At 33.9% G+C, this 72,089-nt stretch overlaps 1 non-coding gene across 1 annotated transcript; it reads right to left on the bottom strand.

Moving 5' to 3' along the window:
• Positions 1-51,729: 51,729 nt before the first annotated feature.
• LOC120224550 lies at positions 51,730-51,836 on the bottom strand. Its single transcript, XR_005526605.1, has one exon. It is a non-coding gene; the product is annotated as a U6 spliceosomal RNA (small nuclear RNA).
• Between the last annotated feature and the right edge of the window lie 20,253 nt (positions 51,837-72,089).

Here is a 72,089-nt window from a genome sequence, read left to right as displayed (position 1 = left end):
TTGTTGATTGGATGTTTGGCACATTCTATAGGTCAAAATATTCATTTTTGTTTCTTTTTTTTTTTTTTTTACAAATTTTACACTTAAAAATTGGTCATTCAGTTAGATAGTAAAAACAAGTTGAAAATGACATCAAAGCTATTTAAAAACATATTGCTTATTTTTCTTAGAAAAACCTAATTGGCAATAACATTTATAATAGTCTGAAATCAAGAAATAAAAGAATTAAGGAAAAAATCTTTAGAAAAACACATAGTGTCAAAAAATATTCCTAGATCCAAAGACTGGTTATAAAATGTCCTACTTTCTAAATTTAGTTAGTGTAAATTTAGTAATATTTTTCCTGTCTTCAATTTATTAGCTAGCTCCTGCTTCTGCTGTTAAATAAATCATGCTTATACAGGTAACAATTATTCTTTATGAATACATATGTTTGGTGCATTAAATATATATTGAGTGCCTTTGTATAAACAATTATATGGGATACAGGGACACAGATTTTTTTTTAATTTGGACTTATTTTTATTATATAGATTAGATAATCAGAATTATTAATATGATATAAATTATCTAAGTGTTATAAGGAATAAGCAAAACAAGGTTGCAAATATCAGAGTAAAAACTGTGAATTTTGATAAAATGTAAAAAATCAGAATAATGTACATAAATGTGGCATTTGAGTTAACCTTTGAATGATGAGTAGTTTGAAAGGAAACAAAAGAAGAGCATTGGACCACAAAAAATGATGAAGTGAGAGGGTTCTGTGGATAAGTAATGTGGTGAAGTAGGAAATGAGGCAATATGTTGGCACTTCATATCAGTAGGTTTTTATACCCTGTTAAAGAACTGGGCTACAAAATATGTCTTAACTTAGAATTTTTAAACATTTTTGAGCAAGAAAGATGTTTTTTGAGAAAGAGAGATGAACATACGTGCTTTAATTAGAATTCCTATAGGTAAATAGGTAAAATATTAGAAGCAGAAACCAATGGTCAACCATTGGCTTTATTTTATCAGTTTGTTTTATCTACTAAATTTTTAGAGAGTATAGTCTGTATTTCTTTGACATATTTATAATTCCACTTTAGAAGACAACATATACATATATACATACTCATTTGGAAGAAAATATTTCTGGGGGTGCATATGTTTGCTATAAATTATATATGTATAAATAATTCATATTTTTAATTTATTTACATTTTTATATATATTCATTTAGTGATTCAAATAAGGATACACTACTTTGATTCTTGAAACTAATTTTACAAACTACTAACTTGGGTTGTAGAAGTTGGTCATTCTCAATGACACCTGCTTTATATTTTTAATTTATTTACCATTTTTCTGATGAAATAAAGACGCAAATCAGGAAGAAAAATATTTAATTTGGTAGCAGTTGTATTTCCTCACATTGTTCACAGATGGGACAGAAACAGCAACAGGAAAGCTAACCTGTAGTTCGGTGAGGAAGTCATATACATTCTGAAATTCTCTCAGTGTTTCCTTAAATTGGCGTCAGAACTTCTTTTTAATATTTATGGCTACAAAATCATCTTGATTTTCAAAAATCTCAATTTAATAATCCATCTTTTTAGGTCAAATTTAGCAATACGAATTGATAATTTATATAATTTCAATGTCTTTAATATTATAGCAAATGATGTTCCTTGATTTTACTTACATGGACATAAAACACTGGGTTTATTTAATTGCCATCAAACCATTTTCTTTTTTTTTTAACTTTTTTTAATGTTTTATTTATTTCTGAGAGAGAGAGACAGCGTGAGCAGGGGAGGGCCAGAGAGAGAGGGAGACACAGAATTGGAAACAGGCTCCAGGCTCTGAGCTAGCTGTCAGCACAGGGCCCGACGCAGGGCTCAAATCCACAAACCGTGAGATCATGACCTGAGCTGAAGTCGGGTGCTTAACCGATGAGCCACCCAGGCGCCCCTATATAACCATGTTCATTCCTGCATATATGTCAATTTCTATCTGGTATATTAATTATTTCAGAAAGATGAGGAGCATCTTAGCAATGACAAATATGTGGCAAATTGTAACAGTAACAGGTTTACTGTATCTTGGGATTTTCTCTCCACTCCCCTTCCTCCACTTCTTGTAGTCTTTTCTTGATGACATCGGCCAGCTGTCCATGTTACTCAGTGCTACTTTCTCTCTAGAATTTTAAGTTTTCTTCACCACTCTTCTTTCTTGACTTTTGCAATTACTTACCTCTTTCACCAACTTACACACATGTACACATATTGTGAAAGTTAAGTGGACTTTATTAAAAACAATGAGACTAATGTTTCATTAGTGAGGATGATCTATATGTACTTTGAACTCAAACTTTCTATTTGTGTGCGTGTGTGTATTAATTTTGGAGTACTTCACAAATGCATGCTAATTTGGAAAAAAGGATGTGTAGACATTAAATCTAATATGTATCAAATAAAACATAATTTAACCATTCATTCAATATTTAATATAAATATCAAAATGTATTAGTTTCAAAAGAAAATATCATTAAAGCGACCAGACCTAAGACAAAAAGTTTGGTAACAATGTTTAATGGCACTCTTTCATAGGAAATCTAAGTAAATAAATATTTAAATATGTTTAAAATAAGTAGAACAAATTTAAATCCTCAAAAAAATGAAAAATTTCTAATCTGTAATAGCTACTACAACCGGAGGGAAGACATTGCTTCTTTTTCATGGAGAAAAAACAACTGAACTTCACAGGAAAACACTGTCTCATTCCCGAATCAGCAAGATTCCAATTCAGTGGTATTGGAATCTACATGCTTTACTTATCCTCAACAGCAAATGGGTGAACTCTCTCTTCTCCATATAAGGTTCTGGTAGACTAAAAATACCTGTACATACATTTGCTATGCCTCCCATTAACAAGTGAACTATTTCCCTTCCTTTGAATCTTACTGGTTGTAGGAACTTGCCTGACTGATAGATTAAACAGAGTGAAGTTCTGTGCATTTTGAGCTGGGTCATAAAATGCTATGCAGCTTTTGCAGAGACTCTCCTGGTCCTCTTTCTTTCAGGTCCTCTAGCTACATGTAGGACCTTTGACAGCTGTAAGGCAGCTCTGTTGGACAGGTTATGTGAAGGCATTTTGATCAACAGGCCCAGTGAAACCCTGTCTTCTAGTCGTCCCTGCCAAGCCACCAAATCTGAGAGAGAAGTCATTTGAGTCCTCCAGATGAGCCCGTCAACCACATAATTAACACCAGGGGATCTAGTCAACATCTCTGAAAGCAAGAGAACCACTAAACCCAGGTATGCTCCAATTTCTGATTTTCTGATTCACAAAATTGTGCAATATAATACACTGTACCTTCTTTTAGCCAGTAAATGCAGTCACTTTTTATGCAGTAATAGATGACAAGATAAAAGTTAGCAGCTTGTGCATGTGACTTCATCTACTTTATTATTTTCAGGTGTTTGTTTTCCTCTTCACACGTTCCCTCTTCAGCATTATCATACACCCCCCCCCCCCACCATTGGTACCTGTTGCCCATTCCCATATAAAATGCTGTGATATTTTTCTTCTTCCTCTTCCAAAAAAGTTTTTCTTATACACTATGTCTCCTTCCATCTAGTTTCCATTGTCTGTTTGCTATTCCTTCGTCCTCATTTCTATTATTATTTTTATTTTTTTAAATGTATTATTTATTTCTGAGTGAGACAGAGAGACAGTATGACCTGGGGAGGGTCAAAGAGAGAGGGAGACACAGAATTTGAAACAGCTAGCTGTCAGCACAGAACCCGACGCGGGGCTCGAACCCACAAATCATGAGATCATGGCCTGAGCCATAGTCAGATGTTTAACCGACTGAGTCACCCAGGATCTCCTCATTTCTATTAAGTTTTATACCAAAGTTTTCAAAAAAGTCCATTTAAATTGTCCTTATTTCCTCACTTCCTATCCCCTTTTTAGTCCACTCTGAATATTCATTTCACTGTCTTATCAGGGATAACTAATATTGCCAAATTTAGTATCTATTTTTTTAGTTATTATTTCAAACTCTCAAGAACATTTGATATTCTCTATGTAAAAAATTCTGAACCTATAGAAATTCTTCCTTCACTGTGTTTCTGAGGAGATACACTATTCTCCTTATCCCTTCTATTACACAGGCCACTCTTTTTCCACCTTCTCTTCTAATTTTTTCTCCTCTCTTTCTTAAAACAAAATGGTGGGATGTCCCTAGCCTCTTGTGCATGTCAGGGGATTGCATTCTACTGGAGAATGTGCAGTTCCTTAGAAAAGGCAGGACGAACAGAGATAGAGTTGAAGGAGTCCATGCTAAGGCTTGTCCTGAGGTTGGATGCAAATTCAACTAAGAATGAAAATAGGGAGAAGATGGTGAAAAGTAAAAGGAAGAGTAGAGTGTGGAATAATTTTCTAGGAAAGTAGAGAGACTGAAAGGAAATGGGAATTAAAGTAGGATAGTTGGGATGAACAGAGGCCCCGTTTGAGGTCAATATTCACTGGGTCAGTCAGTATGTTTTAAAACAAGTTTCAGTTATGCCCCTGTCTTTGCATGCATACAGGGAGATTAAGAAAAAAGTTCTTTATTTTTATCTAAGAATACTTACTCTTTTCCCTAGCTTCTTTATATTGCACAAAATTGAATTCAGTCATAAAAGCACAATGGGAGACAGGAGGTAACATAAAAAGACTAAACATGGCATGGTATCTCTTCTTTAACTATGTATCTCTTTTCCTCCACACTACCCTTTTTGGCACCAATGTCTTCACTTCCTCATGAAGCAATCAGGGAATTAGATTTTGTAGATAAGCTTAAAATAATAGGAAAATTGAAACAATGGCAGTGGAACACATTTTAAGGATTGAGCTGTTACATACTGTGCATTATAAACAAATGTCATCAATCATTTCCTAGTACCTATAAGTAAATAAAAATAAGTTTAAACATCCCCACATTTTGGGGCACCTGAGTGGCTCAGTCAGTTAAGCAAGCGCCCAACTCTTGATTTCAGCTCAGGTCATGATCTCACAGTTCTTGCGTTGGAGCCCTGTATTAAGCTCTGATCTTACAGCCCCAAGTCTGCCTGGGATTCCCTCTCTCCTTCTCTTTCTACCCCTCCCCCATTTATGCTTGTTCTCTCTCTCTCACTCTCTCTCTCAAAAATGTGAGGAGTTTTTAAAAATTCTCACATTTTTCCTTTATATTTCAGATTTAACATACCATTTCAAGGCAACAATTGTGACATGCATAGACAACAAGGATAACTTCTAAGAAAATGTACTTTACTTCTAATATAAATAATATACTATCTAAATTTTAAGAATTGAAATATTGGATCCCACCCCAAGTCCTAGAACTCTGGTGGAGAAGATTCAATACTGAATTTATTAGAAAAGCAAATGTAGTAGTTATCAAATTCTATGGATCTCCTGTTAAAATAAATTTCATCTCTACTTTATCTGTTGAACTCTTCTATATGAGATACATAATAACAGAATGTGTATGGGGTGCCTGGGTGGCTTAGTCGGTTAAGCGTCCGACTTTCGCTTAGGTCATGATCTCGCGGTTCGTGGGTTCGAGCCCCGCATCGGGCTCTGTGCTGACTGCCAGCTCAGAGCCTGGAGCCTGTTTCAGAGTCTATGTCTCCCTCTCTCTCTGACCCTCCCTTGCTCACGCTGTCTCTCTCTCTCCTAGAAATAAATAAAACATTTAAAAAAACAACAGAATGTGTATGTTTTCCTTCCAGTTCTCTCCTGGTCACATGCCAAGGTAGCATGTCAGAGTGACTTGCAATACTAATGTCCTAAATGAATAGGTACTATGAGATATATACAAAGTTCCTTTTGAAAAATATACAAAATGTTATCTTCAGTAAGGTAATATACAGAGCGATTCAATGTTTTAAGCTAAGAAAAATTTATGAAATAATAATGATCATGTATTGATCCAAGGGAATAATTGCTATATACGACTATGGGCTGATTCCTGGACTTTAAATTGGCCCCAGATCATGTTGTTTACTGCCAGCAAGGTGGTACAAAATAGTCTGTATGTGTATTGTCCTAATATTCAATAGGTTGACTTTTTTACAGATATTTAAATCAACCTGCCTTATGTGTATATGTGTTATATAATTATGAAGATTCTATGAGTATTTGATAGTGAACTAAAACACAAGAAGTCAGTGTATATTGATGCTAAATAAATATAAAATACTTTTCTCAAATACTTCAAGTCATTTATTTTATTAATTAAAATTAAATAGATTAAAGCTAGGCTATTGTAAAAAAAAAAAAAAGAAAAGAAAAGCGAGAGAGAGAGATGGACCCAATAAAAAGGAGGTTAAGGAATAAAAAAGGATTGGGGTGCCTGGGTGGCTCAAATGGTTAAGTGTCGGACTCTTGATTTCTGCTCAGGTCATGATATCCTGGTTTATAAGTCCAAGCCACAAGTCCAGCTCCCTGCTGACAGTACAAAGCCTGCTTGGGATTCTCCCTCTCCTTCTCTTTTTCTCTGTCCTTTGCTCTCCCCTCTCAAAATAAAGAAATAAACTTTTAAAAAACGGCTTTGTTACTGTTGTTTCTCTTTCAAACAATAGTCGTAAAATGTGCATTTTAAGTCAGAAAGCAGCTCCATTTCTCTGTTATACAGAATTGCTTCTAAAAAATAGTTGTTTCATTATCCCCTGAGAGATTTTAGCTCCCTGTCCTGGGGGAATGAGATTGTCCAGGACAAAGGTTTTCCTTTTAAGAAAGTAGGTATGAAATACCACAGCAATTCTGCCTGAACCCCATTGGCAGTAAGCCAGTCACATGGCTAGAGGTAACAGCAAGGGGAGATGGAAAATGTAGTCTACACATGAACAGTCATAACTCATAAAGAAAACAGCAATCAGTCATTCTTTCAAAATTACAGTGTTCATCTATTATATGCTAACCTCTGTGCAAGACACAGTATTGGGTACTACATTATGGTGGAATATAAAAATACTCAAGAGTTGGTTTCTGACCCACAGAAAAGAGAGGATCAGGTTTAACGTAAGTGATGAATGATAGGGGGCTCTTGTAAAGTATAGACATTTATTTCAGAGAAAGAAGGTCATATGGAACCTGAAGGATCAAGTAAGTTTTTGCAAAAGAGCCTTTAGGAGTCCTAGAGGAAGACAAGGATTTATATAGATAGAAATAGGAATGTGAAGGGTTGAAAGCCATTCTTGTTAGGATGAGTAGAATGTGGGAAAATACAAATTTCCATTCTAAAACTATATGCAAAGCAGTTATATTTTAGTAAAGATTTGGCTGAAAATGTAGAAAGCATATATATAAAAGAAATAGAGTATCAAAAGCTAGAATATAAATTTTGGATGTTCTATAATAGCTAGTACTAATAAAAATAAAAATAATCAAAACACCACCCATTTAACATATGGCCTAAGAACCACGTATATTTTAACAAATAAAGCAAAAACAGACAAAACCCAATTAAGTAAAACCTGCAAGAAAGAGAAAGTGTTTATGGCCCAAAGTAATGCCATCATAAAAATAAATAAATAAAAGCAGGTCCCAGGATCATATGTTTTCTGGTATTTAATTCAACTAACAAGCTATTAGAGCAGATACCCAAGTTTCCCTGTGAAATTCTATATATCTAAGTGATAAAATATTGCTGGAGATTAAATCTGTCATATCATGCTACAGAATAACAGCAGGGTCCCTAGAATTTATTAGAAATACTAACTTGCTGCTATAGTAACCCAATGTGTCCCAGTTGTGAAAATCTCTTGATGAATTCGAAATTAACCCATGTCACTAAATAAAATGTCAGAAAATCACCAATGACTTCAAATAAAATGGAAATAGCTGGTTACTTAAGTATAGAGCATCAAAATGTGGTTAATCACAGTTTTGTGGGGAAAAAAATAAAATCATTTAAGAACTTCCCCGTAATTGAAATGCAGCAACATGCCTCTATTCAACCTGATGATGGCCAACTGCAGTAACTGATGACCCAGGCAAAACATGAATATTTTTTCACCCTAAACCTCTTGAATCCTCTCCTAAAATGCTTTGCTTCTTTAAGATGAACCTGACAGAATTTGACACTCACACAAAAGCCGTGTATGGTAGGCTTGTACCAAGCATCACTGTGACATTCAGAGACATTCCAGTTTTGGCAACTATTTGAGATTTGTGGCTCTCCTTTGACATTTACAAAGACTCTAAGACTATTTCCGAAAAGGGCTGGAGCATTTCACTAGATATGTGGTTTCATCAAAGGCCACATTCAGATTAAAGTTTCTATGAAACTCTGGATGGAAATAATACGGGATTGGACGAGAAAAGTATTTATTTTATTTGAAATAAGAAAGGCAAAAGTAAACAGATGGCTGGTTCTACAAAAATCTAAATGACAGTGAAAAATAAAAAGTCAACATTTCTTTAGTTGGTTTGTCTTTCTGATTGCTAAAGTTCCAACATGCTCCTGTTTGTCTTTTCTAGAGTAACACCCATCATATAGAATAACTCTCAGAGCTCTTTGAGGATACTCATACTAATTAGTACATCTTTTCAGGACTCTTTTTTTTTTTTGATACTATAACAAGTTTAAATTATTGTAGAAATTTATTTTGCTTTAATGGATGTTGAGGTTAAGTTAGAAATCTATAAACCCCCTTGTTGGGTGAATCAAATTTAAGAAGTTTATGTGAGTAATGAGATTTAGAAATACAGATAAAAATCCTGAAAGGATGTGAAATGCAGTGAGGGCAGTAGGTTAGACTTTAGCCACATTTTTGCTTCCTTCAGCTTTAACATTTTGATTTGTGTGAGTGTGATTTTGGTAGCTCATAACAACCATGGAATATCTGCAAGGAAACAAGTATTTTTATGTCAGAATTGAATAGGAAAGACAGCTTTGAACAGTACCCAGACTTCATTTTGGCAATTAGAAAATAAATACACATATATATATGTAATATATAAATATATAAATACATATATATGTAATATACACACAACACAATACACACACAATCTAAAGCATCAAGTTTTTGCAGAAAAAAATATATATGTATACATGTGCATAATCATAGTAAAATTCATATTATGTATGTATGCATATATGGTATATGTGTGTAAACTTATACTGAGATGAAAGCCAGACAGGTATATATTTATGAAGATGCTAATTTGAGCTCATAAAATTCACTGCCCTCTTTCTAGGAGATGCTGAGCCTATGAATGCCTGGTGTTTAGCAAGGATATGGAATCATATCAGATACCAGTCCTGATTCCCTCTGTACCCCAGCCCCCCTCAAGCAGATGTTATTTAGGGCTGGAGTTATACAGGGTCTACTTGGTAATAAATTTAACCTATACTAGGGTTTTCAAAGGTAGGGAATAGATACTAATAAGTCTCTACAGGGTAAGAACCACACTATATTTGAGAGAGGAGAGTTTCTCACATTATGATGATGAGTTTTCCCTTTTATTCTATTATTTACATTAATGAATCATGATGTCAGGTTAAGGCTAGTTTCTTGGCTCAGGTATACTATGTGTGTGCATGATTGGTGCATCTGTATGAGATGTATGTCCTTCCTCTCTTAGAATTTTCCCCATGTCCTTGAAAATACTCCTTCCTGTTGGCATCTGTTTACTGTTGACAATGACCAGCTTTAGGATTTTAATGACTTTACAATGTTCTAACTAAAGACTCTCCCATGATGAGGCCCATGAGACTCTCCCACAATTATAAAGTACCTAGTGCTTTTATAGGAGTACCTATAAACAAAAAAGTGAAAAAGGCAGCATTTATAGTTCTCAATCCCCCAGATACAGACTTTAAAGCAAGGATAAAGGAATGCAAGTAGCATATTTGGGAAGAGATTCAGAGAATACCAGTTGAAGAGTGGAATGTAAAACAGGAAAGGAACACCAATCAGTAAAGGATGCTTTATCAAACACACTGCCACTATGGATAGCTGGAACTTAGTCCTGTTAGTTGCCAGTGAAGAACGCATCACAGGAAGAGTCTCGTGGCTACAGTTGCAGTAAAATTACCTCAGTTCATCAATGCCCAACTAGATACACATATCTATATGTATGTATCCTTTATTTGTCTATCAAATCTATCTCTCTATCGATCATCAATCATCTGTATCAATCATCTGTCTATCTATCTATCTATCTATCTATCTATCTATCTATCTATCTATCATCTATCTGTCACCTTTATTAGTTTGTCAAAATAATGAAACAGCTTCCAGGATCAAGGGCAATATTGTCTCTTCTTGAAGAGGTATATTTCAAACTTGTGACAGAAAATCTGAAGGAAAATTCTGCAGTTTCTGCAAAATGCTCCAAACTATATTATTTCATCAAGGGGAAGATGTTGCTTCGCCTTTAAAAACCATGATACCTGTCATTACTGGAATAAGTCACAAAAATGTAGCATCACAGCCAATGTCCAGAACAGAAAGATGAAATATGGGGGGAGAGGAAGGGAAGAGGAGAGATTCCATCCTTCCATCTAAATTTACAAATACATTATGTAAATTAAAACAAAAAAAAGTTAAGAATAAAAGACCTAGGTCAAAAGTACTACTTTGAAAAACACCTAATGATATGTGACAGAGAGAGAGATGACATGTTTTTGAGGAGAACTCTGTGATGTGACTGTTTTTAAAAAATGAATACAATATCAGCTTGACTGAATAAAAGTGGTATCTAAAAAACTGACCGCAGTTGTTAGTATTCACCACTGTCACCACATCTATAGCATTGGTCTAGGAATGCACAACCTTGTACTTGTTCTCACCCAAGGTATCTGCCCAGGCCTTATCCGTCTCACAAATCATGCCCCAGTAGAAATAAAGGTATCTGGCTTTTTAATCTGGGGCTTCTAGTATCTGTTCCCAACATCTTGGTTTTGACAAACCATTCAGTCTCCTTTTTTATGAACTCTGGTTTTCTACATTAAAATCTGTATCCTTGATTAATTTTAGTATCTTTCATACTTAGGATAAAAGATCTCTACTGTTTGCTCTGACAAAAACATTGTCTCTCGAGTCCACTTCATCTCTATTTTTAAATAGATGAGAGTACATGGAGCCATTTGACTTGGAATCCAAGATGACCAGGACTCCTGCCGATTACTGTTCAGGAAACAATGGGAAAAGAAGCAGTGAAGTATCATAGGATCACGGCATTGGGTGATGCAGTCATATGGCAGCACCTTTTTGGGGCATCATGAATGAATACTACAGACTTGTCTGCCTTTTTTCTACAAATGCAATTTTATATGAAATCCCTGATTTGGGGGCAGGTCATGTGATGAAGGCTGGCTCTTTAACTGGAGTGTATTATCAGTATGGCAGATGAATGGGATATTTTGCATTCTGAGGTACTAAAGAAATTGTCTTCTAGATCTTGAAGATTAGATCCCTGGGAACCACCCAAGTTGCCCATGACTCCAAGTCTGTATTAAAAAAAAATAATAATAAATCACAGCAGATTAATGGATTTTAATGCAACAGAGAATAAAATGTTCAGTTAAATGATTTTTGATTTCATATTTACAACTAACCTTACTTTTTTCCATTTGTCAAGTTTTGGTGTAGCATCAAAGCCACAGTTCTTTAGAAAATTTATTAAAAATTCTCTTTTCCTACTCATATCTATATACGTATGGTCAGATTTGTAGGTACTTCACTCAAAATCATGTATCACAGAGACTGAAAGCAGAAGCAGTTGCAAGATACTAAGGAGGTTCTGAAAAAAAATGTAGCAATGCCAGTCTTCTTACAACATTTGTTTTAATTTTTTGAAACGGATTTATTTTATCATGTAATGGTTATGTTTTTGTGTTTAAAGAAATAACATATAAATTCCTTTTAAATTTTCTTAGTTTTATTCTCTAATACTTGTTACTTACTGCTGGGTGATAGTGAATGCCCTCCAATCTTCTCTAACGTTACCCATTACCCAAGCAGAAATGGGGACACCTGCCTTGTGATCACCGGTAGAGAGAAAATTCCAGTCTCCCCATGTGGTCTGACACCAGGACAGAATGGGCTCCTTATTGCCAAGAGAAGATGTACTTCTCCAGCATCGCTAGGGTGGAAGTCTGGATTACCTCTCAACCTTTGTTAACTAGCTAGAACTGCAATGTTTTCTCTGTTGTTTAGCAGGTATAGTCAAAAAGTTTTCTGTGTTGCTAAGTTGTCCACTCTTGGTTCTTAGGCCAGAGAGAACATACTTCTCATGGAACTTTATTTATTTATTTATTTTTACTGTGCCCATTTAATATTTCTATTTGATGACTTTTCTAGCACTTAGTCTAGCATATGTGAAGGCAAAAAGAAGACCCAGAGAAACTGCTAATGTGTTTACTGTGTTCTTCCACATGTCCCAAGGTCCCTGATTGGCCTACCTTCTCTACATATTTCAGAATCTTCTTACACTTGTTTTATATATCATTTCAAGGGATTTCTAGTGTACTTAGCAGAAAGAATAAGGAAAATTGTGTCTATTGTATTTTCCCAGGAGAAGATAGATTACAACTATTTTTTTGATTATCAATATAACAATGTACGTATTTCTTTTGGAGTCTTTTTTAAAATTTTTTAAATGTTTATTTATTTTTGAGAGCAAGAGCCAGAGAGATCATGAGCAAGAGAGGAGCAGAGAGAGAGGGCGACCCAGAATCTGAAGCAGGCTCCAGGCTCTGAGCTGTCAGTGGAGAGCCCAATGTGGGGCTTAAACCCACAAATGATGAGATCATGACCTGAGCTACAGTCAGACACTCAACCAACTAAGCCACCCAGGTGCCCCTGGAGTCTTGTCTTTGAGAATTATTGCCAACTGGCATGATGTAATAGGTTTATGATGTCCAATTGTTGAAATGAGGCTCCCGGGAACCTATGACAGATCTGTTTTGTTTTTCTTTTAATATTTTATTTATTTTTGAAAGACACAGAGAGAGAAACAGCGTGAGCAGGGGAGGGTCAGAGAGAGGGAGTTACAGACTTTGAAGACAGGCTCCAGGCTCTGAGATAGCTGTCTGCACAGAGCCTGATGCAGGGCTTGAACCCACGAACTGTGAGATTATGACCTGAGCCAAAGTCAGATGCTTAACCGACTGAGCCACCCAGGCACCCTGACAGATCTGTTTTGAGTTAAGTAATTTATATTACATTAATGGGAACAGCATGGATCACAAAGAACCTTCTTTTGATTAGGAGACTTAATGGATTATATAGAAAATATAATTATATTTATATAGAAAGATGTGGCTATAGGACAAGGATCTGTAACAAACTGTATTTACCCAGATCTTGAGCAGTATAATTCCTCGAATAAAGGCACTGGTTATACCAAATTCCTGAGCAAACCCACAGAAACCGAGAGAAAAATCAGAACTACGAAAAGACTACTTTTAAGAAGCTAGTCCTTACAATACTTATAGAGTGAAAAAATTATTGGAAGTGAACAATCAGGGATTGTTCTTTTAAAAGTTTAGGGATACAAAGAGTACCCTTCCAAAAGAGTAAGCATTACACTCAAACTTTTACAATATTTGGTAGAGAACTAAAATATATATTTAATCTTAAATTTTGTAAGAAAATTCAAATTAAGTAGTAATAAAATATTTAATTTCTTAATCTAAGAAAACATTGATAAGTTTTTGTTTCAGAACTCAGGTAAGAGAACCACATGAATTTCCATCAATTGAACATAGTGATTAGGAATGTTGAATAGATGCAGGTATATCCTCATTTCTTCACAAGGAAATTTTTTAAAAATTCTTCTAATAAACATTTTAATACAATTACATAACTACTTTGTTTGGAAAAATACCATCAAATTTAGAGCAATGGCAAGATTTTTTTTTTGATGTTATGAGAAGTTTACCATAGAAAAAGTAATATGAAAGTGTTTTCTAAAATATAAAATAACTTGCAAAATAAATATGGACAGAAATCTATAAAACAGCTAATTTCTCTCAGATAACAATGGCTTTTCTGTCACACTGACATTCCGTGTTAATAGTTTCATCAGCCAAAAAGAAAATGTTCATTTTGATTTGTATAAGAATTTGGATACAGATAACATTTATGACACACACATATACATTGCCGCTAGAAAAAAAGTGGTCAAATTTTCTAAGTCTTATAAAGATTTTGAGTGCAGATAATAAATTAACATTGATCACTTTGTATATACTTGCATATACAAGTATTTCTATCAGTATTTGTTCTTATGTTGCACTAATTATAGTTGAGTTTGGCTATTTTTCTGAAACTAGTATTTGTAAAAAAAATGGTGTATAGAATAAACATGCAAAATCAATAATATTAGTCATGTGGGGCTCAAAAATAATGGCCATTGGATGTGTCTTCAAGGGCACTTTCCATGATATGTTGAGATGTTAAGGGACAGTGAATACTTTGAAATTAATATGCCAAACAAAAAGACTCATTTTATTCAAGATACTTAAAAACTCATCTCCTGGGTCACCAGGGTGGCTCAGTCGGTCAAGCATCCAACTCTTGATTTTGGCTCAGGCCACAATCTCATGGTCCATGGGATCTTGCCCGGTGTCAGTCACTTCGCTGACAGTGCAGAACCTGCCTAGGATTCTCCCTCCCTCTGTCTCTCTCTCTCTTTCTCAATCTGCCTCACTAGTTTATGCACACATACACACATTCTCTCTTTCCCTCAAAATAAATAAATAAACTTAAAAAAATTCATTTCCTATTGCTATTGAGCAGTCAAAATCTGCTGTAGCCAGAAAAAGAAAACCCAGCAGTGAAAATAACACTATTTGGAAGAAAAGATTTCATTAGAACTGGCCCTGGAAATGGAAGGGTTGTGTAGATGGTTTTATATTAATTTTGTTTGGTTTTAATCTAATATACATTATTTTTCTGATTATTGAATATATACATATATAATAGATAAAATGTATACACATAAACTATATAAAAACTGGATGTCACCTATAATTCCAACAGTAATAATTAGCCACAGTTAATACAGAGGGTTTACCTATTTGTTGTTTGTATGTCCAGCTATCTAACATCTCAATAAGTATACTCATTGTACTAAATTTATAGTTTTGAATTGGTTTCTTGTTGCTTTCTAATATGTAAGCATTTGTCCTCATTATTTTTTAAATATTGAACATTTTTCCTAACTATGAAATAGTAGCTTTTATTAGATATGTACAGTCTTCTATAACTACTACTTTACTTTTGAATAAGGTAATTTCTAATATTTTGTTATTTAAAATAACATTGCAATATATTACATGTACATAAGTCTTTTGTTTCAACTTGATTATTTATTTAGCATGTATTTTTGAAGCGGAGTATATGATTGAGAGATTATTAAAACCTTCTAGTTTTCTCATACATATTTAAAAAATTCAATCCTAAAATCTTTATACCAAATTATATTCCCATTAAAATTAGATGAGAGAATTTTTCCTGTGCATCCTCTTTGCCAACTTGAGAAAAATTATATATTTTTTATTTACCTAATGTCTGAATGTATATATTGAATAAATACTTTTTCTTTTCTTATAAGATTTTTTTACACAGTCAAAGGGGATTTATATTTTCCACATATTACATACATATCATATTTCATAAGTTGTACAATGTAATATTGATTTTGGTAAAATACAAATATGTTAATACATTAAGGATCCTGAAAATTCAAACTGTTTGCTATAGAATGTCGAGTTTGGGATTTACTATTTTTTTGATGTAGGAATAGTTAAAATGATCTTGACATTCAGTATGGGTGAATCTATTTCTAAATGTTATGAATAAGACTGAGGCAAACATCAAAAAACAAACAGAAATAGCAGTTATAAAGAGAATATCCTTAGTCTAAAGAAACTTCACCAGCCACAAATCATATAAGGAATATACTAAAATTTATGGGAGTAATACATCAGATGCTTGATCGACATCTGTGCCAAACAACAATTTGTGTATTCCTTTAATACACATAATAGTAAAGCAGAGAGAAAAAATGCCATCAAATAACACTAATGCTTTTGAAGCTGGTTTTAAAGATGACTTTAAATCTCATTAACAGCCACTGACAAGAGGTGCACTGAACCACGTTAATTGCAGATGTAACATATGAGACAAAAGGTTAGACATGTAGAGCTAAGTCCACAGTTTGGTTTAGAGATGAAACTGTGGCAGGCTGCTACCTTTGCCTTATTTCATTTCTTCAAAAACCTGCATTCTTAGATAAGCAGAATTAAATCCAATTTGGGGTAACCGTATCCTTTGAAATGATTAAATATCTACAATACTGAACGGCATTTACATTTAGAAAAAAAATGGTGGCCGGTTTTGGTAGTGATCTGTGTATATATGTATGTATGTTTGTGTATGTGTGTGTGCTGTTGTCTCTATGTGTAAAATCTGCCTTTCTGGTTATTATACTGTATAAATTTTATCTAGTCTATACAATTAAGTTATTTCAAAAACCTTCTGTTTCATACATAAAGCTGAAATGTTAGCTACTTAATGAACCATGTGAGAATGTGAAATTTCCCCTCTTCTAACTACAATGCTCTTCAATTGCCTGTCTGAAATAAAAGGGAAAAATAAAGAAATCCAAGAGAAAAAGGTTAGTGCTTTTGATTCAGTCTTGAGAGCGCATAGTCCTAAATTTAACTGAGTAAAAATATAACAAACAAGTATATGTGAGCCACAGGAGTACAATAATTGATTTTAAAATGACGACTGCTTTATGTGAAGTTTGGAAGCTTAGAAATGCAAATACATCCAGTTTAAAACTCCTTAAACACTATAAATGGAAACCAAAGGAAGCAAGTGAATATCATCAAACAGTTCAACATTTTTAAAAGGAAAAGAGAAAATATTTATTTTACTATTTACTTGTTTTATTTCAATTGCTTTTCAGTTGAGATAAATAGATGATTTTTACAGATGAACCTTGTATAAAACTATAAGGCAAAGGAACAAATTATTTGATGCCATTAATCTTTCAACAATGTCCTACCATTATTTACTGTGGTCAATTTATGGATTCGTAGAAACATTTAGATGTTTCTATCTAAGTTTATTGACACATTTTGTTAGGAAAAAAAAGTCTTATTTAAAAACTCTATTGTACTGCATTCATACCCAAATATGTTAACGCAACTGCAGGACTTTTAATTGGAATTTACATTGTTAAAATCTGATAAATCAGTATAAGTTTGTAATAAAGTACTGTAAGTTTATAATAATATAATAGTTGAAGTATGGAATTTTCAGGACAAAATATTTGGAGTTAACTAAAAACAATGTTGAATCCAGTACTAAAACTACAGATATTGTTGAGAAAAATACTGAAAATCTAAATAAATAAAGGGACATAGCATATTTAACAAATTTGACACATATGTGGTTAAGAAATCAATTCTCCCCTAACTGATCTACAGAATCAATTTAATCACAATAAAAACTCTAGCAGATATTTTTCCAATGTAAAAATTGACAAACTAATTACAAATTTCTATAGGAATGTAAATAATCTAGAATAGACAAAGGACATCTGAAGAAAAATGAGATGGAAAGGACTTATATAATGTGATTTCAAGAATCATTACAAAGCTACTTTGATCAAGCCAACATGTTATCGGCAAAAGGATAGACACTGGGAAAAGGAACAGAATAGAGTCCAAAAATGACCAAATTATATTTTTTCATGATTTTCCAGAAAAGTACTAAAGAAATTAAATTGACAAAGGGAAATCAAGAAATGATACTGAAATAATAAGATAAGATAAGATAAAATAAAATAAAATAAAATAAAAATCAATTTTTAAAAAATGGGGCTCCTAGGTGGCTCAGTTAGTTGAGCATCTGACTTCAGCTCAGGTCATGATCCCATGGTTCATGGGTTCAAGCCCTGCATCAGGCTCTGCTCTGACAGCTTAGAGACTGGAGCCTGCTTCAGATTCTGCATCTCCTTCTCTCTTCCCTCCCCAGCTCATGCTCTCTCTCTCAAAAATAAACACTAAAAAAAAAGAACGAAAAGAAATAAGAGGCCAAATTACAGTTGATGTCATGCCCATCTTTCTTTTTGTTAAACCCAGTGTTCAATAAATAGACTTTATTTATTTTTAATGTAAGATGTTTAAAATATTCTATTTAGCTCAGTTGTACCATTACATTATTGTAGAATACACACACACACACACACACACACACACACATCTCTATCTAGTCAACAAGTCTAAACAACATTTTTTAGGTTTCTTTGAGTTTCATTTTAAGAATCTATTACAGCAAGTGTTTATTGAATTTCTTCCACTCTTTCTTAACTCAACACTTCAGGTAGAATAGGTGTCTCTCTCCAGAACCCAATAGCATTCTGAGTATTCCTTTGTTACAAAATTGAGTTCAATATATTAAATTGTTATCTTAAGTGTCTATCCCCTCCACCTTGAATTAAAAGATATATTATATATATTGAGCACAATGCCTAAACACAGTAGTTAATAGATTATGTATGTTCAATAAACATTTTTATTAGGGGAAATATTTATATTCCTAGCAAAATTATTTATTTATGTATAATTTATAAATATTTTTCTTTCTCTACTCTCAAATTGAAAATGTGTCTATAGAAATATACATATATTTTCCTAAAATCCCTAGTTACTTTCTTGGTCCTCTTAATTCTCTTTTCCCTTATTTACTCTACCACTCATATATATTTTCATTCTTTTAGTAACCAGAAATTTCTGGAGGAAATAACTTTCTGTTGTCTCTTATTAGGAAGAAGACTGTGAGATTTTAAAGGTCAGTATCAGACAACAATAAATGTGAAAGATATTATTTCAGTTCCAAGCTTTGTATTGTGAATTGTACTCTAAAGTGCTAAGCAAAAAGGCAATGACCTAATTCCTAGATTTTGATCTATGAGAAGACCGATTACTAATAAGCTATGAATAAGATACGAGATATCTTCCACAGCTTAGAGAGATGAATAAGCATTGATCAGAAAAATAGAACTTATATTTTTCCTTCAAGCCTGTAATAAAGATCCATATGCAAAACTGAAGAATTTAACATAAACAAGGAAAAAATCTATAGAAACTTATTTTTCTAAAATTTTTAATGTTTATTTATTCTTGAGAGAGAGAGAAGATAAGTGAGGGAGGGGCAGAGCAAGGGAGGGACATAGAATTCAAACCAAGCTCTAGGCTCTGAGCTGTGAGACAAGCATGACACGGGGCTCAGACTCATAAGCCATTAGATCATGGACCTGAACCAAAGTCAGATGCTTAACTGACTGAGCCACCAAGGCACCCCTATAAAAACCAATTTTTCAATTCTAGTAAATCAAGTAAACCTTTAAAATTTTGTAACACACAAGAAGACATTTGAATACCACAAATGTAATAAAATTGACTATTTTTAGTGAATATAGAGAAATTAGCTAATTATGATAAACAGAAAAATGAATTTCAAACTAAAGAAGAGGGTCCTTAACTGTCATCACATATAACTGAAATTGGTATAGAAAAAAACCAAACCATAAGAAGAAAATAAGATAAACAAGTACATATAGTCTGATTTTTTAAAAACTTTTAAAAAAGTTTTAAAAACTTTCTTCTATGAATTTAAGTATAGACTTGTTTAGGTTTGAGTTATAGATATATAACTTAAGGTACAATCTAAGCAACATATTAAGAAGAAAACACTTGACTCTTGACATTTCGAGAGGAAGAACACAAGTTAACATAGGATCTCTGGCTTTTCTCTCACCTTTCATTTTTCCACAACAAAGATGGAGAGAGTTTATACAATTGCTGAATATGAGAAAGTGAGTTTTCAATCACTTTGGGCTTTCTCCCTATTCCATTTCCCCCCTTATTAACTGAGCCTTGAAAAGAGAAGACTTATTTTTCACTGTCCATCATCTCTGGCAGAAATAATATAAGAGGCAAATTCTGCTTCTGAAAATGGGGAATGGCTGGCCTAATTCATCGTGGTTATTGGTGGGTAAATCTATCTTATCTTAGGGTGTTCACTTGGGTCTGTTTTCCCACAAATATAAGCCGTATTCTCTAACAAAAACTTCACACATAATAAATATGACATGTTGTTCTTTATTTACCTGCCTGATTGATTTGGTTCAGAAATTATGTGGGGAAATGTGTCACTAAATTGGATGCCCTCACACCCACAAGATGTGCATGAAGATGGTAGAGTCCCAGCCACACAGAATAATTTTAGAGATAGTAGGAATTAGAAATAACGTTTAAACTAATCTTATTATCTTACAAGTGAAGAATCCACTGTCCAAGGAGGTTAATTAGCATATCTAAGGGCTTACAGTTAATTCATGGCAGAACTATAAACTCTAATTTATTGACCATCAAGGTCATGTATACTAAAGACTCCTTCCAACTTGCTACATTTCAATATCAATGACCTACAAAGCTAGAGGCTCTCAATTCTATATCTAGCTCCTTTTCTTATTACTTATGCCATCCAGTTTTCTTCTCTGCAAAATGATACCCAAATTCACAAGGTTATTGCAGAGTAGAAAGGCATATATATGTGAAGAGTAGCCTGTAAACTGAACCATGTATTAAATATCTAGTTCCTACATTATCTCACTACAATTTCTTAATTGGAATCAAAATGAGGAAAATATGATTTCTTAATGAATGAATATTTTAAAATAATAGAGTATTTAGCAATGCTGCTTAAGATGACAAAGTATAACCAGATAATTTTAACTACATAAAATTTTAAAATAAGTGTTTGAAATATATAAAAATTAAAAGATACTTTTATAATAATTGAGAAATTATAATTTTCTCTATAAGAATAATCTACGGGTATTCTAATATATTGTATAGATATTTTCCAAGCTTAACAAAAACACAAAAAACTTCTCTTTGACACTACTAATACCAAACCAGTTGCTCTAACTCTTGAATCCATCTGTCTTAGATACCCTGTTTATCATTTTCTACCCCTTTACTTACCTTTCCAAATCAAATTCATATACATTGACCCAGTAGTACTTTCTATTTTTGTTACTATACTTGACTTTCCTTTTAGTAATGAACACAGATCACAGAAAATATTTCTCCTTAAATATAAACATCTTAAAAATGTTTTTATTTAGTTCCCTATGGATAGTATGAGAAAAGTAGACAGTTTCAAATGAAAAACTGCCATTTATTCACCCTTCTTTCCAGCTGTCAATCATACCTGTGAGATGACTGTACTGATGGTGTTCTCTGCATACATGATAATATCCCTAATAACAATTTCCTTTCTTTTTTTTAAACTTCACATCAAACTAACATGATGTGATCTTAAAGAAAGGTCACAAAAGAAACCCAAGCTGCATGTATTTAACTTTAAATAACTCTTTGCTTTAAAAATGAGCTACAATTAATTTTTTTTTAATTCTGAAGGGCAGATTACTAACCTTTATGGATTATTTTGTAAAGTACCCCCTTTAATTGTGATAATTTGTTGTAGGTTTTAGAGTAGTCTCAGCAACATTATTTACTTTGTGGTGAGTCCCAAAACAACCCATTATAATTCTATCTAGGACAAATGATCCAAAACTGGGTCCTGTCCAGTGAAATACAGTTAAATATAATATAAATGTATTATGCTTACCTTAATTTTGTGATCACCCAAGCAACTGTACTTATTTCAAGGGTACCAATTAATTTTCATTAATTCATTTGTTTATTCATTTTCAACAAATTATCGGATGTTTGTTATATTAGAAACTGACCTCTCCTGAAAAGGTGTAAGGTTCAGCCTCACTGCTATCATCACTATTCTTGGATCAAATGCAGTGAGTTGGGAAAATTTCTGTTACACATTCACCAATCTATCGAAACAACATATGTTGTGGCATATAGAGAATTTCTTAAAATCCTACTATCCAAGAGTTAATTTATCTTTTCACCATTTGTCATCTAAGCTTGTTTCCTAAGTAACTCTTTATACCATCACAGCTGGTCAGAAATGGCTGCCACATGGAGTCAGTTCGGTTTCCACATAACTACCATGGAACTCACCCTGTGTTTCTTCTTCTCTTGTGGCCTGAGTTGAAGTCAGAGATGAAGGCAAAGCTGAATAAACATAGTCTTCCAGGTCATTGTAAGCAACATGGACCTGAATTTAAGCATAATAAAAAGTCATTGACAGTTTTATACAAGATTATGAGTATGAATCTTATTAACATGTTTTAAATTATCAGTATTGTTAAAATTTAAATGTATACAATGTTTTCCACATGGAAGCGTTTAGATGTCAGTGAGCAGGAGCAAAGAGCAATGTGTTGAAAACAAGCAAATGATTTTCAATGTATTTAATTTCAACAGATTAGCATTATAATATGTGCCTTTTTGATTTAATACATAAATTATTTTCTGAAGCAATATTGGAATCCAAAGATCTCACTTACCTTCTGCTATTTATTTCACTTTGGACAAACTGCTTATCATATCAGAGCTCCTTTTTTGTCATTGTTTTTGGTGTAAGCATTAGCTTCCTAAAATGCTGCTGTTGGGCACCAGAAACCACAGTGAGTGGTTTGATGAGTGAATGAGTAATGTGAAAAATGGGAGACAGTGGAAGTTAGCAATAAAAAGAACAGTAGGTGGTTAAGAAAGGAGAGAGGTGTCAAAGTAGCTGAACAAGAACTTGAGTCTGATTCACTTTTATGTGTATTTTAGGAAGGGAGACACTTAACCATGCTTTAGTGCTAATGTGAGGGAATCAGTTTCTAGTCAAGGTTTAAAATCATGAGGGAAAAAGCAGATAATATATGGAGAAAAGCCTTGAATAAACTTTATGGAATCTTTATCATATTAGTAGGAGGATCACATAAAATAAATAATATTCCCCAGAAATAATTAAGTTTTCTCTCCACCCATAGTCTTATAACACTATCATGACATTTACCAAGTTATATTTGTATATTCAACATATATCTCAGGTTAAACTGTTAACTCTTTGAAATTTGGGAATTTATTTTACTAATCCTTTTTCCCCTGGACCTAATATCTTTTTATTGCCCTGACTAATGATGTAAAAGGGCTATGTGAAACTGTATGTATATAACTATTACAGTTATTACTGTTCAAAGCAGTAAGTGATAAAATGCACATATAGTGCTTAATGAATCGCTGTTGTTTTTTCTACCTTTAGGACTATATATTAAGATTCAATGGTTATAGGAATCATTGTTGGCAAGATAATAAAAAGGATAGCCACTTTCGAAAGATCGCTTCAAAACTTTCAGCATTTAAAGTTTCTCTTAATTTACCCCTTTAAAATAAATTTTAAAGTAAAATATTCTAGCTTCTTTATTGAGATTCTACAGTGGAGACATAACCAGAATCTTCAACCGCTTCTGTGTCCTGAGCCCAATGAAGATCTTAAAATTCCTAGTTCTTAGTTATCTAACAGAGGCAAAGAGGATTGGAATCATTCATGGTTTTGTTTAACCCGGTATTCCCATCAGAGATTGAAGAATAGGTTCCCCACTGCCAATCAGTTAGACTTAATTTTTTTGTGAGTGTGTAGGCACTCCATTTTAGGCATTATCACTGCTCTTCAAGAATGCTCTGATAATGAAAGTATCACCAGAGAAGCACCAACCATTGCATTCTTGACAGCAAAGTATAACACATCACTTTCAAATTCCAAAATTATCAAACTTAACTAGCTCCTTTTAGGCCTTCAGCAAAACTATTTGGCTATTTTCCAATGTTCTAAAAGGTTTCAGGTTCTGAAAGTTCTAAGAGTTATAGGTTTCATATAAATGGAATTGAAAATAGTCTTTACACAGCAACAAATGAGCTGTTTTTTCAATTAAAATATCACTTTACCATATTTTTGTTTCCTAATATAGAAAATTATTAGTTTTCATAACTAGAGCTTTCCCAGCAGCATTGAAGGCAAGTCACAAATAAAAGATTTTTAAAATTTGTTCACCTTCTCAAGTGCTTAAAAATATTTGTGATGATCACATCAACCAAGGAATCAAGAATTCAGTTAGAAACTGGGCTTTAAGGTTTAGATCTTGTAAGACAAAAAGAATAAACATTTTTTGTTCTTTTTTTTCTTTTAGAGAGGTCTGACAATATGAATCCCTCACTAAGCTTATAAGGAGCTTTATTCATATTCAAAAGTGGATCAAATCATAGGAATTTCTTTGAACTGAGGTATTATAAAGGAAATGGCCCACGGAAGACAACAAGATACCCACAATTTCTCATCAGTGGTTAATCAGGAAAGGGATCCAGCAGCAGTTCTACAAGGCCCACACAATTACTTCTGGAATTTGCTGCCAGTAAAATATCTATCTTGATTTCAAGTCTATAATTGTCACTAAATAGATTGAAGTAGAATACCAAGTGCAGAGCATTCCATTAAATGTTTCTTCATTTATGCTTTGGTATCACCTTCCCACTTTGTTTATGTTTTTACACTAACCATCTTATACACACCCTCAGGCAAATGTGCATATATCCCAGAATAGCAATACATAAAGTGATATAGTACACATAATTATTATACCACAGCTTAAGTTTATATTTTTAGAGTGTGCAAGAATATGTGAAAAATTCCTCTCCCACAGATGAAGTGTTCTTTGATATTCAGTTTTGAAAAGGTTATTAGCTTTAATAAAAACCTTAAAGCTAAGGGAATTTCTATAGAATATTCCAGTTATATAGTGTTTGGTGAACACATTTGGGAATGGATTCTAGAAATCCCAGGAAAAGAGGAAACCTCCTCAACAGAAAAATATACCACACTGATAAGCCAGTACTTCACCTGAACTCTATATCCAAACATTACAACACCAACGTAGAACTATTAGCAGATTTTTGTGTCATGTAGAGGATATGAGAAGTAACATTCCTAGCAAATGGGTGTGAGATTCAAAATGGATTCAGAACCTCTAACAGATAGGAAAAAAATGGCTACACATATCCTATCACTTCTCTCTTATTTCCTTCCTACCTCCCTCTCAAGAGCAAAGAGGCACAAATTAAACAAGAAAATGACAAACTGAAAAGAATTAAAAACTGCCTGTTTTAAACTAAGTTGAGATGAGATTCTTTTAACAATGAACAGATATCTACTGAGCCGTTTTTCAGTTTTAAGGTTCTTGTCTAGGCACCAATATTCAAGGGATACAAGAAAAAAAAGGAACAGTTCCTACTATGATCGATTTTTCTAGAATGCACATACATAAATGTTACCTTTGAATTTCAGGGTGCTTTATGAGCACTTATTCTAACTTGGATTATGGAAAAGAGGAGGGTTGGAGGGATGCCTGGACAAGCAAAGGAATGATGCAACTTAACCTCTTAAATTACTCTTGTATCTTTAATCTGTTTGAACCTTGTTCAAACATTACTAAAAGCCTATATTCTTCCTTCTGTCACATTCTGCTTGTTTATTTAAAATATTTTTCTCTTCCATGAATTAATCAAAACATTTTTTTAATGTTTATTTGTTTTTGAGACAGAGAGAGACAGAGCACGAGCATGGGAGGGGCAGAGAGAGAAGGAGACACAGAATCCAAAGCAAGCTCCAGGCTCTGAACTGTCAGCACAGAGCCCAACATGGGGCTCAAAGCCACAAATCGTGAGATCATGACCTGAGCTAAAGTCGGATGCTTAACCAACTGAGCCACTTAGGTACACGTAAAACATTTTTATACTAGCTAGATATCTCCCCAATTATTAAACTGCGTATTTTTCTATAAAGTGGGGAGCCACATTAATCACAAATCTATGGCATGAAGGAAGAATATTAGAGACAACATTTATACCTCTGTAATTATCCCCTCTTTCCCCTAGGAAACCTCATCTATCAGGGAAAAACATTTCCCAAATTATTGTTAAAGACACCTATGGTCCCTTCTATCCAACATCCCAATCCCTTTTGCAAATGGAAGAAAAGAAAAGCCATCATCATGGAGTAATATCAGAGAGTGTCAATAAATATGTAATAACTGAATCATTAACTAAGAAATTGGCAAAATTTTAGGATCTCCTGTAGTTCTAGGCCTTAAATCGAGTCGACTGTGGGAATCACCCTAATACAAATCTGCCTCAGTCCTTGAAATATCACTTACAGTGGAAGCTCATTCAGTCCCCCTAATCTCCAGAGTTCAGATTAAGATGTTGTCCTGTCACTGGGTCACAAACTGGGGAGTTCTCCAGGTGAAACTTGAAACTAGCCCCCTATATGTAGGGAAAGAAAGAGACAGACCACTCCAGATTGGTTGGTGGCAGTTTTTATAAGCAACGGAACTTACATACTAGACTTGTCTTGAGCACCCACAAAATGAATAGTTCTCTGGACCGCCCCCAGAATCTTAACAGCTTATATAGAAGCCCTAACATGGTTCATATGGGCTCAATAACATCTTACTCTCTCAAACTGTATCCTTAAAATAGTTCCAAGTGTGGAAACAGTGGGCAAAATGTACATTCCAAGGACAGGAAAAGAGATGAAGAGCCTCCAAATGGCTGTAGCCAGCTCATGAGAAAATCAGAAGTCACATCCTCTAGATGACTCCCTCCAACATCTGCTGACCAAAACTAAGATCAAGAAAAAAGATCTCAGAAATGATCCTTGGGCTCCTAGGAGCTTCTTGAGTCACAGGACTCCCAAATTGTCAGTGTAATAATGTTGTCCTTCAGATTTAGCTTTCTGCCCTGATCCCACCACCATGGACTAACTAGTTACCCCGTGTTATCCCATCATCCATGTTCCAACCTCTTACTGAATCCTGCTCTGCCTTACATCCTTTGCCCATCTTGACACATCCATGCATGCAGACACAAACACAGACATGTATGTTAGGGCATGACAGGTTTAATTAGAACCATTAAGAAGAGCTAGATCTTCTTGCTCTTTTTCTTTTTCTCCCCATTCTACTCTGAACATACTGTTCTGGATCCGTGTATGAAATAACTTATTCCTCAGAACCCCATTTCAGTTAAAATGTCCCTGTCCCCTTTACCTTGCACTGTAAATCCTCGTGTAGCTATGAATAACCTCCAGGGAGGTTTCTTACTCTTTGTGCATACTTAATTTTTATTTGTCATTTGTATAAAATTATTTAACATGGTTTACTAAATGCTTTCTATATGCCAAGAATTTCCAAAGACTTTATATTTATCATTTTTTTCCTCTAGTATAACCTTATCAGATAGGATAGTATCTAATACATATGCCTAATTAATATTCATAGAATGATATTATGACATTACCCCAATTTGCAGGACTAATATTAACCTATAGAAATTAAACAACTTGACCAAGATGCAGAAAACTCTTCTGACTCTTAGCTGCCTTTTCTGAACTAGCCTTTGTAGCTGCAGTTGCTATCCTAGTTCCCTACATCAGCTATTCTTGCTTTATTCTCTTCTTTCCTATGTTCAGTTTCACATCATGACAATATCTTTCCTTTTTCTCAGATTTTACAAAAAAACCATCAGGAATGTAATCATTTAACTGCACAGAGCCATGTGTGTTCCTTGTGAGCTAGGATATTGTTTTAAAATATTATCAAATATATTTTCCTTCTCAAGAACTTTAGCTGCATATTTACCATTAAAACTAATTTATCCAACTATAAGTGTACTATTTTTCTTTTTTGCAATGCACTGCATAGAAATTATAAGTCAGTTAAAAAAAACAAGCTGAGGGTCATTACCCTAGAAGAATAGTATAAAGAGAAACTAGAAAGAACCAAGACTCAAACTTACGGTTTTGAGTTCCAAAAGAAGTTTAAGAAACTGAGTAAATGAAGCTAACAAAATAAAATATAATAATTCATAAGCAGCAGCATACTTTTTAAATAAATGATCCTCAATTATTTCCCTTTATATAATAATTTATCATTTATGATTTTTCATTTTTTATTACATAGAATCATATCATCTGAGCTCTTTAAGGATACCTACATGTCTATGTGTGCATGTGTGTGTATATACATTTTCATTTGGGGAATTCTGTACATACTTTTTAATTCCTATATAAAATTTCATTGAAAGATAAAAATAAGTTTATCAAAGAATTCTAAAGAAAACATGATTATTTATGTATTTTTTTCACTTATACTAATTACAGTGATAGATAACTTTAGTAGCCCAGTCATTTTGTTTTCATGTGTTAACTAATTCAATTGTTGTATATTATAGGTATACATTAAGTCCTGAAAAAAAGCTTATCAGAATGCATGTTTATTAGCTTCATCACCCAAATTCAGAGTCAGCATGTTTCTTTGGGGGCCTAGAAATCTGAATTTTCAAGTACCAGAGAAGACTCTGATGTATGTCATGCAAGTATCAGATTTGAGAAATATGGAACAGTTAGGAGAGCCCTTGACAAGGAAAGAGAAAGCCATACTTATAGATCTTATTTTCACTTCACTATTCTTGTGATCATAACTAATCCTTTATTGATTACTGATGCTTTATTATTGATGAGAAAAACCTTTATTGATTTATTCTATATTCTCTGTGATTGTAATATGAAAGGAAATTAAATTTGAATTTTCAATGAGTAATTAAATTCTATTTAAACTCTGAATCTTAATGTCTATAACATCACAATCTTAATCAGTGTATAAGATCACATTGTTTACTAAATCCATAATTAATCATACTAACTTTTTCTTCTCTCATTATCCTCTGTATGACAAAGATTGATAATTCAAATTGTATTTAATTTATAAAAATTAGGTCTCTGGATTTCAACATTAAGACCACAAGGTTTGTGAATTCATGGTCTCATGATTTGAGGACATTCAAAGTGATGATAAGAGAATATCTTTGAATTATTAAATAAAAATACTTCAAATATTCTAAATCATATTGTACAGAAACTATTTCTAAATTGACCAGATTCCACTTAGTAAAATGCAATTACATATGCCACCCTCTGCTTTTTTTTACAAGGGTGATAGAAACTTAAAAGAAAACAATGCATAAGCTAAAAGAGGTAAGGCTATTAGGCTTCCTAATTTTTTATAGGACAGTGTTCATTCAAAGCCAGCTCCTACACTTACACCTGCAAAGTGACTCTAAGATTGTATGTATAAAATACAATGATTCAGAGACATTTTAGGGCTTATTTATTAAAGACAGCTTGACTTTGACCACAATACTCTATGATGGAGGTAAGTTTACTATAACTTGTAAAAAAAATTTCCAAGTCATAAATGCAAAAACAAAGGATGGTCATATCAATTCCTAAGTTTACCTGAAAAATAAAAGTCAGTGAACAGAATTCTGGTAGTTTAAGTATCACTAATAATATCAAACATTCTTTGTGTCCTCTACAGTTTTAAAAATATGTTTACAGTACGTTAGTACTATAATTAGAGACGTGATCAGTCAACATGACAGTGTTTATGTCCTTACAGAGATCTCACATCTAATAAATATGAGATCCATTTCCAGAATCCAGGTCCTTTTTTATAAACCATGCTCCCAGATTAAGTCTTTAAGAGTTAAGAAGATATTTTTTTTTTAATCACTAAGGGAGCCCTCTCTTAATCACATTCCCTCTGATCATCTTCATTTCCTTCAGGGTACATATCATCACCTGCAATTTTGTTTAAAGTTTATTTATTTTGCAAGAGAGAGGAGGAGGGACAGAGAGAGAGGAGAGAGAAAATCCCAAACAGGCTCTGCACTTTTAGCAAAGAGCCCAAAGTGGTAGTCGATCTCACAAACCATGAGATTATCTGATCCAAAATCAAGAGTCGAACACTTAACCAACTGAGCCACCCAGATGCCACTCACCTGTAATTAATTTTTAATAGATAACTAGAAAGTCACTCCATAAATGTGGCACCATGACTACTCTGTTCGTTATTATCTTAGAGTCCATAGTATGAAGTAGACACTTCTTAGATTTAATGATTAAATAACAAACAAAAACTTAAAAAGTTTTTTTCTTTTCTTTCTTTCCTCTTCTGTGTGTGTGTGTGTGTGTGTGTGTAATATAACAATCTAGCATATTTCTATTCACAACTTAGTTTAACTTCTAGAAAAAGAAATTAAGAGAAAACATATTTTGGTGTGGTAGAGGAGATTCTGGGAATATATCTGTTTATAGTTGTCAGGAACTATGAAGGGTCTGAGATTTTACCCTACACTCAAGCTCACAATTTAGCCTGCCACTGTTTCACAGATGTTAACAGAAGCCACAAGATTCCTGGGTCAGAGGCAAAGGAATGTATTACTCATGGCACAGCAGGCAGCATGAATTTCAAGATCACGATAGTTTCCCTTACTGCCCAAGACCCATAGGATAATACATAAGAGATCTATCTATATAATTCTGCACACACAGTGTTCCTCCTTTTAGCAGAGGAACCAAAAGCTAAGGAAGACCCAATCTTATAAAGAAGGAGTTGATGGCAAACTTTGCACCAGTGCAAACAAGACCATTGTTCTTTTCTTTAGAAAATACATTTGCTATCTTCCCTGGAAAGGCATTCTAACTCAATAATCTGAGGCTGTTTGCTATACAAACATCCTTGGGAAAACAGAACAAAGTTAACAGTGTCAGGAATAAATCAAAGAGATCCAATGAGAAATATTCCCCATAGCCAGAATCAGATAAAATATTGCAGATGTATGTGTTTGTTAATTTTACTTAGGATTCTTATCCTCTTGGTTAGCATGAGTTAGTATGCATTTAAATTATAAAAAGGTACACCCCAATTTGATAAAGTTCCTATAATAATTTTATTAATATGAAATGAATGTTTCCAAAATGCTTATGTCTTCTTATTTATATTTTTTTCTGTTCTCCTTTGTGTGAAACTATTACAGCTTTTTAACCTAGTGAGTAGTCTCTTTACTTACTATGTTTTAGATTCAGATATCTATGAATAAATAACCTTGGTAAGACACACTTCCAAAGTGAGTGTTGGTAAAATTCTTTATAGATGAAAAATTGTTGACTGTCGCTGTGCCAAATGCTCAATGTGCCTCATCCCTGTTGTGATGATCTTACCAAACAAATAAAACAAGAGAGGAACTTCAAATATATTTCATTTGATCAGAGTGAGTGAGAATGGGAACGGAGGTAGGGAATAAACTGACCACTTACAAGTGAAAACACTTATTTAAAATATTGGTAATATACATTCAATAGATTCAACAATAAAAAAATCCCAGTAACATAATTACCAAACTACCAGTTATAATACAATAAAAGGAGCTGTATTTAAAAGTCAAAGAACTTAGGGGTGCCTCGGCAGCTCAGTGCGTTAGGTGTCCAACTTCGGCTCAGGTCATGACCTCATGGCTCATGATTTCAAGCCCTGCATCAGGCTCTGCTGACTGCCCAGAGCTTAGAGCTTGTTTCAGGTTTCTGTGTGTGTCTCTCTCTCCCCCTCCCTAGCTCATGCTCTGTCGCTCTCTCTCAAAAATAAATAAACATTAAAAAAATTTAAAGTCAAAGAACTTATACAATTTGTGATGCGGATATTGATGCACATAAATGGCATCAAAGAGAGTATGGCATATCCTTTGAAAATATTGTGTTAAAGTATCTGTGAATACTTATGAAGAGATTATAGCTTTCCTACATTGGAGAATCCATTTTGTCCAGAGGGGTAGTTTAACTGATTTAGTAAAAATAATATGAACATATGATCATGAATTACTTAAAAAAGTTTTTAAAAGTAAGTGATAGGCACTTCTAAAGTAAGTAAAAATTGAAATGAGGATAAGTCTAAAGAGTTTTAACCTAAGGCCTACCTGAAGCCCTTATGATCAAATTAAACTGGCACACTAAGCAGTAGGTAAAACAATGGGACTTAATATAAGATCTCAAGTAATCAAAATAAAAAGAAGGAAAAAAATGCTTTAAGAGAAGGAAAAATATTAATAAATGGAAGAGACCCTACTTTTTATGTTAAGGAAAAAAGAAAGTTTACAAACCAAAATTTAGTCATCTGATATAACTGCACAACATTAGGCAAAGAATTAGTAAATGGGAATTTATGGAACTAGGAGATCTATATAATAATTGGCTCATTACCAATGTGCCTTTTAGTCAGAAAGTTTCAAATGGAGACAACTTCAGAGTACAAACAGGAGTGTTACTACAGCACCACGAGTTCTTCTTGTAGTTTCTTTGTCTTGTTTTCCCTTGGTAAATGACACGAATGCAGCTATACACTAGTAAAATAGACTTGCTATTCACTATGTAACTGCAGCAATCATTGCAACCAACTCTTCAACAAATAAGTGACTCCTTTTAAAGGATACATTTACATTAAAACATTTCCACTGCCAAGGGAATGACTGTCACTATGCTTCCAGATAATGAAAATAATCACTGATTCCCCTATTCATATCACAGTCAAGGAAGAATATAAGCCTAGAACCCCAGCACAGTCTAGAGACATAAAAGTCTTTCTAAACTGTAAAACAGAAAGGTTAGGCTAGGTAATTTCTAACTTTACTTCACACTAAAAAATTTAATCCAGAATGTGACAATTCATAGTAAGATCAGTAATTATAACTAAGTAGCAAGATATGAACAAGATATAGTAAATAATTGGCAGAAAAAAATGCAGGTATTCTACAACTAGAAAAAGTAGGGTAGGCACAAGTTTTTATATGGTCATGTTATCCTTTAATCTCCTTTTATAAGAAATACAATGCTTTCAATTCTTGTTAAATAATTCTCCTCTGCAAATTCATTGAAGGCAAGGACTATCCCTGTTCCTTCCATTGCTATGCAACAAATAACTATGACTTTTCATAGAGTTTTAGTTATATTTTTTATTTGCTCACTTTGTTTTGGACCAACAGTGAGATGCATACACGTAAAGTGTAAAGCTCAATGAGTTTTGACCAATGTGTCCAACCATGCAATGGACACCTCTAAATAGATATGACAAATTTCTAGAGAGTTCCTTCATTTATCTTTTCAGTCAGTCCTTTCCTTTTGTTCTGACTTTTCTGAATTATCATTACATAGTTTTGTGATTTTTAGACTTCATATTTGAAAAGGGGCCCAAGAGTTAGTACATATTTATGTATTGCTTCTTCAACTCAGCATAATGTCTCAGCAATTGAACCAAGATTTGGCATGTATCATAAGTATACTCACCTTTAATTTTCACTGGTATTCCACTAAATAAGTGTTTCAATATTTATCAACCTCTGTTTCACAGGGTTTTTAAATATATATTGCTAAGTAACAACTTACAACAAATATGGTAGTCTCAACACACCTTTACTCTCTGACAGTTTCTATGGGTCAGGAACCCTGTCATAGCTTAACAGGGTCCTCTGCTGCTGGGTCTTTCACAAGTCAGAAATCAAGGTACCAAGCAGGTCTGAGGCTTCATTTAAAGGTTCCACTGTAGAAGGAAATGCTTCCAAGTCCACATGGTTGCTGGCACAATTCAGTTCCTCACAGGTTTTTGGACTGTGGGGCCTTAGTCCCTTGTTGGCCAGAGGCCATTCTAAGTTTCTTGCTTGTGAGCCTCTCCAACATGATGAAGCTTTCTTCATCAAATCCAGTAAGTGAGGGTGTCTGCAATGATGTAAGCCATAGCTTCATAGAATCTAATCATGGTAGTGATATCCCATTACCCTTGTTACATTTCTTTGTTTAGAAGTCATTAGCTCAGCTCACACAAGAAAGAGACTAATATAAGGGAACAAACAGCAAAACATAGGAATTGTTAGGGTTCATTTTAAAGCCGACCTGCCATAGTGAACATAGAGGTTATTTTCAGAGGATGATTACTGTGTAGTTATAAAGAAGAAAAGTCTTTATTTCACCATTATTTTTAACATATGCACAATGTAATATGTAATAGTAAACGTCTAAAGCACATATATAAAATATATAGTATTTTAATATTACATAATATTAATTATATTTATATATGTAATAAATAAAACTTACTCCAGATGAATTAAGATAATTTATTTAAAAATTAAGAAAAAAGAATACAATACCAGTTAAATGTTGCACAATTCCAAAAACCATAGGGTGACTTTTATTGGAACACCAGGAATAAAGAAAGAGAGTAAAGAACAAAAGAAATAACTGATATAACAGTAACTGAGAACTGTATCAAGGCAAGACACCAATCATTGATCCAGAAAGCTCATAAAACACCAAAAAAAACTACACGTAGGCATGGAACTCAAGTTGGAGGAAACTAAATTAAGAGGAAATCTTTAAACTTCCAGTTTCAAATTCCATACATAATAAGCTTGGAAGTTGCCATTTTGTACTAAGATAAGTAAAATGCTTAGTAGACTGAAAAATAAACACACTTCTTGGATTCTCAAGTAAAGAGAAAACAGTTTAAACCGATGCTTCCACATTTGGAAACAGAAATGCAAAGATAGCAAGGAAGATTTTTAGGGCAATGAAAGTACCTGGTATGATATAGTAATGATACATGTCATCATACATTTGTCCAAATCCAAGAATGATTACCAAAAATGAATCTTAAGATAAACTATAGACTTTGGGTGATTATGATATGTTAAGGTAAGTTCGATTTGGTAAAAACTCACCATTCTGGTGAGTGATGCTGATAATGGAGAAAGATACACATGTGTGAGGGCAAGAAGTATACGGAAAATCTCTGTATCTCCCTCTCAATTTTGTTGTAAACCTAAAACTGCTTTTAAAAAAAAAGGCTTAAAAATAAGGAAATCACCAAAAGAAATCTTTAAAGAAGCCAAATAAAAATGAATGGCTATATTAGTTTAAGACAAAGGAGATATCCAAACAAAGAAAATTAATAGAGATAGAGAGAACTACAAAATGATAAAGGGGTCATTTCTCACAGAATACCTAACAATTTCAAATGTGCACATGCCTAACAATAGAGCATCAAAAACTGAAAACTGAGAGGAAAAAATAGACAAAACCATTAACAGTTGTAGACTTCATACCTATCTGTCAGTAACTGATAGAATAAGAACATTAAAAAAAATCAATAAAGATAACAGCACTAACAAACATAATCTAATTAATATTTATAGAATACTCCATCTAATAAGAGACTACACATTCAAGATTTGGAGAACATTCACCAACATAGACCAAGATAAATTTCAAGGCATAAAGCGCATGTGAACAAACTGAATGGAAGTCATAGAAAGCATGTTCTCAGATCATAATAAATTAAATTTAAAAATCAGTAACAAATACAGTGTTACTGCAAAAAGTTATTTTCTCCAGAGTATACCTTATGACAAGGGAGAGTAGGGGAAGACCAACTGTATAGTGGAGACATCTGACAAACACTATCTTAGCCAGATCACCAAGGTTAACATCAACAATGGTAAGTCCTATTTATAGTATGTACCTTTGGTATTATGTGATAAAAATGGAATTCAACCTTTGTATCCTTCCTCCCAAACATCATAGTCCTAGTCCAATCATAAGAAAAACAACAAATGCCAATCAATTCATATTGTACGAAACGCCTTATGCTTCAAATCTCTCAAGTCTTCAAAAACAAGGTAAGTCCAGAAAACCGTCAGAGCCCAAAGGAGTCTAGGGAGAAATGGCAACTAGGGGTAGTGTGTTACTCTGGAGAGGATTCTGGGGTAGAGTGAAGACATTAAGGAAAAAACTCAGGAAACCTAGAGAGGACTTATTTAATTTTAGGTATTTATATCAGTTCATTTATTGTAACAAATTTACCATATACATTGAGGATATTAATAAAGAGGGAAACTGAGCATGAAGAGTATGGAAACTCTTTGCCTTAACTTTGCAGTTTTTTTTTTTTTTTCTGTAAATCTAAAACTCTCCTGGATTTAAATTTATTTAAAAATGTTTATTATCTCACAATATTTAAAATGTTTTGAGTCAAATTAATGAACATATCCATTTCCCTCCAAATCTTCATTGTGTCCCTTTATGACTTTGCATATTCCCTTCTCTCCATCTCAGTCATTTATTAATATGCTTTCTGTTACTATGGCATAATTTGAATTTTCCACTTGTATATAAGTTAAATGCTATATAGGCTGTGCTCTTTTTGGTCTGATTTCTTCCATCCAGCATAATTATCTGGGGATCCAGTCATTTAGTTACATGTATCAACAGTTCAGTTTATTATTTACTGTTCCTAGATAACATTATTTATACATATTTCGATCCATTTGAATATCCACCTTTTAATGGATGTTTGTAGCTTGGAACTAATATATATTAAAGTTGCTAGAAACATCATTGTACATGTTTGTGTGTGTGTGTGTGTGTGTGTGTGTATACTTTATTTCTCTTTAATAAATACTTAGAAGTAGAATGAATTTTACATTTTAAAGAAAATACCAAAGAACAAATTTGTAATCATATTTTGTAGTCCAAATAATAACATGTGAGGTTTACAGTTGCTCCATATCCTCTCCAGCACTTAAAGTTGTCAGTTCTTTTTATTTTATAAACCTAATAGACTTGTGATGCTATATCATCGTTTCAATTTGTATTTTTCATGACTAACGATGTTGCACATCTTTTGACTGTTGTTTAAACTGACTTTCACTTTCTTGTTATTCATGTTTAACAAGGTATAACTGACATATAACATTATATGAGTTTCAAGTGTACAACATAATGATTCAAAATTTGCATATGCTGTGAAATGATCACCATGACAAATCCAGCTAAGTTCCATCACCATATATAGTTACAAAAACTTCTTTCTTATAATGAGACCTTTTAAAGACTTACTCTTTTAGAAACATTTAAGTACACATTATAGTGTTATTAACTATAGTGACCATACTGTGCATTACATCCTCATGACTTATTTATTTTATAACTGCAATGTTGTACATTTTGACCACCTTCATGACCACTTTGCACACCCGCCAGTCCCTGCCTCTGGCAATCACCAATCTGTTCAGTATCCAAGAGCTTTTTTTCCTCATAACTGTAACACTCAAAATTATAATGGCTAATAGTTTCCTGTCTAAAATCTCTATTGTTATTTAATGATGCATTGGAAAACAGAAGACTTTCCTATTGAATCCATCTTATATGAAACAACAAATATGACTGGAAGTCATCAGAGACAATTTTTGCTGGATCAAGAGATAAATTCTTTTGAATCTACACTCTGAAATCTCAGGTTTTCTTTTTTGTTTGAACACAGAAAAGAAAAAGAATTTTCCTTACAATGATAAAACTGAAATAATATAATCACAGGGCTAACGCCATCAAAGTATTATCTAAATATGGTTTGTACCTTTTTCCCATAAAAATATACAGTTTGGTGTTCTGAAATTTCTATTCTAATTTTTTAAATAATAAAAAAAATTAGACTATGTCTAGTGAAGGATATACATTCTGACTATTGGCAGTAACCTGTTATTACTATATTAATAATCAGAAAAAATAATTTAAGATATCCCAGATATTATATGAAACCACAGATAAATGGCAAAGAAATAATGAAACAGATTTACTATTGTGAATAAATATGGTATTTGAGGCTACATGTATCCTCCAAATCAAAAATTTGCTTAGTGATTTAGCCAAGTTCTTCTATAGACATAGGACTTCCAGTGTTAAATTGGTTGACCAATTTTCAATGTGACAATTATGATAAAATAAAAATCAATTCTGTTCCATTAGGATGGAGAACTATGGGGCGCCTGGCTGGCTCAGTCGGTTAAGTGTCTGATTTCGGCTCACGCCATGATCTCACAGTTGGTGGGTTCGAGCCCCATGTCGGGCTCTATGCTGACAGCTAGCTCAGAGCCTGGAGCCTGTTTCATATTCTGTTTCTCCCTCTCTCTTTCTGACCTTCCCCTGTTCATGCTGTCTCTCTCTCTCAGAAATAAATAAAAAACATTAAATTTTTTTTTAAAAAAAGAATGGAGACCTATGATTATATCTTTTTTTAATATTTCAACTTCAAAGATTCTCATCACAAAACCAGAGGAAAAATCTGTTTATTTTTCTGAAATTATTAAAATAAAAAAACTAGCTCAAATGATTTTACCAAAAAATAACATTGTACATCATTGCATTATCTTTTCTAAATATATACAGCATGCTCTTGTACTTGGGTGTAATTAACATAGCTAGTAACTTTCTTTGTAATTAAACCTTTGTTGTTTCTTATTAAAATGTTGATAGGTGTGGTACATTGTGCCCTCACTTTTAATTTCTCCCTTTTATTTCTTGGCAGTAGGCAAGGTGTCTTGCTGTCTTTGTAATATTAATGGTTGAACATTTCTTGCAAAGACTGGAATACAGCATGCTGTAGGAATTGCATAAAAAATCTTCAGTGAATGGAAAAAAAGACTGTGGGACCTTGGATGTCAGTTCCAGGAGAGACAAATTTATAGGTATAACAATCTGTCTTTTAAAACTGATGTCTAAGGTCCTAGAGGCCTCTCCCCTATCACTAAGGATTTTTCAGGCATTTCCTACAATACAAAAAAACTATGAATGTAACATTTAGACGTTTTTGCTGCATATAAAAGGAACCTTGTTAGTTTTGTTCTAGATCCGTACACAAAATAAATTTTAATATTAGATTAGAACTTTATTAAAAATCACACTTTTAGAAGATTGCAAAAAAGAAATGTTAAAAGCTTGATCAGCAATTTTGTATTTCACCAGGAACCAATAATAAAGCTGCCATCTTCCCTTAGTTTAGCAGGGACCCCATGAGGTATGTTCTCTTTGGGGCTTGCTTGAAGGGGTGCAGGTATCACTCAGACCTGCAGCAGGACTACAAATGACTGGCATTAGTGGCCTGAAGGACTAAGTGAGCTCTTCAAAGTCACATTTGCCACTGTGAAGAAAGTGGCAAATAATAACTGTGGTTCAAGAAGGCTAAAATATTGGACAACACAGTACCAGGGGAATTAGCTAAAATTATGCTAAAACTAACACTAGGGAAATAGTATTAAAGTATTGAACAATCAGTAGGGCCATGTAGGCACAAGAGCTGATTCCACCTACAGAGTAATAATTTCTTCTGAAATATTCATTTCTGTTTCTGACCAAAGTGGCATTACTTTGTCAGGTTTAAGCAAAAGAATATAACATTCAGATTCTACCAACCCATGACCATGGTATGTATCATTTATTTAGTCTTACTTTTGTTTTTTTTAGCAATATTTTGTATTTTTCAGTGTACAGGTCTTCTGAGTACTTAATTGTATTTATCACCTATTATTTCATGTTTTGGATACTGTTACCTATAGTATTTTTAAATTTTAATTTCATCTTGTATTTCTAGTAGAAGTAATATATCTTAACAGTGGTGTTGTTTACCCATAAATATATACTTTTCATAAATCAGTGATCTATGCACTTAAAAATAGTGAATTTTATTATATGTAAATTGTGTCTATAAATTTAGTTCAAGAATAGTTCTGATAATGTACTTCTTTACAGGATTTTGCAGACAAGAGAGAAGATTCCTATAACATGCTTATTAAAACTCTCAACAAAAGATAATGTAGTTGACAAAAATTGGCTATTATCTTTTTTTTTTGAATTCTGTATTGATACATATTTTCTTTACCATAAATTAAATGTTTGTTGCAATATACATACTGGGGATTTCATACAGAATATTATCTGCATTAATAAACATATTATTACACATTTTAAAAAAATTTTTAGCTTCATTGACAGAAGATCCTGTAAAGACTAGAAATGTAATTCTTTGGTTTAAATCCTCCAATCTGAGCCCTTTGAAATTATTCTTAGTTGTGTGCTTTTAATATTCCTGCTCACACATCATTCTTGCTTGCCCAAAATTCAACTGTTTCATATTTTTTGTTTAGAGAGAGAGACAGCAAGAGGGAGAAAGGGAGGGACGGAGGGAGGAACAAAGAGAGAGAGAGAGAGAGAGAGAGAGAATCCCAAGCAGGCTCTACACTCAGCATGAAGCCCAAAGTGGGTCTCAATCCCATGACCCTAGGATCATGACCTGAGCCAAAATCGAGTTAGATGCTCAACCGACTGAGCCACCCAGGCACCCTAACTCTGTTTACTTCTAACTTTGTAACAGGTATGCTTAGAAAATTTTCATTTGTGTGCTTTGCTCACATTTTTCCTTTAAATTATTTGCTGACACAAAATACTTATCCCTTAGTCCTAATATTTTTTAAATTTTTCTTTGTTATTTTTTCAGACAGAGAAACACAGAATATGAGCAGAGGAGGGGTAGAGAGAGAGAGAAAAACAGAATCTTAGGCGGGCTCCAGGCTCTGAGCTATCAGCACAGACTCTAAAACAGGGCTTGAAACCATGAACCAAAAGATCATGACCTAAGCCAAAGTCAGATGCTCAACCAACTAAGCCACCCAGGTGCCACCAACCCCTGTCCTAATCTTTGAATAGGGTGACTGTGAGGTATTGGATACCAAGTTTTGTTGTGTTCAGGTTCTTCACCATTTATTATTATTAGGTCAATTTTCTCTTCTTTCATGTACCACATTCTTGGAGACAGATATTCAAATCCCTCTGGAGTGGACTGACCAATATGTAACATTAATTATAGTAATTAATTAATAATAGTAATAATTAGATATTTAATGTACTGCATAGAAGGCAGTCCTAAGTGCTTTTTACATGTAGACCATTTAACCCCCAAAAACATGAATGAAATGGGTATTAATTATACTCTTACTTGCAGAATTTGTAGGACAGAGTGATTAAGTAGCTTTCTACTATCTCATAATCTTTAAGCAGCTTCAAACCAAGGGAGACTGAGCTCAGTAGCCAGAATCTCAAATATTACATTCTTTCACATACCACTAGAAATTCTCTTTTTAAATAATATGAGTACCTTTAGTTACAATGAATTAAGGGTCTTAAATGATCCACGGTTAAATCAATGCATTTTATATCCTCAAGCTAAAATATAGTGATGGGCATTGATCTTATATTTTTAATATTTAAGTTCAAGGTGACTATGTATACAAAACTCACTTTCAAACTTATACGATGTAGTTTTCACAAGCTACCTTTAAAATGTTAGTCCTCCTTGAGTAATTAACTCGGTTTCCAAAAAGAGTGGATGACATTATGTTTTCATAAACCAGGATATGTCCCTGTGCTTCAATTAACTTATATCTTAAAGATATGCATTAAGTCTAGGTTCCTAGGTGCCTTCAAGAAGTTTTGGCCACATAAATTTTGGAGGTATTTCTGAGTGAGCTATTTAAATATCATGAATATACAATAAATAATTTTAATAATTTGCAATAATGAAGACATTATTTTTGTCTGTATTATTCTTGCTTCTTTAAATATTGTCTCTGATTTTGCATTAACTAGCCTTGAATTCATATATGAATGCATATATATATATATGTTTGTGTGTGTGCGCACACGCACTCTCTATATTATATATAGATCTTCTTAGCTTGTAAGACTGAAACATGACTATCAGAAAAGGCACAAAGGTCACAGTCACTGAGATCAATCTTCATTTTAGATGAATACTTTGATTCAAGTAAAATCCTGAAAGAAGCTCATGTGTAATTTCTACTTCGGGTGATGAAATGAAATCTAGTTTGATTCAACATATTATATTTGGATTCCTTGAAAAGATATAGGTATTTGATTAGTGGCCTATTTGTGGTTGGTTTTATGATATTCTTTATTCACAAAATGAGTTTTTATACAACTTTTATTTTTTTTTTTTTATTTTTTTTTTTATACAACTTTTAAAAATGAGTGGTCATACGGATCTTTCCTCATTATCTCATTCCGGGCTATGCAGTATGTATCTTCCACAGTTTGATGCTGTTGAGTTTTAGGTGTTTCTGTAAATAAGGCCATTGGCAACAGCTTCCAACAAAGCATTGTGGTGTAGTATACACCTATTCCATATTCATTCTTCATTTTTTAAATTTTTTTAAACATTTATTTATTTTTGAGAGACAGAGTGAGACAGAGCATTAGCATAGGAGAGTCAGAGAGAGAAAGAGGGAGACACAGAAATTAAGCAGGTTCCAGGCTCTGAGTGGTCAGCACAGAGTCAGACGCGAGGCTCAAATTCACAGACTGGGAGATCAGGACCTGAGCCGAAGTCTGATGCTTAACCGAGCCACACAGGCACCCCACATTCATTCTTCATTTTAATTTTGTTGCTGAGGACTACTAAACACAGGCAAAGAAAGATATCTTTTTTTGGCCTAATGTTTTTAAAAATTCCCTTTGTTATCTAGTACATAACAGAAAATATATGTAATATATGGGGTAAATTTACAAAACCAGTAAAACTGAGTAAATGGATTCTGTTATTTGGGCTTCTGTCTTCTTTAAATGAATCACATTTGGTATGGATGATGATGATAATGACAATAATAATAATATAATAACAATATCAGCAATAGCAATAAGCCACTAAAAGTATGTTTGAAAAAAAATTAAAAGAATTAAAAAGGCCAGGTAAGGCGTACCTGGGTGGCTTAGTCGGTTAAGCGTCCGACTTTCACTTAGGTCATGATCTCGCAGTTCGTGGGTTCGAGCCCCGCGTCGGGCTCTATGCTGATTGCCAGCTCAGAGCCTGGAGCCTATTTCAGAGTCTGTGTCTCCCTCTCCCTCTGACCCTCCCCTGCTCGCACTGTCTCTCTCTCTCTCTCTCTCCTAGAAATAAATAAAAATATTAAAAAAAAACAAAAAGGCCAGGTAGATCTGAAAATGTCAGTGTTAGAAATCAAAATCAGTAAATATCACTCTGTTAAATATTTTCCAAGTAATAGAATAGGACAAAGGGAAAACAGGAGATAGTTAATTTCTAAAAAATCTATGCAATAATACAAAACGGTAAATATATGGTAATGTGTTTCTACTTGAATTGTCAAATTTGTTCAGATCTTTCATTACTGTAACCTGAAGGGAAGAAGCCCTTGCAGTCTTAGCAGCCATTTTGAGGTTGCACCACTTAACCACTTTCTTCTGTCTCAGTTCAAATATTAGGAGCCATATAGTCGTAGCCTTTAATTGGGACCTTAATTGGGCCTTTGGTACCCTAATTATGAATAAGGTAATTATAGTAATTATAAGTGGATTAGAGTAATAATTAGTAATTATAAAAAAGTCAACCTAAAGTACATTTGATATATACTTTCAAAATAAATGTTTAAAGTGACAGCACTCACTTCAAACACCCCAAGGTAGTCTAATCTATGTATTTCATTATACATGGACTCGAATTTCAGGAAATCAAAAAAATATGTACATATATAGGCATATATGTTATAAATGTAATTAAAAACATATACATACTTCTTGTAATGAGTTTAATTCTTAGACTATCCCTCATGCTTTAAAGAAAAATAGTATATACTTGCTCTTTGTGGAACAGAAAAAGATTTTTTCCCTAAATTATATGAATAAATCCCATAAATTAGTAGTGATCAATACATTTGTCTTGTCAGATGTATTAAAATGTATGTAAAGGTTTGATGACTTATTTTGGAGATAATTTCTATTTGTTTTTTGGGTGCCTTGGGTGGCTCAGTTGATTAAGCATCTGACTAATGCTTTAGGCTCAGGTTATGATCTCATGATCTGTGAGTTCAAGCCCCATGTCGGGCTCTGCACTGGTAGCATGGAGCCTAAGTTGGATTTTGTCTCCCTCTCTCTGACCGTCCCCGACTTGTGATCTCTCTCTCTGCTCAAAAGCAAATGAACAAATATTTAAAATAGAAAGTCTCTGATCATAAAAACTTTTAAGAGTCCACCATCCATTTTTTTTTTTGAGCCATAAAGTTATAACAATTGACAAGTTAAGAAGAAACAAGTCTGGATTAGGTGATTTACATGCATCCGATTTAACCTTACAGCAAACCTACAGTGGTTGGGATAGGGTTTAAAAAGGATGCCCTATTTAAAAAAAAAATGTTTTTATTTGAGTACAGTTGACACACAATGTAACATTAGGTTAAGGTGTACAAAATAGATAATCAACATCTCTATATGTTATGCTATGTTCACAAGTGCAGGCACCACCTGTTATCATATGCTATTATAATACATTGACTATATTCCTTATGCTGTACCTTAATTCCCTTGACTTATTCATTCCATAACTGACAGCTTGTATCTCTCACTCCCCTGCACCTCTCTTGCCCATCCCTCCAACATCTTTCCCCCTGACAATCATCAGTTTATTCTCTGTATTTATAGGCCTGATTCTGAATTTTGATTCTTCCTTTGTTTTTAGATTTCACATATGAGAGAAATCACATATTTGTCTTTTTCAGTCTAATTTCACTTAGCACAATTCTCTATAGTCCATCCATTTGCCCATCCATGGACACTTAGGTTCCTTTCATATCTTGGCTATTATAAATAATGCTGCAATAAGCACAATCATGGTGCAGATATTTTTTTGAACTAATATTTTTGTTTGCTTTGAGTAAATACCCAGTAGTGATATTAGATCATAGGGTATCTCTATTTTCAATTTTTTGAGGAAACTCCATACTGTTTTCCACAGTGGCTATATCAATTTACATTCCCAACAACAGTACATAAGGGTTCCTCTTTCTCTACATCCTCACCAGCACTCGTTATTTCTTGACTTTTTGACTCTAACCATTCTTACAGATATAAAGTGATATCTCATTGTGGTTTTGATTTGCAGTTTCCTGATAATTAGTAATGCTGAACATCTTTTCATGTGTCTATTGGCCATCTGCTTTTTTTCTTTGGGAATATGTCTATTTAGGTCCTTCACCTATTTTTAATCTGATTGTTGATTTGTTGTTGTTGAGTTGTATAGTTTTTATAAATTTTGGATACTAACCCCTTATCAAATTTATAATTTGCAAATATCTTCTCCCATTCAGTAGACTGGCTTCTTGTTTTGTTGATAGTTTCATTCACTCTGCAAAAGTTTTTATTTTGATGTAGTCTGAATAGTTTTTTTACTTTTGTTTTCCTTGCCTTAGGATATTATGTCCATTTTAAAACTGTTTAAATGGAGGTGCCTGGGTGGCTCAGTCGGTTAAGCGTCCAACTTCAGCTCAGATCATGATCTCATGGTTTGTGGGTTCAAGCCCCATGTCAGGCTCTGTGCTGACAACTAGCTCAGAGCCTGGAGCCTGTTTCAGATTCTGTATCTCCTTCTCTCTCTGACCCTCCCCTGCTCACACTGTCACTCTCTCTCAGAAATAAATAAAACATTAAAAAAAATTTTAAGAAAAAAAATGTTTAAATAACTATCGTAATACCATACAGCTAAACAATAAATGAAAGTGTTGGGAATTGAGCATAGATTCAATTCCAAAAGCCACATTCTTTTCAAAATGCAAGACCATAATTTTTATATGTGAATTACTAAAAATATAAACAAATGCCTAATTAGCTTGAATTTCTAGATCTTTTGGAAAATTAATTTTTTTTTCTACCAGTTTGTTAATTGATCAAATATATACTTCATTGAATCATTAAAGTGACTCCTTCTAGTATTTGAACTACTTTCTTTAGAGATATCCCAATTATTTTCTACCCTCATAACAACCAATTATCTGTTGCTCACTTTTCTTAAAAATCTCCCCTCATCATCCCCTTCCCATAATGATATATTCTTTTCTAATGAAATAGAATACAATTAGCTCATTCTAATTTTAACCAAATCTATGTGTGCTGATTAAACATAACAGACACAAAGCCAATTCATTTGTTACAAATGCCTTGACTAGAACTTTGACAAAAACAATGATAAAATTAACTAACATAATGTAGCTTATCCTTTAGGCTATTTTCATTTTGTTATCTTCTTGACAGGATTCTTAGGGAAATAGTTATCAAACTCTCAGACAACTATTAAATCCTGTCCTAGCCACTTGCAGCTAGGTGATACTGAACTGTAGTACTCTTCTGAAAAATGAAAATATAAAATCTATTTTTCAATTTGTTGAGAGCTAAAGTAAGAGACAATATAAAACCTATCTACCTGTATGTCCAGCCACATAACTGGAATGGATGATAATAAATTGTAGCCATAATTATGAAAAGACCCCAATGAAGTTTTGATGAAAATGCATTCTAATGATTTTTTATAGCCAAGAAACCTGCTCCCAGTAAACTAGATATTCCTCTGTATATTGCCAACATCAACAATACTGCAGATTTAACTGAGCTTCAGGGAAACTACTTCTTTCAAATATGTGTCAGCTCATATCCTGGAAGAAATTGTACTTCATCTCATTTAAAACAATAAAATATACCAAGAAAATATATTTGTGATTTATTAGAATCACTATTGACATTATGACTGAAGACATCAAAGAGATCTGAAAATGCCAAAGATTTATATCAGCTTATCTCAAAGTTTTAAGTGTAAAAACTATAATTTGTATTTTTTGTTTACCTATCTTCAAAACCGCAGATAAATTCCTCAGATCTGTCCCCAGTATAGATAAGCACATCAAAGGCATTCTTTATTTCTTTTACTGTTTTTCTGGTTTCTATTATTATAAAATTATTTTTAACTTCCATTTTGTCTATTTTTTCCATTAGAACCTCTAAAATATTAATCAGTTATTTCAAATTTCTTGTCTGATATTTCCAACATCAGTATCACATCTGAGTCTAACTTTGAGATTTGCTTTGTCTCTTCAGATTCTTTTTTTCCTATCTTTCTGTGTAACTCATAATATTTGGCTGAATGTTGATAATACTGTTTAGAATAGATGACTAAGGGTTGTTTGTTTATGTATTTATTTATGTCAATGCTTACATAATTGGAGTATGGCTATAATAACATCAATTATTTGAAATTTGCTAAGCTCATTTTCATGGCTTAGCATCTAGGTCAATGTTTATGAATGTCCAATATGTACTTGAAAATACATGTTTTAGTGGACATATGTCCAGGTATAAAGTTTGTAAATGATACTCTTTAAATATGTTACATACAGCAGACATTTTTTGCAATTTTGGTTTTAAGGATCTATCAGTACCTTACGACAGTATTTTTAAGCCTCTCATTATATGTTGGTATATTTATCAATGTCTCTAAGATCTATAAAAGATGCTTTAAAACTCTGATGGGTTTTTTCTAATGTTTTACTTATTTTCAGAGAGAGAGAACACAAGTGTGGGAGGGGCAGAGAGAGAAGAGGAGAGAAGATCCAAAGCAGACTCTGCACTGACAGCAGCAAGCCCCATGCAGGGCTCAAACTGACCAACATGAGATCATGACCTGAGCCAAATGATCAATTAACTGAGGGTGTTATTCTTACCAGATATGTTTAGAGATATTATAGCTCCTCTGTACACAGAGTAGATTTTCATATACATCTTTTACATCTTACGATGTTTTTCCCTCAAAATCCGTCTAAATTGTATATCACTTTTTTAGTTGCTTGTATTTTCAGGGTAATTCTAATTTGTATTTTATAATTTCAACATAAATCAGTCTTTTAAATTTATGTGTGTGACTTAGAAGCAGAATATAATTATATTTTGTGTTTTGTTGAGATTACACATTTCATTGATTTGAAAAAAGATAGTTTAAAGGGCACCTGGGAGGCTCAGTCATCTAAGAATCTGACTCTTGATTTTAGCTCAGGTCGTATCACAGTTCAGTTCTTGGAACTGAGCCCATGTGTCACCATGTCGGGTTCTATGCTGATGGGCACAGAGCCTACTTGGGACTCTCTCTGTCCCTCCACCACTAAGTTCTCTCTCTCTCTCAAAGGAAATAAATAAATAAATATTTTAAAAATGAATGAAAATAAAAAGTTTGATTTGCTCTTCAATATTTCTATTACAGTCTTTCTATTTGACTTTCTCTTTAAATGTTTTATATTTTCCATTCTGGGTTTGATTGATTCAAGGTTTTTTTTCTTTTCCTTATTCCATTTGTTCCCTTCAACTTTTTTAAACATTACAATTATTCTTTTTAGTGATTAGCCTAGCTTCTTAAATACACATATTCAATCATATCTAGTTACTCAGTTTCTTTACCTCATTCTTAAAATATACAAAGCTTAAACTCTGAAAACCTATTCTCCAATTGTATGTCCATTGTATTCCAACATTTTAGTTCTAAATTGGTTTTCCTCAAAATTAGAATTTGTATCTGTTTTTTAAAGAGTCAGGTTTATTTCCACTTATCCACCTACTTTGCAGTGTCTCCACTCAGTATGAATCCTTCAACTCTAAATTTCCACCTGTAACCACTTTTTTCACATCTGGAATACATCTTTGATACATCTTTGAAAAGCTACTTTATTGAGAATATATTAGAAAGAATCTCTATATTCTTCCTTACTTCATTTGAAAATATATTTATTTAAATTTTGTTAATTGGCTAAGGGCACCTGGGTGGTTCAGTTGGTTTAGTTTCCAACGTTGGCTCACGTCATATGCTCACAGCTCATGAGTTCATGCACAGCAACAGGCTCTATGCTGACAGCTCAGAGCCTGGATCCTGCTTCAGATTCTGTCTCCCTCTCTCTCTGCTCCTCCCCTGCTTGTGCTCTGTCTCTCTCTCTCTCTCTTAAAAAATAAACGTTAAAAAAATAGGATAATTTAACCACCTATAAAATTAAAAACTGGAGACTATTTTCTCTCAGAGCTTCAAACATATTATTTTTATGTCTCTGGCCTCATTGGGCTGTTGAAAATCTGTTCTCATTCTAATTGCAAACTTGGTGTAGATTATTTTTCCCTCACTAATTTTAATGTTTTTATACTTACTTCATATTATTTACTTTCCAATGATTATCTATGTGTTAATTAACTATTTTTTATTCCAGTTGAATTTGCTAAAATTCTTGGATCTGAGAAGAGATACCTTTTAATAATCCTGTAAAATTGTTATCCATTATATCTCCAGAGTTGGCTTGAAGAATGGCTTCTCCGTTCTCACTTTTATTATTTATATACCTTCGTAAAATTTTCTGTTGGATTTTATTGTTTTCTATTCTGTCATTTCTTTTTCATATTAGCATTCATATTGACAACTCTTTGTTCCCTCTCTGAGTGGCATGGAGTTAGTTCTTCAGATTCCCCTGAGCTTCCACTCCTGTTTGTGTTCCACCAGTTTACTACTCATTCTGTCCAACCTACTATATATAATATAACCTATCCTGTGGATCCTTTTAACTTAGTATTTAATTTCATGATTTAACTAACCCACCAACTGTATATTTAGTCAAAAATTATGTTTTGTTTTAAAAATTTTCAAATTCTTCCTAATAATTTGTCCCACATGTAGTTTTCTCATTCTTGCTTAAAATATTAAAACTAATGCTATTTTTTCCCATAACATATATTAAAATGAGTTTTATGTTTTGTATATAATTATTTTAACCTCTAAAAATTTGGCATGTCTCATTCTACTGCCTTTTTTTCTCACCTTCACTTTTGGTGCTTTATTTTCTACATTTTTTTTTTAAATTTTTTTTTTTTTTTTTTTTTTTATTTCTAGGAGAGAGAGAGAGAGAGACAGCGTGAGCAGGGGAGGGTCAGAGAGAGAGGGAGACACAGAATTGGAAACAGGCTCCAGGCTCCGAGCTGGCAGTCAGCACAGAGCCCGACGCGGGGCTCGAACCCACGAACCGCGAGATCATGACCTAAGCGAAAGTCGGACGCTTAGCCGACTAAGCCACCCAGGCGCCCCTATTTTCTACATGTTTATAGTATTACTTTTTAAATTTCTAGTGACTTTTTTCTTTGAACTTTGCAGAAGTACTGTGACACTAAGCTGATATTACATTCTTTCAGAGAGTATTTGTTTTTATTCCTGTTGATTAGTCAAGAATAGCATGACTTAGAAGACTGTATTTAAATTCTCACCTTGAAGAGGTGGGTTATTTTTAAATTTTTCTTTGGTTTGTAGACTTTTTTCTTTGCCTGTATACTTTTGCTCCAAAGTGGTACAATTCTGAACTATAAAAATCATATGAGGTCCATTAGATGTTAATATTCTCAAGGGAAACAAATCTCCTCTCTCTCCTAAGTACTAAAACATCAAGATAGCTTGGTTTCATTATTGCCTCCTTCTTTTAAGAGAGTTTATGTCTTGTTCACGTTTACATTGACTGTATGGTCCCAAATGATCACAGTGTTGGGCATGTGTGCACATGTATGTTGTGGGAGCAAGAGGATCTTTAGATCTGTTCCATCTTGGACAGAGTCTGAGCTTTCTCTTGGTTCATTGCACCCCAGACAGCCACTGTTGGAGAAGCTCAAGTTCTCCCAAGACTTCTCCTTTAATTTCCATTTTTAGACAAAATCTGATCTTTCATTTGTGACTACTCAATAATTAATCTAAAGAAGTTAATTTTTTCCAAAGAAGTTTAGTTATTCCAAGATCTCTAGTTTTATATGCAAAGAACAACAGAAGTCACAAAGGAGTTCTTAACATTATAAAACAAGTATTTAAAACTGAAAATTTTTATAATGGACTTACTCTTAAAAGAGCAGGATTGCATGAATAACTTAGACTGACTTCAAAGTGCAAATCAACTTAGGAACTAATTTGTAAAATATCCAGCTATCACTTCCTTATTTACACCCTAGTTTTTAAAAAAACCTGATCACCTAGTGAAAAAAAGTTGAAAATATGAGTTTTCTACTTTTAAAAGCTTTAATTGCTGAGGGTAATGATTCTGAAAAAAAGATTATATTTTTATTGTCGGGGATGTTCTTCCATAGCAGAATCTGTTCATCACAGCAATGCAAGTCTTAGGGGATTGCGTTAATGGGCCGTGCTGCCACCAATAAACACCTTGAATTGGTAGTTATTTCAGAGAACAAGTAAGTCACTCTTTTATAGACTAGGTCTTTTAAATGCACTGTGAAATAAAAGGCACATAAGCTTAAGAATAATTATTCCCATTATGCATACTTTTAGGACTCAAGACACTGAGGTAACAAGGAAAATACATGCAAAAGAAGCATGCATGGAAAGTTCAAGTATGAGATTCTCAATGAGTATATTAAGTGAAGAAATGTGCATACATAATACATTTATAAACTTTTAAATCAATCATCTCATGATAAAAGCAGACAGAAATATTTTATTACTGGATACTCAATGACAAAAAGTGACTAAGCTGCTTCTCAAGGCAGATTATATATTACGGGGTAGGGAGAGCATTACTCTTTTACATGCACTGTGTAAGTTCTATTTTTCAGGATACTTTAAGAAAATCAGAATTTTTCTTAAGTTTATTTATTTATTTTGAGAGACAAAGAGAGTGTGAGCAGGGAAGGGACAGAGGGAGAGAGAGAATCCCAAGCAGGCTCAGTGTTGTCAGTACAGAGCCTGATGTGGGGCTTGAACTCATGAACTGTGACTTCATGACCTGAGCTAAAATCAAGAACGCTTAACTGAGCCACCCAGGTACTGCAAGAAAATCTGAATTTTTATATTGAAAGAATATTTCTACTATCTAAGGGAAAAATAATAAGTTATCAAGACTTTATATGAAAATGAAGTCTCATAGAAACCATTTTCTGGAAAATTTGATCATTCCCTACTATGTCATCTCCTCACAAGAACTTTTTCAAAAATCATGATGAATATTGCCACCATGTTCAGTTACATGAGATGTTTTGGAACACATAAAAATTAAGAATATTCTTGTCCTCCAACTATATACTTTTGAATACACTATTCAAAATTGAAATCTAGGTTGGGAGATTTTTCATGAATTTGCAGGTTATCCTTGCACCAGGGCCATGCTAATCTTCTCTGTATCTTTCCAATTTTAGTATACGTGCTGCCAAAGTAAGCACTGGGTGGAGAGATTTTTCAATATAAAATTATTTAATATTGAACAGAAGTGAGGAAAACATTTAGTTTATTTGAACAAAGTTCATTGACAACCTACATATTTCAAACTTATCAATATATTTAAGCCATCAATATATTTAAACCATCAAATATACCACTGAACCCTCATATTAGATAACTTTCTTAATTTCTGGCAATTCTTGTCACTTTTCAGTTGTTCTCTTTTAGTGAGTACTCACCTTTGAAGAAAACATTCTATGTTATGAGTTCCTGGACTAGTAAGCTGGTCTTATTTACTGTGGTCTTATTTATGACCACAGTCAGATGTCACTTTATTAGTTATTACCAGGATAGTAAAACTGTATGCTAGGTAAACAGTGAAGAGATCCTTAACTTAGACTCCCTTGGGGAATTTGGGACAGGTAAAGATCACCAGGTTACAAATGAGCCTAATCCTAAAGGAAGAATGACAGAAACATCAGTGAAAATGTTGAAGAATCATTCCAGAAAGAGCAATTAGAATGTACAAAATCATGAAGACATAAAAATGTATAATTTCTTAAAAGAATTTTAGGTAGAATGATATGTCCTCCTGAATTGGGTGAGGTCTTGATGATGTGGCAGGAGTCTGAGGCTAGAGATTGAATCTGGGGCCAAAATACTGATAGCTTTAGGGAGCGGAGTGTACATACAGAAATGACAAACTAAGTTTTTTATGTTTTACAAATATCTGAGGGTCTCTAGGATGGAGTACAATGACAGGGGAACATACAGGAAGATGGTGCAATAGTACAGGTGAAAAAACTGAATTAAAAGAGGTAACCATCAGTATAACAAGGAGAGGGCTGATTTGAAGATATTAAAGAAATAACAGATATCAATGTCCATTTTATGTGTCTAGCAAATAACACAAAATTTGTCTCAAATTACATTGTCCAGTAACATGTCCTCTAGCCTCATGTGACCATACACATTTAAATTTATGTTAATGTTAAGAAAATTTAAAAGTTCAGTTCTTCACTAGCAGTGTTCAACAGTCATATGTGGTGAGTGTTACCATATTACAAAGTACCAATATTGGACAGTGCCAGTGTAGAATGAATCCCAGATATTTATTGTGAACTATTTGTGATTAAGAGTAAAGTACTCAATATTAGCAGGCCGTGGGTGTGGACTGATAGAAAGGGGGCAATGAAGAAAATATCAGTTTCAAAAAAAGACAGAGACATTTGCTTATGCAACTTATTTTTATATTCAAGCCTTGCCCAAATCCATTTTTTTTATATTTCCACATGATGATAGATTTTTGCTGCATATGTCCAATTTTATAAATAAATGGATCAGACATAGAAAACTCAGGCTGCAGAGTTATCTGATATCCAGGAGAAACCAGCCTCCCTTTCAATCAAGGTGCTCTATGTCGGTGACCTGGCTTTAGTCTAGAGCTGTGTACAAGGCCATGATTTTGCACTGTACTGATTCTTCAAATTTTTGGCCACCAGATCTAGAAAGCTATTCTCTCTCTTTTATATAAGTCATGCATTATTCCAGTGTGCTCTCCATTTGATTTCTTGGGACATCAAGATTCATGAGGTGTTACCAGAAATCCCTATGGGCCAAGTATGTCCTTGCTATTCTTCACAATAAATTGTTGGAAGATATTCTCCATGAATATTTTCATGCTTTTAAATAATCCAGGCTTTCTAAGTAAAGAGGATGTTTGAATAAGAAAGGCTTTGGAAGCTAGAGATAATGTGTCACTCTGAAGAAATTTACAGAATTGTCTCCCTGGAGTCATTTCTTTACATTCATGTTGAGATGTGACTCTATTCTTGGGTCAAAGAGCAAGAAGAATTAGTACCCCGTTGTAAGTGTCTGCCCCAGGAAGATTATCAGAGTTTTTAAGCAAAGAAAAGCTCATTTCCTCAGGTACCTATGGTCAGGTTGCTTAAATGGCACAGGGAGGCTTAGAGTTATTTAATATGGGTTCAAGTTGTCAGTTTCTTTTAAGTCCAACCTGTTCACAGGGGTAAGCTCCTGTTTAATAAAACAGGAAATGAGATGAGAGGCAGTAAATTGATAAATGCCACAGAGTAGGACTGATTTTTTTTTTTAAAAGGAGCAACTACAAACAATTACCACAGATGTAAATGTTTGAATAAGATGTGCCAGGAAAACAAGTTGGTTATTTGACTTAGAAATAGTCAAAATTTTATTCTACTACCCACTGCTGGTAAAACACAATTTACCAATATATTCTCTATCCTTGAACCTTATTGAGATACACATACCATCTTTCTCAACAAAACACTATAAGCCCAATTATCACTTCAGGCCTAAAATAAAACCTCTATTTGGAGATATATTTTTTTTTAATTTTTTTAAATTTACTTATTTTGAGAGAGACAATGAGAGCACAAGTAGGGGAGGTACAAGAGATGGAGCGGGGGAGAGAGAAAGAGAAAGAGAGAGACAGAGAGAGAGTGACAGAGAGAGAGAGAGAGAGAGAGAGAGAGAGAGAGAGAGAATCTCAAGCAGGCTCCTAGCTGCTAGTGCAAAGCCGGACACGGGGCTTGAACTCACAGAACCTCAAGATCATGATCTGAGCTGGAACTAAGAGTAAGACACATAACCAACTGATCCACCCAGGCGCCTCCCACTTTAAGATAATTTAATACAGTAAAACATATTTTAATGGAGATTGATGGCATTTGCTTGCATTTAATAAACACTCTCATTAAAATGAATATTCAAAATAAAGTGTGAAGATGGATGATACACCTAACACTATTTACTTTTTGTGGAAATTGAGTGACCCCAGACCAATGAATGAGTTAAGAATTAAATTTTCCGGGGGCTCCTGGGTGGCTCAGTCGGTTAAGCGTCCGACTTTTGCTTAGGTCATGATCTCGCGGTTCGTGCGTTCAGGCCCCACGTCGGGCTCTGTGCTGACTGCCAGCTCAGAGCCTGGAGCCTGTTTCAGTCTGTGACTCCCTCTCTCTCTGACCCTCCCCTGCTCACGCTGTCTGTCTCCTAGAAATAAATAAAACATTCAAAAAAGAAAAAAAAAGAATTAAATTTTCGGGGCGCCTGGGTAGCATAGTCGGTTAAGCGTCCGACTTTCGCTTAGGTCATGATCTCGCGGTTCGTGGGTTCAAGCCCCGCGTCAGGCTCTGTGCTGACTGCCAGCTCAGAGCCTGGAGCCTGTTTCAGTCTGTGACTCCCTCTCTCTCTGACCCTCCCCTGCTCACGCTGTCTCTCTCTCTCTCTCCTAGAAATAAAAAAAAAAAAAAAAATTTCATCTGTTGATTCATTGTTGAATAAGTAACATATATTACTTGTTTTATGACAACTGCTATTTTTGTGAATTATTTTCCTTTTTTTTATGTAGGGCAATGGATACTAATCATCACACCACTGTGTTACATATTATATGATGGTAATCTCAGCCTCAAAGTCCAAAGGAAAATAGATATATTCCACAGTGTAAGGGGAAGCAGATATATGTCTTCTAGGTTTTGCCAAAGTTAGGAGAAAATGAGATAAATAATGAGTATTTTTTTCTTAAGTCAATTGAAAAGGTAAAAACTTGCCAATTCATCCTTTTATTCCACCTGCCATTTTCATGCTTTATTGCTTCAAATGTTTCACTCCTTCTTAGCCAAAAATGATCCATATTCTTCTATATTTACCTAAGAATGCCTGGCACATGGACTACTTCAGTGCTTTCCTAGTAGAATAAAAATTTCCCGCAAATTCTGTCTGTAGACTGTTCTGCCTTTGCTTCATTCACCCATTTGTTATTCTGGGAGATACCCACCCATTCCCTGCTGTGGGTACTCAAAGACTTCTTCACCTTGACATTATAAGGCAAAGTGACCTAGCTGTTTTGTATCCATCCAGGTTCCTTTTGTGTCTTTCATTTTGTTAGTATTCTGCCAACAACAGAGTATCCTAACAAATTAAAATATGATTAACATAAATATTCTTTGTGACTAGTATGCTATTTTTATTATATTGTTGATGGATTACTTAGAAACCAATGTGACTAATAGTCACAGGCAGGACAATAACTTGTGAAAAGAAAAAAAGAAAAAGGATGGTTTTCTTAGAGCTTTCGCTGTTAGCTATGGTCACATGCTTACCCCAATGGGTATTTCCTGACAGCTACAGGTGGATAAATGAGGGAAAACTGTAGCTCTGTAGCTCGTGCTGAGGATTTTGTAACACCTATACAAATACAGTTGTCTTTCTACCTATCTTCTGGGATTTAGGGTTAGGGGAACATGAACCAGAGTGTAAAAAAGAGCTTCACCTCAAGTTCCTATTTATTACCTAGGAACCAACAACACAGTTAATCCAAACTGACTTAGAATGTAATTTTCCATTTAATCTGACCCCTGGAAGGCAATTTTCTCATTTCAGTTAAACTTAAATACAAGAAAAATAACAATGATAATAATAACAATAATAGTATTAATTATAAACAGGTAATAAACTAAGCTCAATGCCAAGTGTTTTCTAAGTTATTTCATTGATACTCATTATTGTGTTATTTATGAAGCAAGTGAGAATCAGATGTATTAAATAATTTGTCAGACACCAAGAAGTTAAAGAGGCCAACTAAATACCAAACTCATCAAAGTGAGTCACCAAATAAAGGCCCTAACAGACTTTGAATCCTCTGCTTTTAGAGAGGAAACAAATCAGACTACTTTCTCTGACTTGCTAAATTTGATTAAGTACCTCTACTTGGGACAAGAATTTGCAGAAAAATACAGTGCTACTCCACCACTATAATAACATGCTGTATCTTTTTTGTGCAAATATAGTAATGAACTTCAACTGGTACAAGGTTCTTAAGAGTGTGGCTCATGGCTATCTCAGAACCTGTGAGTAAACAATCCTGTGTTTTTTATTCACTACTTTAGACATAATAATAGCAGAATGTCAACCACTGCACTAAGAGTTTAACACATATTTACATATAATTTCATATTCAGTTCTCAGCACAGCCACAAAAGGTAAGTTTCATCATCACCCTATGGAGATAAGAAAACTTATGTTTTGTGAAGCTAAATAACTTGTCCAAGATCTTAGAGCTGGTATGTACCAACCAACGATTTGAACCAAATTATTTCTCTGAAAGTCTTGGATCTTAATAACCACTATGTAACATTTCCTTTTTAACTGCTTTGAGGCACATTATTGTTATTCTAACAAGCACATATTTTTGTCAAAATTATGTATCATATTCTCTACATACCAACAATCACATGCATAAATATAATTAATAACATATATTACTATAAAATGTAGTTCTTTTTAAAAGCAAAAGTTATATTGTATTGATAGTCTTTGCAGTTCCTAGATTAGCATGAACTCTCAATAAATATTAAATCGCAACAACAGATCATTTAAAATAGTCAGTATCATGCAGTTAGAAACCAAAACAGTAGAATTCCTTTATTGTTGCTATCCACAAGCTGGGTCTCTCTAATTTGGTTCTGATCCACACATGTTGCTCTACGAACAGAAGGGCAGATGTTGCAAGATAATACACCTTTATAGGTAGGTTTAATTCACACCATGTTGGAGTAAAAATGTTTGACGGGGCTCTTTAATTTTTCTGCTATATAGGAATATAATAAAGAGGGGAAAAAATCCTGTCTTTAAGTGACAGGTCTTTACATAGTCTCATCTAGAAAACCTGTAGGGGGTGGGAGTGATCTGACCTGTTTTATAAGATTGTAGCAATGTGTGATGCAAGTTTGAAAAAACAGAGTTTACATGCGAGGTTCCCCAGTCAGTAAAGACAAAGCTTGTTTCGGGCATAAAAACACTTGGTCTCCATGTCAAGAGAAAGAACTCCACATTGCTTTGAAGCACCCCTGGCAGTCGATAATGGAGAGCTGTTGGCAATGATAATGGAGGCAGATGCTTACCTGTTCTCCTACAGTATACAATCTTGGCTTGATGACAAGGTGAGGAGAAGGAGAAGCTGTCACAGAATGGGGGCAACTGGCAGCTGGAACCCTAGCAGGGAAGGGTAAACTGGTCACCCAGGGCTGCTTGCTTGACTGTAGCAGATCTCATCAATCATGCCAACATATGCAGCTGCCTGAAAATAAACAGGCTTCTCAGACAGGAGACAAAATGAGGCAAATTAAAAGACCAATAATTTAAACAAATCTGTTTCCAGTTTCACAGCAAAGATGGATGGATGAATTCTGCTGATAGACCCAGATTTCTGGTTAATTGATAAAAGTCACTGATACATACTAATGCAATAAGTTTATTAAACATGCTGTTCTGAAACACAATCCTTTTATAAATTCTTTAAAAGTCCCTTTTTTAAAATATAGGCATGATATACTTTTAAAAAATCTATCAACCATTATCTTCTCCTAGATGTTTTTAAAATTCTTGCTAAAGTAAATATTGCAACTGTAAGAAGGCTACTGAAGCATCTGGCTTCTTGTTCTGTTCAAAGCTCCAAATAAAACCAGTAGGGCTGTAATGACGACTGCAGGATTATCCACAGAGTGTCAGATAAGCCTTTTTATTGTCATTTCTTTTCCTTTTATTTCATTAGTCTATTAGCTGATCTTGAAAACACTGATGGCAATATTGCTTCCATCTTTTACTTCTTCATCACATTCTCTACTTCTTTTATTCTGACCAAGTTAACAGTATTTTTACTCCTCCCTACATATGTCTATAAATTATTTATTTTCTGAACATTATTTTCTAATTCCTCATAGTCCTGCAGCAATCTTCTATTTCACATCAAGAAAACAAATTACTTGCAGTCCTTCCTTTTTTGGCTTATAACAGACCTCTACTGGGAGCTCCTGACTAATAACTGCAGATTCCCTAAGGTTAAATGATGATGAACTCCACCATTAGTTTTTACTCCTTGTTATCACATTTCTTTCTTGAGTCTATCCTTTATCCATCTGATTCAGATTAAAAGACCCAAAGAGCTCATGTCCTTTGTAGTGATGTGTTTTGCATTTATATGCTTATGATTGCTACCCAGTGCCCTACAGAGAGCACTGAGGGGTCTGATGATACAATATCAGAACGTGGTGATTTTCTTTTTCAAATCTGACAGTGGTGCAGAAATTAGAGAAAGACAAAACTAGCCTGAGGTCAATGTAATTCTCTCATCTCCCAGGCTCATCTCCTTACACAGGTGGTGTTACAGCTGCTGTTATGTCTGCAGGGGAATAACGGTCTCTGGCAGCCCCTCACACAGCTGGCAGCCGGATGCAGGGACAGGAGAATCAGGTTCGACATTGCTAAATGGGAAGCATCCACATTGCCTTCCAAATGTCTGATTTTCTTTAATCCACACTACAAGACAAGTTGCTGTTGTTGTTGTTGTTTCTATCGTGGGTGAGAGTTCAAATTTCTCCTCACCCAGCAGATTGCTAAGTGATCTGAGATCTCATTTCAGTATCTATCTCCACTTCAGATAATCTCAGAAATAAATCTGCTAAATATTTTAATAATGATTTTAAGCTAAGAGCTCTTTCTAACCTTTCTTTAGAATTTTTAATAGTGTGGGATATTGCATAATAATATACCACCCCCCAAAATAAGTTGGACTTTAGTATAGAGTTGTTTTGCAGTAGCAATTACTGGGAGATGGGGGAGAAATATGGAAAACATGGTATTTGGGGGGAGAAAAGAGAAAATATGAATTCAGTAACTAAAGCATTGACAATGACATTTTGCACATCCATAGGAAATATTCCGACATCTGGGTACTCTAATTTTATTTATTGTTTTATACATCTTCCTACTACATATACATTACAGATTATTTACTGCTGGATTTCATCTCTCTGTCAGATGGTTACTGTGTCATTTAGAATCCCTGGGACTAATTTCCATAAGTGCATTGACAGTCATGACTTTTTTCAAACCTCTAAATCACGACTAGTGGTAACCTGGGTTCCACAAACTGTCCTTTATCACAATTTTCCTTTGACTTCAAAGAATGTCCATGGTACATGTTCACTCCAAGCTTCATTAGCTCTGATAGCCATGCCATATGTTTATAAAAAAAACACCAAATTTTGTGTATAACATCCAAGCACAGGTTAAAATCATCACAAAGAACTGCCATGCACATCACCTCATATCTCAAGACACTTCAACCTAAGCATTTTTGCCACATTTTATGTGATACATAATAAGAGCATCATGAATTGGATCGAAGGCACTGTGTGTGCATGAAGGCATACTATAATTAATCAGTGTTGTTACAGCAATACCTTTTATGATATTGTTTGGCACCCCAAAAACTTCAGTGGTATAAGGTAAGCCATCTAAAGAATAATTCTGTCAATCTCATCTTCAACCACTTTTATGCTACTCTTTCTTTTCCCATTTTTATTTTAATCCTTTTTGCCCACAACTTGGATCTCTATTTTTTGCAAAAAATTGAGTCAAAGCTAAGCACAAGATCAGGTCTTAATATCATTTTGCTTGTGTGAATATTGAGAAGCTAGCACTACTTTCCTGTCATGCAAAACACACACAGTATTCAGTTTAGTTAAAATTATTATTATTTTTTGTAGTTAGCAATGATTGCATACAGCATGGAAACAGCATGCTACATTTGACTACTAGTAATCATTGACCTGCATCTATAATATACCAGTAGGAAAAAAAGTAATATTTTTTTTTCTTATAACAAAATTTGTGGGGCTAACTATGCTTATTAGCATATTTATTTTTTAAATGCCTGCCCTGGAAAGAAATTTACAGGCCATTTAGTACAGCCCCTCCAATTTACAGGTTCAGAAATAGGGAGAAAGAAATATCCAGAGATCTCATGAGTAGTTAACCAGAACTAGGATATGAACCAAGGTCCCCATGTTCCCTACTTAGTATGCTTTATAGCAAATTACAAGTTTTCACCTGTTACACAGCTATAACACACACAGCATCCTTATTTAAGATATAAGATAAATTTAAGGGAAGCTATATACAAAGGCTAGCTTCAGTTCATGATAGTCTTGCTTGTTTAGTGGTACAAAAGCAATACTGAGTCATGCACCAAATTTCTGCCTATATACTAAGTCAAGATTAATTTCAAGTAAAACTGAGTGTGAGAAAAGAAAATCTGAATGAGCAGGGAAATTTCAGTAGTGGGAGAATATGGCTATAAGTGAAGAGTAGAAGCCCTGGGATATTAGGAGCATTGTGGTGACCTGCCGGATCTGGTCTCCGACATTGTGGAACTCCAGCAAAAGGTAACAAGTGGATGGTGACAAAGCTCCCAGTCAAGAAATCTGGGAAGATGCAACACACTGTGATTCAGCCAAGAGTCATTTTCAAGGAGCTAAGAGAACAAACAATAGAATCCTGGCAATTGGGATTTAGAGAGGCAAGCAACAAAAGCAAAATCCTAACAAATGTCCTCGTAATATTAGGACCTGGTAAAATGTCCAAGCTCTGTACAGGGTTGACAGAACCAGCTACATAATTTTCGGGACTCAATGAAAAATGAAAGAATGAGCTCCTTATTATTTCATTATTAAGAATATAATTCTGGAGGTGACTTTGGTTTTGCAATTAGATGTATTAAAAATTGGTTAAAAAGGCAGAAGTAGGCCAAGATTTTTGGCTATGGCTATCTGGCCTGAGTCCCTTGAATCAAAAGAATAGGTCTCCATTCTTCAGCTTCCTTGATATTAAGAGGAAAGTGTTATAACGGTGAAATTTTTGGTTCAGTCATAACCTAAGAGGTTGCCTCAAAGTATTAGCTCCCCCAGTAGATTATTGTTGAATTACACTAGGAGTTATTCAAGGAGGTTCTAGAGACTAGAACCTGCTGTCTCAACCCTCCTAAGAATTTTATGAACATCTAACTCTGTATAGATCTCTTCCTGCTTAAAACATCTAATATGGTTTCCATTTTCCACTGAATCTTGTCTGATCCAATGGAATCCACTTGGTTCTAAAGGTAGAGGTTAAGACTCCCCAGTAATAACTTTGTAACCAAGATTCTGGTAAGATTTTCTAATGTACAAGTGGCATGACTTCAATTTACATTCAATGAAATGTATTTGTGGCCAGTGTAAGATGGACAAAGAAATTTTAAAAAGAAGTACTGATCTATCATTCATGATAAGTGGCCTCATTTTCTTGGGCTGCCATAACACAATACTACAAACTCGGTAGCTTAAAACAACAGAAATATGTCCTCTCACAGAAGTCTGCCCAAGGTGTCTATAGAGTTGGTTCCTTCTGAAGGCTCTGAGGGCTCTGTTCCATGCCTCTCTCCTAGTGTCTGATGGCCACTGTCAATCTTTGATATTCCTTCATTCATAGATGCATCATTCTACTACCTTCACTTTCACATGAACTCCTTCCCTGTGTGTCTGTGTCTTCTCCTTTTCTATCTCTTATAAGGACACTCATCATTTAACTTAGGGTCTACCCAAATTCAGAATGATTTCTTCTCAAGATCCTTACTTTAATTATACCTGTAAAGACTCTTATGGCAAATAGGTCACATCCTATCTTCCCAGATTGATATACATATCTTTCAAGGGGACATTGCTACACTCAGAAAGTAATGAAATTAAGCTTATGAAATTTTGTTTGTTTCTTACTGTTTCCTTTGTAATAACAGGAAACAAGGTAAACTTAATACATGGAAATGGTCCTTTTGAAAGGAAGACTTAAGCAAAATAGATTTAGAAAAGGACAAGTCTAGGCTTTAAAAGGACTGGTTCTTGAAATTAAAAAACACAATCTCTTTGTAAGTTTAAAAATTTGCATAATTATCAATATTTTCAACTTTACCATAGAAAATCAGCATTCTTTTTGTTGTTTATCTTTGGTATCATTATTGCAAATGTCAGAGCTAACACGGTTTTCCTAAAGTTCAATAACTTGTAGAAAATGTTCAAGATTTCATTACTTTTTAACTAGTATTAAAGGTGATAACAATCTTCCCCCCCACACACACACATTCATCTGTGACATATTTATTCACATTGGTAAGAGGACAGTATTTTTCTTCAAAAACTCTTACTGATTTTCAACTTCTATTTTTATTCTAAATGTGAAAATGTGATTAAAAACATCTTAATTTCACCAAAACATAGGACTAACTTCAAGTTACAGCAATAAAATAGTTAGATAATGCAAAATAAAGGGGTTTTGAAAATGGCTGTTTTAACATCTTTTCTGAGTTAGTAGCTGGTCAATAGTAGTAGTAGTAGTAGTAGTAGTAGTAGTAGTAGTAATAGTACTGGCAACTACCAATGTAAAATCCTGAACTGAATTGAATGGGACCCATGTATTTATTCAATATATACAATACTTATGTTAGATATAGTAAAACAAATAAACAGAAGCTAAATAAGTATCTATAATGCTGACATTCACAAAATTAGAGAAAACCACTCAATTTTCAAAATTTATTTCAATTTTTTGCCAAACTTTAATTCTGACAAAATAGCATTGTTGATTACATCAAGGTAAATTGCATACATAGAGCCTCAAATTCTGTCTATTCTGTCCAACTAATTTAAATAATTTAAAATAATAAGAAGCTAATGTAATACATACTGGGAAAAGAGGAGGGCAATCAATTCATAGATCAGTATTATTGCAAAATGTATTAAAGAGTATATGTAAATATCTGCCATCATTATGTTCAAAATCATTGCATACTAAGTAAGAATATACAAAGAAGCTTTCTTTGTACTTTACATGACAATTATTTGAATGCCTGATTTTGGACTAATGGGGAAATACATTTGTTAAGCTTTTACAGATATTGTTGGTTTTCTTTTAACTTGCCAGGTTTCATTTCAAAGACTAAGAGGTTAAAGGCTCAATGACATTAAAACTCAGGATTTAACTAGGAGTGACTATTGTTCAGCATTATAAAAGACATAATAATCTTCCTATGATTCAGCTATTTAAGAATTAAACTACAGGGGTACCTACGTGACTCAGTTCGACTCTTCATCTCAGGATGGTGAGTGTGAGCTCCACATTGTGTGTAGAGATTACTTAAAAATAAAATCTTGTAAAAAAAACCAAAAAACTAAGAATGAGACTGCAAATTCCATATATTTTATATTGATCTGACTATTTGATAAAGAGAAATACTGGGCTGTATGAATTATTTTGTGTCTCCATATATATTTAATGGCATTATTTTATTCTTGTTATATCTTTACTTAAAACAATTTTTGTGTGCAATATTTTATTTTATGTTTGTTGCATTCTTTTGACACAGAAAGAGACAAACACTCCATTTGTGGTCAAAATTTGAGTAATTTGAGCTTAATTTTAGTTTTGTAGAGAAAAGAAAATATGTTAATGAAGGGAAGACCCTAAGGATCCTGATGAGAGAATGCATATTAAGTCTTACTCTTGATAGCCCTAAAACCTAGAGGAAACCAATCGATCTTGCCATGCCCTTCTTTCCTTATTTGACAAAGCAAAACTGTAATTATTATCTTTAGAAGATGTAAGAGCCAATTTTTTGAAACTACATAAATTGAAGTGATTCATAAATACTTTTGAAACATACAAATACCAAAACTAACTGCTACCGATTATATGCATTACTATTCTAATGTTCACAAATACTCTTTTCAGTACTAAACAGTGATTATAGTTTATTTTCCAAATCCAATATGGAAAAAAAATCTAAACCTGAGGCAGAGAAGAAGAGAAGGAAGCGTGGAAAAAAGTCAGAGACTGGGCGTTACCTAAAACCTATTTAGCAACCCCCTTCACAAGTTCTATTTTTTTTTTTTTTAATGTTTTATTTATTTCTGAAAGGGAGAGAGACAGAGTGAGCAGGGGAGGGTCAGAGAGAGGGGAAGACACAGAATCTGAAACAGGCTCCAGGCTCTGAGCTGGAAGTCAGCACAGAGCCTGACACAGGGCTCGAACCCACAAACCGTGAGATCATGACCTGAGCTGAAGTAGGACATTTAACCGACTGAGCCACCCAGGCGCCCCCACAAGCTTTCATTCAAGCATACAGCTCTCTCTGCTGGCTCTAACTTATGAACCCGTCCTACAGTGTTCTCAGAATGCCTGGTACATGTCCTTCTTGAAGCTTATTAACTTACATGTGTTGCCAATCTAGCTGTTTCCACTCCTAGACCATGAATAAATTACAAGTAGGAATAGTAGTTCATCTATTTATCCAATCATCTTTCATTGTTCCCCTCCCTATGTCTCTCCCTCTGTTCCTTCCTGTCTTTCTATTTGAGTATGCTAAGTAACTTATACAATGCTTAGCTCTGAGGCATTAGTTCTAAAATTTTAATGTGTGTTAGAATCATCTGGAGGCAATTTTGGCAAGCACAGAATGCTCGGCCGGTCCTCAGAGATTTCTATTCAATACGTCTAGAGTTGAATACCTGTGGGTTTATCAGTTCAAATTAGTTTCCAGGTGATGCTGATGCTGCCCTTATGGGAACTACCTACTGAGAACACAGCTCTAGCATTTAGCCTATCATTGAAATTTTTGCCATTGCTCATGAAGGTTTTGAACAATTTGATGATCAGTTCTAATAACTGCTTTTAACAATTTATTGTGATAAGGCACTGAATTAAAAACATCTGTCCTTTTGATGTCACTGAACCTAGTAAGATAATATCAGACCTAAGAGAAATAGAGTTATGTACAAGTTTGATGGCAAATTATAAAATTATCCTTAAAACATATGAATTTCTTGAAAACTAGCCACAAAAGATAATAAATTTGAATTACAATTTCCACACATTTGCTTTCGCTAATGTGTTTTTAAATTGTTCCCCTATGATACTCGAGTATCAGGCTGGCAATAACACCTGCTATAAGTCTGTTGATTCTTGTTTACTAAGCGAAACTCTTGATCTCTGCCTTTTGAACAGCTCATTCAGTAAGCACAAAAGGGAAATGTGAGTTTTATTAGAGCAGGGCTAATATATTCATTGCTAACAAAGCCAAGAAAATAAATCACATTTCAAATTCTTCATTGAGAAGCCAATTGCTAAATATTCATTTCCATGATTTTTAAATTTTGTATATTTACATATGAATAGTAAAACTGGCCATTGATAATTATGTGTAACCTGACCCAATGATTGAAGTCATGGTATTCAATAAGCATTGAATGTCATATAAAATCCAAAATTCAAATTCCCAGCATGAATTTCATTACAGTTATTAGTTCATTTTAAAAACTTCAGAAAAAAATAAACATATTTTTGGAATTTCTAAAGAATTTTTCATGAAAAATAATGATAAACTCACTTTTTTTCACAATGTTTTTATTTTGTTTTCTGTAAACTCAATTTTGCATTTTAAATGAGCTAGCCATTAGTTCTTACTTACTCTTTGAGAATAGCTAACTTTTCTCATTAAAACCGGTTTCTTATGTGGTTCTCAAATTGCACTGCATCAGAATCACCTGGAAGACCTGTTAAAACAACTGCAGGGCTCCAGGACCAGATTGTAATTCAGTAGGTCTGGGGTTTTTGCATTCTAACAAGTTCCCACTTGACACTGACTATGTTGGTACAGTGGCTACAATTTGAGAAACACTCACTGGTTAAGTATAAATGAGGGCATTCTTATTTCTCATCTTTGTACAAATCAATCTATTTTTAAAACAGGAAACACAAAATAAAATATAATCTGTTCCTTTCCAATTACTTAAGTTAAATAAGTTATGCCAAACCACAATCTTTAATTGAAATTATGATTGCGAGTTTCAAATTTCGTAGTCATGATTCTCTAATTCTTTAATACCTGATGAAAGAGAAAACAGACACCTATAAAAATAACACTATATTCTAATACTGTTCTTAAAAAATGCAAATGTAGTTACATAAACATACGTTACTTTTAGATTTGATATAATGGATCAGTCTACATTTAAAAACACTAAATTTTGGGGGTGACTGGGTGGCTCAGTCAGTTAAGGGTCCACTCTTCATTTGGACTTCAGTCATGATCTCAGAGTTTCATGAGTTCAAGCCCCATGTAAGGGTCTGGCATGTGCTAACCACACGGAGTCAGCTTGGAATTCTCCCTCTCTCTCTGCCCCTCTCCCACTTTAGCTCTGTCTCTCTCAAAATAAATAAATAAATAAACTTTTTTTTAAAAAGGCACTAAATTTTTTAAATTATATATCTAATCCATCTAAAATAAGTTGGCCATAAAAAAGCAGAATAAACTTTAAAAATAGCACTAATTAAATTACATTGCACATTTTATAGCAAATATATTCTTGCTCAATCCCATTTAAGTTTAAAGAGATGGGGAAATTAAAAGTGCTAGAATTTCAAACTGGAAGGAGTTGCTTCAATCAAATAAGCTAGTAGGAAGTCCATTCCAATATAAGCACTATTTCTGGGCACAGTCAATGTCAACAGCTACGCCACTACCTCTTAGAGTTTCACCAATAGGTATAGATTTTGAAATTCCTCACTCAAAAATATTTTAACATTATTTTAAAATTAATTTTAGAGACAGAGAGTGTAAGTCGGGGAGAGGGGCAGGGGGGAGAGAGGGAGGAGAGAGAGACAGAGAAAGAGAAAGAGAGAGACTATCTGAAGCAGGCTCTATGCTCAGCACACAACAAGGCTCAATCCCACAATCCTGGGATCATAACCTGACCTGAAGTCAAGAATCAGACGCTCAACGGGGAGCCTGGGTGGCTCAGTCGGTTAAGCGTCTGACTTCGGCTCAGTTCATGATCTCACAGTTCGTGGGTTTGAGTCCTGCGTCGGGCTCTGTGCTGACAGCCAGCTCAGAGCCTGGAGCCTGTTCCCATTCTGTGCCTCCTTCTCTCTCTGACCCTCCCTGTTCACGCTGTCTCTCTCTCTCTCTCTCTGAAAAACAAAACAAAACAAAAAAAACAGACACTCAACTAGCTGAGCAACCCAGGTGCCCCAGGAATATCTTAAATATAAACTAGAAAGTTGTACCTTAGTGGTACCTGAAGGAAAAGGATGTGAATTGAATCCTTAACAAATTAGCTAGAATGATTCAGAGAATCAGTCCTAGAGATGTAGAAAGACAAATAATCAAAAAAAGAACATAGTTACAGGGAGGCATTTATTAGTCCTGGAGAACCAAAAGGGAATTGATTTTAAAATCAAAGAATATTTTCAATAGTAAAAACTGTCACTTAATCAAAAGTTTTATAGTAGAAAACATACTTATTTGTGAGTCTCACTTTTTTTTTTATCTCTAAAATCAGTATTGGCCTTAAAAATTGGGCCTGATTTAGATTTTCACAGTAAAAGCAAAATGAATACAACTGTTATAAGATGGGGACTTCAAGGTCTGAAAACTAACTGGAAGTTATACAGCAGTAGTTTAGTGTTCTTACAGTATTTACTCTTTCACTATTCGACAATTTCTAGAACTGATTTTTCATGTCAAGAAGACTGAAATCAAGGTTTCTCTAAGCAATGAAGGGAAATTGTGAAAATAAAGGTAAAACAAAACTTCTGTGGTATTTCAGGGAAACTATCAGTTGACTTTTCTGGCTTACAAAGAGATTAAAGGTACAAAAAGATAAATTTAAAAGAAAAATCATTTAGAGCACCTTGTGCAAATATTGGCAACCTACTATTATTAGTGTCTGTTTTTGAGTTGCCACTTGAGAGTGAAAATACAGTTCCTAATAGCTCACAGGACTATTGGAGTAATAATACCAAAATCTGAGTAAATAAAGTATTTTTTCTGTTTCTTCTATTTAAACAATGATTATCTAAAAGTACAGATGTTAAAGCTTTAAGTATTTGTCCCATCAAATAGTGCTGGCTATTGGGGTGCCTGGGTGACAGTCAGTTAAGTTTCCAACTCTTGATTTCAGCTCTGGTCATGTGGTCTCTCATGGTTCATGAATTTAATCCCTTCATCGGGCTCTGTGCTGGTAGTGCAGAGCCTGCTTGGGATTTTCGCTCTCTGCCTCTACCCAATTTGTTCTTTCTCTGTCTCTCTGTTTCTCAAAATAAATAAATAAACTTTAAAAAATAATGCTGGCTATTAATATACATAATATATGTAATATATATACATGTCGATAAGTTATTTACAGTAAACTAGAAAACTCTCTAAATGAAGTTAGAAAACCTGATTTTTCTCCCTAGCTTTTTACTAACATACTACTTAAACCTACTTCAAATCACTTAACAATTTCTGAGTTTCCTCCTCTTTAAATGATACATCGATACACTCAGAGCCATTTCAGTTCTTAAATTGTGTGGTCTTATTTAGTTACTAATAAATAATCCATCAACTAAGGGAGTTACTACTTTCTAAAAAGTATAACCTGTTCAGAGATACTGAATTCAAACCTAACATGAGTAACACCAGAAGCAAAGCAGAGGAATTTCAGCTTAATTTCACATGTGCAGAATGATCAATAATCTAAAGCTCTGAGAGGCCAGCTACAGAAAGACAGCATGAGGGCATGGCCGAGTCTGCATGAGTCCTAATAAAAAGGAGTTTAAAGCAAAAGGGAGTTAGTAGCTGAGTGGGTAAACAGGGGTAGTGGCTAGCAGAGGAGGAGCAGTTTAAAAGAGAGAGAAAAACAGATCAATCAAAAGTTAGCTTAACAATCAGGGAGCAACTATAGTAAAGGAGGTTCTGACAGAGTTCAAAGACATTCAAGTAGTTTATGTCCTTGACATTTGTAAGAGCCTATATATGAGGCCACTTACTTAAAGGAAGCTACAGAGAAACTAACAGAAGTCAGAAACAATATGAAAGGTACTCAAAAGAACCGTTCCTGTAGAAACATAGCATGCAAAATATTTATTTTTAGTTGTTTACTAAAAGATAACTGAGAGGGGAAATAAAAGCAAGATCATGTCCATTCTAGAAGATAAAACTGAAGATGAAACTACTTTTAATATCAGTAACTTGAGAAGAATCTGTTGGAAGAAAAAAAAAAGCAAGGGTTTTCGCATCTGGAAGTGAATCATTCTTTAGAACCAGCCTGTGAATAGCTCATCCATATTACCATTTGTTAAACCTCTCAAGAGTGATTTCCTTACTGGAGAACATACTGCTAATTAGTGTAAGATCAATGATTCCCTTCATCAGAACGATCTGTATTCACGGTTTAGATTTCTTGGTGTGTATGTGCTTTGATAACAGAATGTTTCCTAAGGTCCCATGCTTCAGAGAAGTTCATGCTTGTGGAATGAACACAATGTATATATCAGTTCATTTTGCCCCTGTCTGTGTAGGGAAACATACTACTTAAGTATGAATATTAAATTTTCCCTCTCTCCCTTCCTCTCCCCTGCTCATGCTCTGTCTCCCTCTCTCTCAAAAATAAACACTTCAAAAAATTAACAATAAGTATTTGTTAAAAACAATAGGTAGTAGTTACTATAAGAGAGGGGGAAAAGGAACAAATTATAGCTGATACTTTTAACACTGGCAATGTTGTTAAGTATGAGCTGCTGACATGGCAATCAGGTAGAAAAGTCCAAAAATATAAATGGAAATTGATAGTTAAAATTCAAGATAGTTGAAGCACTAACATATATGGCTTTTTCTGTTTGCTTTAAGTAATATTGAGAGAATTTCTCCAAAACAAATGTGTAAAAGCATTCACCACCTCTTCCAGGATCCAAACATTTATTGAATGGTGGGTTCATTTGATATTTGAAAGCAGCAAAATATAATAGAATATAACTAGAATCTGTCTGCCAAAGGTTTTAATATCCACCCTCCTCACCACTCTGTGTGTGTGTGTGTGTGTGTGTGTGTAATATCAACTTTATTTTGTCAGCAATGAAGAGTTACAAAAACGTCATTAGCAAACTTAACAACATCAAGATGACTACTTATATAAAGAGATTAAAGCAGTGATCCTCAAACTGTGGTTCCTGGACCAGCAGCATCAGCATTACCTAGGGACTTTCTGGAAATCACTATTCTTGGGCATTGGTATACACCTACTGAATCAAAGCTCTAACAGTGGAGCCCAGCACTCTTATTTTAAAGGTAGAGATCACCACTCACACAATTCTGATACTCACTCATGTTTGAAAGTCATTGGATTAATCAAAAGAGATGAGTTAAGGATAATCTTAAATTGAACTGTCTGACTGGGAAGATACTAATTTTATTAATTTGACATAGGACATATGGTAGACAGAACACGTTTGGGGAAGAAAAATAAAAAAGAGAAAGAAAGTAGTATACATTGTTTAGCTTTAGGTAACAGTGTGATATCCACATGGAGATGGCCAGGAACATTTTGGAAAAGAGAATTTGGAAGTCAAAATAGGATCAAATTTTAAAATACAGGATTCTACACATTTATTTAGAAGTGAATAGCTATCCATCAGTTTATATAAATTTGCTACAAAATATTATAAAGAAAATAGAAAAACTAGGTGGAGACTGAGGAATATGTATATATCATGGCTTGGCAGAAGAGGTAAATACAATGGAAAGAAGAAGAATTTCTATGTCATCTTCAAAGGCTGAGGAGATGAAGAAATTCTGGGTAAAAATGTAAGACATTTTGGATATATGAGAAGAAAGCAATTTTTTTTTGACTGAGAAATTGTAACTTCAAAGTAAAATGAGTGGAAAAAATAGGATCATTTGTAAAGAAAAGTACTCTATGGGCTGGAGAACATGAGTTTGGAGTGGATTCAATCGTCACTGATCAATTTTTCTAGAAATAACAAGCAAACCTGGTTATCTATCCATGAGATGGAGAGGGTGAATAGGTAAAATCAAATGCTCAGAAAACTTAATGTTTGACCCAAACCTAAAATTTTAGCCTTCCCTGTGCTCTTATATATCTTGGACTGAAATCAACCAAATATGAACCAAGGACACTTCAGTATGGTTTTGCATGAACACTTGAAATTCTTCTTGTGTCTCTTAAGATAATAGCCTCCACAGTGTTCACTATATGTACATACATTAACACCCTGCTGTAGCACTTATTTTTATCTGGCACCTTTCCTTCAGACTTGATGGTAACGTTTACTTCAATATACACCTGAAACGTACTTTCTAAGGATCTGCCTGTTGTACTTATCTTCACATTCTCTCTGGTATTTTCAATAGAAATGTGCATTATCTTTAGCACCTAAGATATAAATCCCTGGGATTGACAGACCCATCACAGGGACAATTCCCTCATCAAGGAGGTCCATAATAACACTGTTCATTGTTTATAGCTTAGGAATGGAAGCAAGTAAAGTGAAGAGAAATCATAAGG

The sequence above is a fragment of the Hyaena hyaena genome, unplaced genomic scaffold (genome assembly GCF_003009895.1).
Source record: "Hyaena hyaena isolate Hyena2069 unplaced genomic scaffold, ASM300989v1 scaffold_1189, whole genome shotgun sequence".
Classification (NCBI taxonomy): Eukaryota; Metazoa; Chordata; class Mammalia; order Carnivora; family Hyaenidae; genus Hyaena; species Hyaena hyaena.
Note: the sequence above shows the minus strand (reverse complement) of the source record. Positions and strands in the feature narration are given on the sequence as shown.